This window comes from Oncorhynchus mykiss, chromosome 24 (genome assembly GCF_013265735.2).
Source record: "Oncorhynchus mykiss isolate Arlee chromosome 24, USDA_OmykA_1.1, whole genome shotgun sequence".
Classification (NCBI taxonomy): domain Eukaryota; kingdom Metazoa; phylum Chordata; class Actinopteri; order Salmoniformes; family Salmonidae; genus Oncorhynchus; species Oncorhynchus mykiss.
This window is the reverse complement of record NC_048588.1, coordinates 32,235,613-32,307,701: the sequence shown is the minus strand read 5'-3', so window position 1 is coordinate 32,307,701 and position 72,089 is coordinate 32,235,613. Positions and strand designations below refer to the sequence as shown.

Here is a 72,089-nt window from a genome sequence, read left to right as displayed (position 1 = left end):
AATCCTGTCTCGGAGCTCTACGGACAATTCCTTCGACCTCATGGCCTGGTTTTTGCTTTAACATGCACTGTCAACTGTGGGACCTTATATAGACGTGTGTATGTAGACGTATATAGGTGTGGGCCTTTCCAAATCATATCCAATCAATTGAATTTACCACAAAAGAACTCCAATCAAGTTGTAGAAACATCTCAAGAATGATCAATGGAAACAGGATGTTTACAGGTGTTTTTTGTATGGACTATGTGTCTGTCAACCTGCGTGTGCTTGAGAGTTGAGTTGAGTGATGGTTGAGAGTGTGTGTGTGTGTGTGTGTGTGTGTGTGTGTGTGTGTGTGTACTCTCACCCCATATTGTTCTGCCACTCGGACCTCCATAATGCACTGCTTTCTCTGTGCCTTCTCTCTCAGATTCAGATCAACTTTATTATCTGACCAGGGGGAAATTAATTCTCATCCTCTGGTAAGACTTCCTGAGCCAACCTAGTCCTGCATCATCTACAGTTGCAGATACAGACAGAGGAGGGAAGGGGGAGAGAGGGAAGAGAGAGAGAGAGTGAGAGACACCAGAGGAAATAATTACAGTTAAACTTTTATCTTTCACAGAGAACAGAATAACATATCCAACTTCCAAAGATAACAGCTGCGCCTTTAGCTCCCTCTCCTCTCATCCATCTTCTCCTAAACAGTTTGACATCTGCCTTCCCCAGAGAAGTTAACCCCTCATCCCTCTTCTCCTAAACAGTTAAACATCTGCCTTCCCCAGAGAAGTTAACCCCTCATCCCTCCTCTCCTAAACAGTTTGACATATGCCTTCTCTAGAGAAGTTAACCCCTCATCCCTCTTCTCCTAAACAGTTTGACATCTGCCTTCCCCAGAGAAGTTAACCCCTCATCCCTCTTCTCCTAAACAGTTTGACATCTGCCTTCCCCAGAGAAGTTAACCCCTCATCCATCTTCTCCTAAACAGTTAAAATCTCCCTCCCCCAGATACAGTGGGGCAAAAAAGTATTTAGTCAGCCACCAATTGTGCAAGTTCACCCACTTAAAAAGATGAGAGAGGCCTGTAATTGTCATCATAGGTACACTTCAACTATGACAGACAAAATGAGAAGAAAAAATGCAGAAAATCACATTGTAGGATTTTTTATGAATTTATTTGCAAATTATGGTGGAAAATAAGTATTTGGTCAATAACAAAAGTTTATCTCAATACTTTGTTATATACCCTTTGTTGGCAATGACAGAGGTCAAATGTTTTCTGTAAGTCTTCACAAGGTTTTCACACACTGTGAAAAGAGCAGTGATGTTTTGGGGCTGTTGCTGGGCAACACGGACTTTCAACTCCCTCCAAAGATTTTTTATGGGGTTGAGATCTGGAGACTGGCTAGGCCACTCCAGGACCTTGAAATGCTTCTTACGAAGCCACTCCTTCGTTGCCCGGGCGGTGTGTTTGGGATCATTGTCATGCTGAAAGACCCAGCCACGTTTCATCTTCAATGCCCTTGCTGATGGAAGGAGGTTTTCACTCAAAATCTCACGATACATGGCCCCGTTCATTCTTTCCTTTACACGGATCAGTCGTCCTGGTCCCTTTGCAGAAAAACAGCCCCAAAGCATGATGTTTCCACCCCCATGCTTCACAGTAGGTATGGTGTTCCTTGGATACAACTCAGCATTCTTTGTCCTCCAAACACGACGAGTTGAGTTTTTACCAAAAAGTTATATTTTGGTTTCATCTGACCATATGACATTCTCCCAATCTTCTTCTGGATCATCCAAATGCTATCTAGCAAACTTCAGACGGGCCTGGACATGTACTGGCTTAAGAAGGGGGACACGTCTGGCACTGCAGGATTTGAGTCCCTGGCGGCGTAGTGTGTTACTGATGGTAGGCTTTGTTACTTTGGTCCCAGCTCTCTGCAGGTCATTCACTAGGTCCCCCTGTGTGGTTCTGGGATTTTTGCTCACCGTTCTTGTGATCATTTTGACCCCACGAGGTGAGATCTTGCGTGGAGCCCCAGATCGAGGGAGATTATCAGTGGTCTTGTATGTCTTCCATTTCCTAATAATTGCTCCCACAGTTGATTTCTTCAAACCAAGCTGCTTACCTATTGCAGATTCAGTCTTCCCAGCCTGGTGCATGTCTACAATTTTGTTTCTGGTGTCCTTTGACATCTCTTTGGTCTTGGCCATAGTGGAGTTTGGAGTGTGACTGTTTGAGCTTGCGGACAGGTGTCTTTTATACTGATAACAAGTTCAAAAAGGTGCCATTAATACAGGTAACGAGTGGAGGACAGAGGAGCCTCTTAAAGAAGAAGTTACAGGTCTGTGAGAGCCAGAAATCTTGCTTGTTTGTAGGTGACCAAATACTTATTTTCCACCATAATTTGCAAATAAATTCATAAAAAATCCTACAATGTGATTTTTCTGGATTTTTTTTCCTCATTTTGTCTGTCATAGTTGAAGTGTACCTATGGTGAAAATTATAGGCCTCTCATATTTTTAAGTGGGAGAACTTGCACAATTGGTGGCTGACTAAATACTTTTTTGCCCCACTGTAAGTCATCCCCTCATCCGTTTCTACGCTCTACTTCTCAATCTCTTTTCTCTCACACAGTGTGTGTTCATGCATGTGAGTGACTGTCAAAAGCCCAAGTTAAAAGCAAGGTTTAAACCCCCCTCTCTTCCCTCCTCATTCAGACACACCTCTTCATGAACCTCTCAGTCAAACCAGGGATGAAGAAAACAGCATTCCCTTCTGACACACAGAGCTTAGAGAGAAAAGTGTGTGTGTGTGTGTGTGTGTGTGTGTGTGTGTGTGTGTGTGTGTGTGTGTGTGTGTGTGTGTGTGCGTGCGTGTGTGTACTGTCCATGTCTGTACTGTCCATGTCTGTATCTAGCAGAGTTTGGTTTGCATACGTAAGTGACAGTGTGCGTCACTGTCTGTGTGAGTGTGTCTGTGTCTTAAGTCTGCTTATTCTGCCACACTTTTAAAGTGAAGCTTACTCAGGAGATGTTAGAGTACCTACTGAGTGAAGATGAGACAAACTGTCAGCTTAACAGAACCAAGCTCTTCTCTCTGTAGCTCTAACTTTAAAAACGTTCCTCTCTCAGACAGCATATCTCAATACTTCCTGCCTCCCTCTCTCCTTCTCTCTGCCCCTTTCCTCTCTGCCTCCTCTCGTTCTCTCTGCCTCCTCTCCTTCTCTCTGCCTCCTCTCATTCTCTCTACTTCATCTCCTTCCCTCTGTCTCCTCTCCTTCTCTCTGCCCCTCTCCTTCTCTTTGCATCCTCTTCTTCTCTTTTCCTCTTCTCCTTCTCTCTGCCTCCTCTCCTTCTCTCTGCCTCCTCTCATTCTCTCTGCCTCCTCTCCTTCTCTCTGCCTCCTCTCCTTCTCTCTTCCCTTCTCCTTCTATCTGCTCTCTCCTTCTCTCTGCCCCTACTCCTTCTCTCTGCCTCCTCTCCTTCTCTCTGCCTCCTCTCATTCTCTCTACTTCATCTCCTTCCCTCTGTCTCCTCTCCTTCTCTTTGCATCCTCTTCTTCTCTTTTCCTCTTCTCCTTCTCTCTGCCTCCTCTCCTTCTCTCTTCCCTTCTCCTTCTCTCTTCCCTTCTCCTTCTATCTGCCCTCTCCTTCTCTCTGCCCCCACTCCTTCTCTCTTTCTCCTCTCCTTCTGTCTTCCCTGTCCTTCTCTCCTTCTCTCTCCCTTTTCAAATACAAACACTTTCTCTCTCTCTCTACACACAGACAGACACAAACACACACAGGGGAGCTACATCTAATAAGGGAAGGTGTGTGACAGCACGAGAATGTAAGACGGGCACTGTGCCACTATGTAACATTTTTATTTGTCTCTAGATTGCAGGTAAGTTGTTCAACGCCAAAATCCAAAGGAGGGCAGAGCACCCCTCCGGGCCTCCCCCTGCCTTACACATCATCGCCCCCATCCTGGACAGAAACCTGAAAAGCCTGGTTATTGATCCGTGTTTGGCGATGTTGACACAGGCTGTGCGTCGTTCAGACCTAATTAAGAGTGGGGCTCTATTGATCCAATGTCCTAGAAACACACCCTCACTACAATAATGTCACCTTTTATACCTGCTGGAAAATGTCTACCTGATTAATACAATTTGATTTGGAGAGATTTTTTTTTTACCTATCATAGACGAGAGAGCTGAATAAGAACACCACTTTATAAACCAAGCGCGTAGAACCCTTCCGGTCAACCCAATCTTGACTAAATTGCAACGCTGCTTGTTCTCTTAGGGCATTTGGCCCGCAGTGGATTTTGTCCCCCCAACTTTTCAGAGTAAAATACAGTATATACCCTGTGGAACGCTTTCGACACCTTGTAGAATCCATGCCGTGACACATAAAGGCTGTTCTACGGGCAAAAGGAGGGTGCAACTCAATATTAAGAATTATGTTCTTAATATTTATTTATCTCGCTCTCTCAAACAAGTAAAAATATAAACGCAACATGTAAAGTGTTGGTTCCATGTTTCATGAGCTGAAATAAAGTATCCCAGAATTTTTCTATATGCACAAAAAGCTTATTTATCTCAAATGTTGTGCACAAATATCATTAAATCCCTGTTAGTGTACATTTTTATTTTGCCAAGATAATCCATCCACCTGGCAGGTGTGGCATATCAAGAAGCTGATTAAACAGCATTATCATTACACAGGTACACCTTGTGCTGGGGGGCAATAAAAGGCCACTCTAAAATGTCACACAACACAATGCCACAGATGTCTAAAGTTTTGAGGGAGCATGCAATTGGCATGCTGACTGCAGGAGTGTCCAACAGAGCTGTTGCGAGATAATTTAATGTTCATTTTTCTACCATAAGCCGCCTCCAACATTGTTTTAGAGAATTTGGCTATACGTCAAACCGGCCTCTAATCCGCAGACCACACATAACCAAGCCAGCGCAGAACCTCCACATGCGGCTTCTTCACCTGCAGGATCATCTGCAGGTGAACCCCCCCCTGAAATATCACATTTACATAAGTATTCAGACCCTTTATCAGTACTTTGTTGAAGCACTTGAAGCATAAGGAGCGTCGCTGCAAAGGTCTCTTTCAGGTCTCTCCAGATATGTTCGATCGGGTTCAAGTCCGGGCTCTGGCTGGGCCACTCAAGGACATTCAGTCCCCAAGCCACTCCTGCGTTGTCTTGGCTTTGTGCTTAGGGTCATTGTGAACCTTCCAACATGACAATGAGCGCTCTGGAGCAGGTTTTCATCAAGGATCTCTCTGTCCTTTGCGCCGTTCATCTTTCCCTCGATCCTGACTAGTCTCCCAGTCCCTGCCGCTGAAAAACATCCCCAAAGCATGATGCTGCCACCGCCATGTTTCACCATAAGTGTCACGCCCTGACCTGAGTATTCTTTGTTTTCTTTATATATTTTGGTTAGGTCAGGGTGTGACATGGGTGATGTATGTGTTTTTGTACTGTCTAGGGGTTTTGTAGGGTTATGGGGTTGTTTACCATCTAGGTGTTTATGTAAGTCTATGGTTGCCTAGATTGGTTCTCAATTAGAAGCAGCTGTTTATTGTTGTCTCTGATTGGGAACCATATTTAGGAAGCCATCTTCTTTGGGTATTTCGTGGGTTATTATCTATGTCTAGTTGCCTGTGTCTGCACATTTAGATTATATAGCGTCACGTTGTTTTCTAAGTTTGTTTCAGTGGTCGTTCTTCATTAAATATAGAACATGTATTCATATCACGCTGCGCCTTGGTCTCCTCACCACGATGATCGTGACAATAAGAATGGTGGCAGCTTTTCCCAAGACTTTCAATCTTGGTTTAATCAGACCAGAGAATCTTGTTTTTCATGTCTGAGTCTTTAGTTGCCTTGTGGCAAACTCCAAGCGGGCTGCCATGTGCATTTTACTGAGGAGTGGCTTCCTCTAGCCACTTTACCATTAAGGCCTGATTGTTGGAGTGCTGCAGAGATGGTTGTCCTTCTGGAAGGTTCTCCCATCTCCACAGAGGAACTCTAGAGCTCTGTCAGAGCGACCATCGGGTTCTTGGTCACCTCCCTGACCAAGGCCCTTCTCCCCTGATTGCTCAGTTTTGCCAGGCAGCCAGCTCTAGGAAGAATCTTGGTGATTCCAAACATCTTCCATTTAAGAATGATGGAGGTCACTGTGTACTTGGGGACCTTCAATGCTGCAGTTTGGTACCCTTCCTTAGATCTGTGTCTCGACACAATCCTGTCTCGAAGCTCTACGGAAAAGTCCTTCAACTTCATGGCTTGGTTTTTGTTCTGACATGCATTGCCAACTGTGGGACCTTATATAGCCATGTGTGTGCCTTTCCAAATCATGTCCAATCAATAGAATCTACAATAGGTGGACTCCAATCAAGTAGTAGAAACATCTCAGGGATGATCGATGGAAACAGGATGCACCTCAGCTGAATTTGGAGACTACTTATGTACAGTGCCTTGCAAAAGTATTCATCCCCCTTAGTGTTTTTCCTATTTTGTTACATTACAAACTGTACTTTAAATGGATTTTTATTTGTATTTCATGTAATCGATATACACAAAATATTCCAAATTGGTGAAGTGAAATTAAGGAAATAACTTGTTAAAACTATTCTAAAAAAAACAACTGAAAAGTGGTGCGTGGTTATGTATTCATCCCCTTTGCTGTGGAGCCCCTAAATAAGATCTGGTGCAACCTATTACCTTCGGAATTTACATAATTAGTTAAATATTAAAGTATACCTGTGTGCAATCTAAGTGTCACATAATCTCAGTATATATACACCTGTTCTGAAAGGCCCCAGAGTCTGCAACACCACTAAGCAAGGGGCACCACCAAGTAAGCGGCAGCATTAAGAACCAAGGAGCTCTCCAAACAGTTCAGGGACAAAGTTGTGGAGAAGTACAGATTTGAGTTATAAAAAAATATCAGAAATTTTGAACATCCCACAGAGCCCCATTAAAACCATTATAAAAAAATGGAAAGAATATGGCACCACAACAAACCTGCCAAGAGAGGGCCGCCCACCAATACTCACAGACCAGGCAATAAGGGCATTAATCAGAGAGGCATCATGTGGGAGGCTCCCCAAACATATGGAAGAAGGTACTCTGGTCAGATGAATCTAAAATTGAGCTATTTGGCCATCAAGGAAAACGCTATGTCTGGTGCAAACCCAACATCTCCCATCACCCCGAGAACACCATCCCCACAGTGAAGCATGGTGGTGGCAGCATCATGCTGTGGGGATGTTTTTCATCGGCAGGGACTAGAAAACTGGTCAGAATTGAAGGAATGATGGATGGCGCTAAATGCAGGGAAATTCCTAAGGGAAACCTGTTTCAGCCTTCCAGAGATTTGAGACTGGGATGGAGGTGCTGCTAAAGCAACACTTGAGTGGTTTAAGGGGAAACATTTAAATGTCTTGGAATGGCCTAGTCAAAGCCCAGACCTCAATCCAATTGAGAATCTGTGGTATGACTTAAATATGGCTGTACACCAGTGGAACCCTTTACTTCTTGAAGGAGCTGGAGCAGTTTTGCCTTGAAGAATGGGCAAACATCCCAGTGGCTAGATGTGCCAAGCATAAAGAGACACACCCCAAGAGACTTGCAGCTGTAATTACTGCAAAAGGTGACTCTACAAAATATTGACTTTGGGGGGGTGAATAGTTATGCACGCTAGTTAGGCACGTTTTTTTTGTCTTATTTCTTGTTTGTTTCACCACAAAAAATATTTTGCATCTCAAAGTGATGGCATGTTGTGTAAATCGAATGATACAAACCCCCCCCAAAAAATATATTTTAATTCCTGGTTGTAAGGCAACAAAATGGGAAAAATGCCAAGGGGGGTGAATACTTTCGCAAGCCACTGTAAGTTAGGCATTTATGTTTATTTATTTTTTATTTGGTAAAATTTCCAAAAAATTGGTTTTCACTTTGTCATTATGTGACAAATGACAAATGACAAATCGACAAACAAGCAGAAACAGTCATATCAAAGCATTATATTCACAAAGCTGAGTGTTGGTGACAACAGCCTTGCACAACTTGTGTAGATTGATGAGGGGAAAAAGTATTTAATCAATTTTAGAATAAGTTTGTAACGTAACCAAATGTGCAAAAAGTCAAGGGTTCTGAAAATGTATTTAACCTTTATTTAACTAGAGAACTTTATTTAACTTCAGTTAACAACAAATTCTTGTTTACCAGGATGGTCTACCCCGGCCAAACTTAGACGACGCTGGGCCAATTGTGCACCTCCCTATGGGACTCCCAATCATAGCCGGATGTGATACAGCCTGGATTCAAACCAGTGACTGTAGTGATGCCTCTTGCACTGAGATACGCTAGTATTTGATTGCACAGCCATTGCCAAGATAACAAATGCTTCTTGTAGCCATCAATGACCTTGCTGCACCTTTCTACTTAGCCCACTCTGTCTTGTCCTTGCCCTTGCCTGAAACCTCCTGAAGGTGACATAAATTAGTAGGCCTGATTAAAATATGCAAAACTAGGTAAGATGAGGTGAGAGAGAGGGAGGAAGGAGAGCGCCGGTGGAGGGGAGATGAGGTAAGAGAGAGCGGTGATGGAGAGATGAGGTGAGAGAGGGAGGGATGGAGAGCGGTGATGGAGAGATGAGGTGAGAGAGAGGGAGGGAGGGAGAGCGGTGATGAGGGGGAGATGAGGTAAGAGGGAGAGCGGTGATGAGGGGGAGATGAGGTGAGAGAGAGGGAGAGCGGTGATGGAAGGGGGAGATGAGGTGAGAGAGAGGGAGGGAGGGAGAGCGGTGATGAGGGGGAGATGAGGTAAGAGGGAGGGAGTGCGGTGATGAGGGGGAGATGAGGTAAGAGGGAGGGAGAGCGGTGATGGAGGGGGAGATGAGGTGAGAGAGAGGGAGGGAGAGCGGTAATGGAGGGGGAGATGAGGTAAGAGAGAGGGAGGGAGGAGAACGGTGATGAGGGGGAGATGAGGTGAGAGAGAGGGAGGGAGAGCGGTGATGGAGGGGGAGATGAGGTAAGACAGAGGGAGGGAGGAGAACGGTGATGAGGGGGAGATGAGGTGAGAGCGAGGGAGGGAGGGAGGAGAACGGTGATAAGGGGGAGATGAGGTAAGAGAGAGGGAGGGAGGAGAGCGGTAATGAGGGGGAGGTGAGAGAGAGGGAGGGAGGAGAACGGTGATGAGGGGGAGATGAGGTGAGAGAGGGGGAGGGATGAGAACGGTAATGAGGGGGAGATGAGGTAAGAGAGAGGGAGGAGAGCGGCGACAGAGGGGGAGATGAGGTAAGAGAGAGGGAGGGAGGAGAACGGGGATGAGGGAGAGATGAGGTGAGAGAGAGGGAGGGAGGAGAGCGGTATTGAGGGGGAGATGAGGTGAGAGAGAGGGAGGGAGGAGAACAGAGATGAGACAGAGTGAGAGCAGACATGGAGGGGAAGATGAGAGAGAAATAAATATATTTAGAGAGAGTTGAGATGATTTCCTCCAGGAAGCTCATCCGTTACCATTACACACAACTCACACTGTATGTTTATGAAGTCAACACAGCTGCTCAGGAGATAACATGGATCCCACTACTCATTTTCTTGTGTGCATGGCATATGTATGGTGTAAGGTAAGTGAGTATATGTGTGTTCTGCAGGCAGGAATTTAACCGTGTTAAACTCTATCCCGAGTGGTTACGTCACAGGCCTTATCTCCCTGCAGCAGTGTTTGTTCTGCCATTCCCTGACGACACCTCATATTTACAAACACATACACACACACACACACATACACATACACACTATGGTGCGCCTTAATCAATCACACCACTGTAAACACCATCAATCTGCTTCCATTGATTCAAGTGTCTATCCGCCTTGTCATTTCCTTCCTGTCCTCAGAGGGCACAGCATCTGTTGCTCTTTATTTCTCCATGGTAATATAGTGATCACCTGAGGCAAGGTGGGTAGACATTCAGCAGACAGTGCATTCACAGAAGACTAGAGGTAGGCACCACCTCCACGGTGTAGAACACCGCCACCTAGTGTCTACCATACCCATATCACAACTGACTGACAACCAGAGAGAAGAAGAGCATAGTCCTGTAGCAGGAGCAACGAGGGGGGACAGGTAAACAGGTTCATGTACTTGGGTACTTTGGAAGGAATTGAAAAGGAATGCAAGAGACTGAACAAAACTATAAAATGCAACATGTAAAGCATTGGTCCCCAAAGTTCCCAGAAATGTTCCATACACACAAAATGAGTTTACATTCCTGTTAGTGAGCATTTCTCCTTTATCAAGATAATCCATCCACCTGACAGGTGTAGCATTTATCTAAAACCGCAATAACATCTGCTAAATATGTGAAGGTGACCCATAACATTCGATTTGATAAAGTGCATTCAGAAAGTCACAAAGATAACTGAACTGAATGACTATCTTCCCATAGCACTCACTTTTGTCACCATAAAGTGCTTTGAGAGGCTAGTTTAGGATCATATCACCTCTACCTTACCTGACACCCTAAACACACTTGAATTTGATTACCGCCCCAATAGATCCACAGACGATGCAATCACCATCACACTGCACACTGCCCTATCTCATCTGGACAAGAGGAATACCTATGTAAGAATGCTGTTCATTGACAATAGCTCAGCCTTCCACACCATAGTACCCTCCAAACTCATCATCAAGCTCGGGCCCTGGGTCTGTACCCCGCCCTGTGCAACTGGGTCCTGGACTTCCTGACGGGCCGCCCCTAGGTGGTGACGGTAGGAAACAACACCTCCTCAACACTGGGGCTCCACAAGGGTGTGTGCTCAGCCCCCTCCTGTACTCCTGTGTTCACCCATGACTGTGTGGCCAGACAACACAACCATAGTAGGTCTGATTACCAACAATGACGAGACAGCTTACAGATAGGAGGTGAGGGGCCTGGCAGAGTGGTGCCAGGAAAATAACCTCTCCCCACAACGTCAACAAAATGAAGGAGCTGATCATGGACTTCAGGAAAAAGCAGAGGGAGCACCTCCCTATCCACATTGACGGGACAGCAGTGGAGAAGGTGGAAAGCTTCAAGTTCCTTTGCGTACACATCACTGACGATCTGAAATGGTCCACTCACACAGAGTGTGGTGAAGAAAGCGCAACAGCACCTCTTCAACCTCAGGAGGCTGAAGAAATTTGGCTTGGCCCCTAAGACCCTCACAAACTTTTACAGATGCCCAATTGAGAGCATCCTGTTGGGCTGTATCACCGCCTGTTACGGTACCTGCACCGCCCGCTACCGCAGGGCTATCCAATGGGTGGTGGGGTCTGCCCAATGCATCACCGGGGACACAATACAGCTATAACAATTTACATTAAAATACTTAATACTTAGTTGTTGACATATCAATTACAAGCATTATAGACAGCATACATGGTTAATATAGACAGCATACATGGTTAATATAGACAGCATACATGGTTAATATAGACAGCATACATGGTTCATATAGACAGCATACATGGTTCATATAGACAGCATACATGGTTCATATAGACAGCATACACTATACATGGTTAATATAGACTGTATACATGGTTAATATAGACTGTATACATGGTTAATATAGACAGTATAGATGGTTCATATAGACAGCATACATGGTTCATATAGACAGCATACACTATACATGGTTAATATAGACTGTATACATGGTTAATATAGACAGTATACATGGTTAATATAGACAGTATACATGGTTAATATAGACTGTATACATGGTTAATATAGACACTATACATGGTTAATATAGACAGTATACATGGTTAATATAGACAGTATACATGGTTAATATAGACAGCATACATGGTTAATATAGACAGTATACATGGTTAATATAGACAGTATACATGGTTAATATAGACAGTATACATGGTTAATATAGACAGCATACATGGTTCATATAGACAGCATACATGGTTCATATAGACAGTATACATGGTTAATATAGACAGTATACGTGGTTAATAGAGACACTATACATGGTTAATATAGACAGCATACATGGTTAATATAGACACTATACATGGTTAATATAGACAGTATACATGGTTAATATAGACAGCATACATGGTTCATATAGACAGCATACATGGTTCATATAGACAGTATACATGGTTAATATTTGCCATTTACCTCTGCTAGATCACATTTATCAAAAAAAGCGCTGTTCGTTTTTTGGGATAAAATTAGATTTTTTACAAACAAAAATCTATTATAATCAAGACATGGGTGGAAAAAATCAAGTGTAGTCTTGAACAAATATAAATGAACGTGGTTTTCATTACTATTGATGTTAATTGCTTTGAAATGAACAAATTGGAAGGGCACATTTTACATACAGTATTTTATGGAAAGGATAAATGAGCCCCATTGAACACAAATTAAGGTCTACACACCACATGACAGACAGAGTTTTATTGAGTGTGTGTTGCAAATGTATTTCTTGCACTTGATCCATGTGTACTGTGTCTTCCTGTCCTTCTTGGGTCCACACACATCGCAACACTTCTTCTTGTTGCTACCGGCGATCTAGAATGATGAAAGCACTTAGTTCACAAATTTTACTAACATCTCACTCACTCACATATATAGTTACAGCTGGTCAGGATAGAAGAGTCATACACACACACATGCAACAATTTCAGTCACACCGGTATTGGAGCTGTTGGTTCTGTGGGTCGGGCGGATGGGGCACCAGCATCCTCCTCCTGAATCCTCCTCACGATGGCAGCAGTAGCTGGGGTCCTTGGGATATGTTGCTGCCTCTGGATTTGAGGTCTTACCAGTGCCTTGCCCAGCTCCTCGAGAAAGAGCCGTCTCCTCTGGAGCTTCCCTCTGTTCCAATCTGGGTTCAAAGCATCCAGATGACAAACTCGTTGTACGCCGAGATGTCGAAGATGTTGAAGAGTATCACAAGTGGCCAGCGTATGGTTCTTATTTTGCAGTTGTAGCCAGTCACCAGTTTGTCTAAATTGTCCACCCCTCCTTTTGTGGCGTTGTAATCCATCAGAAAATCTGTTTTTGATGTTCCTGGCCACAGATTCTCCCATCCCTATGCAGCGTACTCATGAGTACTACATTTCTGACTTTCTTTGTCACGTAGGAAACTAGGGACGTGTCGGCCGTGAACACAAACTTAGAGGAAGCTCCTGTCTCAGCGTGTGCAAAGTAAAAAAGTAAAAAAGTTATCGCATGTGATGTTGTGGCCACTTAGTCCTTGTGTCATGTTCAGGACAACCCGCAGCGCTTGGTTCTTCTCCCTGTATACACTTTCAAGTTCCACGCATATGATGAAGCAGCATCACGGGCAACCCAGATCTTCATTCCATATTTTACGGGTTTAGACGGTATGTACTGCCTGAAGGGGTAGCAGACCCTAAATGGCATAAGCTGCTCATCTACAGTAACATTGGGCCCAGGGTTGTAAAACAGGAGAAGGCGGTCCACCCACTTGTTCCACACTGACCTGATCGCAGCTAACTTGTCTCTCTGCACTGACCTGATCGCAGCTAGCTTGTCTCTCTGCACTGACCTGATCGCAGCTAGCTTGTCTCTCTGCACTGACCTGATCGCAGCTAGCTTGTCTCTCTGCACTGACCTGATCGCAGCTAGCTTGTCTCTCTGCACTGACCTGATCGCAGCTAGCTTGTCTCTCTGCACTGACCTGATCGCAGCTAGCTTGTCTCTCTACACTGACCTGATCGCAGCTAGCTTGTCTCTCTCTCTGCACTGACCTGATCGCAGCTAGCTTGTCTCTCTACACTGACCTGATCGCAGCGTCTCGGTTATTGATAATCCTGGAAATAATGTGGAAGTTTTACAGAGACATTGTTACACAGAAAAGTTCTCTGCCAGTTTCTGCATCCCACAGGGATTCTGTGGATTCCCATTGGATCTGAAAACACCAGCAAGGATAAGAACCCCAAAGTATGCATGTCAATGAGTTTGGTCCATCTCCTTCCAACTCGCTCCAAAAAACACACCTTCCCTCCAAATTAGTGCAGTTCAGAATGATTTTCTGGATGATGTCTGGGATGAATAGTTCAAAAGAAGACTTTATGTCCTGAACATGAGTCCCTCCATCCGTGTCGGCCCTGGTTACATCCTTATCACATTGGCAGCCATGCGGTTTGGCTCATTCCTTGGGCAAGAAGACAGTTCAATTTAATTTGTTTTTACATCCATGTTTATCCTCCTGCAGGCTGCTGATGAGCTGGTTGCTGACGGGCTGGTCCTGGGGCTGGCTGCTGACTGGCTGGTCCTGGTGCTGGCTGCTGACTGGCTGGTCCTGGGGCTGGCTGACGGTCAATCTCATCTTCTTTTTCCAACTCACTGTCAGACTCTGAATTGACAGAGACATGATCCTCATATTTGGAAAGTTCTTCATCTTCCTAGGTGGAAGACGCTCCTTCCACACCAGCTTCTCTCTCTGCTAAAACTATTCCTAAAGCACTCTGAGCAGAGATTATTTTTGACATACTGATAGAAATGTGAAGAACACAGCACGTTTGGAAGCATACTATGTACAGGGTCAGTTCCAATACCATATGTACAATGTGCAGGGATTCTGGAGTGATGGAGGTAGACATGTACACTACCGTTCAAAAATTTGGGGTCACTTAGAAATGTCCTTGTTTTTGAAAGAAAAGCAATTTTTTTGGTCCATTAAAATAACATCAAATTGATCAGAAATACAGTGTAGGCATTGTTAATGTTGTAAATGACTATTGTAGCTGGAAACAGATGTTTTTTTTAAATGGAATATCTACATGGGCGTACAGAGGCCCATTATCAGCAACCATCACTCCTGTGTTCCAATGACACGTTGTGTTAGCTAATCCAGGTCCTCAATGGATGTGCGATATCAAACTAACCTGGCTTACATGGAATATGATTGTACAGGCGGTAGGGTAGTGCACTCATCCCATAACCACAAGGTTCAAGCCCCCCTCCTTCAGGCCTTCATTGAAAGTTATTCTTTCTCAATCTCACTGTGTGTCTGCAGGACACTACTTGAGAGAAGGGAAATAGTGTAGCTCCCATAAAGCTAAAATCTCATCCTACACTGAACAAAAATATAAACAACATGCAACAATTTCAGTCAATTGAAATAAACACATTAGGCCCTAATCTATGGATTTCACATGACTGGGAATACAGATATGCATCTTTTTGTCACAGATACCTTAAAAAAAAAAGGTAGGGGCGTGGATCAGAAAACCAGTCAGTATCTGGTGTGACCACCATTTACCTCATGCAGCCCGACACAACTCCTTCGCTGGAGTTGATCAGGCGGTTGATTGTGGCCTGTTGTGCCACTCAACGGATGTGCGAAGTTGCTGGATCTTAGGGGGAACTGGAACACGCTGTCATACACATTGATCCAGAGCATCCAAAACATGCTCAATGGGTGACATGTATGGTGAGTATGCAGGCCATGCAAGAACAGGGACATTTACAGCTCCCAGGAATTCTTTACAGATCCTTGCGACATGGAGCTGTGAATTATCATGCTGAAACATGAGGTGAAGGCGGCAGCCTCAGGATCTCGTCACGGTATCTCTGTGCATTGCCATCAACAAAATACAACTGTGTCCGTAGTAACCCCATTGGGCACTCCGTTCACAATGCTGACATCAGCAAACCGCTCGCCCACACAACGCCATACACGCTGTCTGCCATCTGGCCGGTAAAGTTGAAACCGGGATTAATCCGTGAAGAGCACACTTCTCCAGTGTGCCAGTCGCCATCGAAGGTGAGCATATGCCAACTGCAGTCAAGTCAAGACCCTGGTGAGGACAACCATGCAGATGAGCTTCCCTGAGATGGTTTCTGGCAGTTTGTGCAGAAATTCTTCAGTTGTGCAAACCCACAGTTTCATCAGCTGTCCGGGTGGCTGGTCTCAGACGATCCCGCAGGTTAAGTAGCCGGATGTGTAGGTCCTGGGCTGGCGTGGTTACACATGGTCTGCGGTTGTGAGGCTGGTTGGACGTACTGCCAAATTCTCAAAAATGACATTGGAGAAATTAACATTAAATTATCTGGCAACAGCTCAGGTGGACATTCCTGCAGTCAGCATGCTAATTGCACACTGCCTCAAAACTTAAGGCATCTATGGAATTGTGTTGTGTGACAAAACTGCACATTTTAGAGTGGTCTGTTATTGTCCCCAACACAAGGTGCACCTGTGTAATGATCATGCTGTTTAATCAGCTTCTTGATATGCCACACCAGTCAGGTGGATGGATTATCTTGGCAAAGGAGGAATGCTCACTAACAGGAATGTAATCAAATGTGTGCCTAAAATATTAGAGAAATATGATTTTGGTGCACATGGAACATTTCTGGGATCTTTTATTTCAGCTCATGAAACCAACATGTTGAATTGATATGTTTGTTCAGTGTAGTTCTGTGGTAGCCCCAGTGTGTTCTGCTGAGTAGGCTGAAGGATAAGAGATAGGCCTGCCTAAGGCCAGGATGTTGACCATAACCACATCAGAGAATGAAAAATGGCCTATAATGAATAGGAATGTTTTGCAATGATGTTGTCTTGATGTTACCTCCTCAGTAAATAGATTTAAAATGCATTAGACCTTCTATCCATCTGATCAATACACTGGGCGCAGGCAGACATCTAGCCACCTTTAATTTTCTGAAAATGTCAAGTGTCTATCTGCAGCCAGACAACAGCAGCACAACAATCGATAGCCAGATAAAACACCAGGAACAGTAGACTCCAGCCTCCTCCTTTTAACTACATAACTGGCAGTTCTGTCCCGGTGGACTCAGACAGCGGAGATAATTTACGGAGATAATTTACCAGGAGCCATTTCTGAATTATCACACGGCTGCTTTGAGATACCGCCACTGCCACGGACAAGAGCCCATTACCCAGTGATCCACTCAGCTATTTAACTCCTCTGTTGGACCTTATCTCCTTAACATTTGTGTGTGTGTGAGTGTGTCCATCTCAGGTGTGGTCTAGAGAGCCAGACTCCCTTATAGCGCGTAGTCCTGAATACTGATACTCCGGCTGCTATTCAGCAGATAGGGAGGGTTGGTGGTGGTGGGGGAGAGAAGCAGCAAGACAGGATGGGAAAGGGAGGAGACAAAGAGGGAGAACAATGAAAGAGGCAGTGTAGTGACCACAATGATCCCAGTTTACAGCAGAATGGAGAGACAGAGACCGATGGAAAGAGAGGAGCAGTCAGTTTACGAGCTGAACATTTTGGTCCCCTCTCTCTGATTGTCTGGTACCCCCCCCCCCCATTGAGATGAATTAGTCTGGCATTGGGAAGCAATGGTGGCAGCAACAGACAAACACACTGTAGTAACTATACCAGACCTTACAGTGACTCAGCTTGGCAATGAAGGGGACTTAAAGGAATAGTTTAACCCAAAGCTAAAGTCTCCAGGCCACCAAAGTGGTCTTGAATCTAACGGAGGTATGAAAACTTAAGATTTTAAAGTGAACCATTCAGATGTTACGACACAAATCTTTCAAGGTTACCATTCAACACCCTGGGGCTTAAAACTAAGTACATGAAGTTGGAGTGAAGAAAATCAAGCAGGCATTTTTCCTCATTAATTTGAAGGACATTTTGTTTTTCAATCTTTATTATTTACAACAAATCAGAGATAATAAAACAGTTAATTGGTTTGTATAATTGTCTCATCTCTATCTGATGAGGCGAAGAGCTCATTTATTTCCGAATTCAATGTTTATCAGTTCAGGAGCACATTTACCTAAATGTGAAAGTGTGGTTTATCTGTCTCCAGTCTTCTTCAGTATGACACACCAGTTCCCCTGGTCGTGGTAGCTTCTCTGTATGGCCACCCCTCTAACCCTGACACACAGCTCCTCTAGCTCCCCCTTCTGGAACACATGGTAGTAGCGATGAAACACTGGGCTGGGAGCAGGGGCCTGGGCTTCAGTGGGGGGGTCTAAAGTATTTTTGGAGCCTTGTTCCCCATGCTCATCCCCTCCCCTCCCCTGGTTACACCCTCCTCTCCCTCCACCCTTGAGGTGCCAGGGCACCAGGAGGTCCTGGGAGGTGAAGGCAGTGCGGTTGGTGTGAACGCTCAGTTTTGCTGGACTCTCTGTCTCACGGTGGACCTTGGTGCAGTCTGTGGCTATGCCTGAAAGATCCTGTGCTGTGTTGTGGGCATCTGTGGCATTGCCTGAAAGATCCTGTGCTGTGTTGTGGGCATCTGTGGCATTGCCTGAAAGATCCTGTGCTGTGTTGTGGGCGTCTGTGGCATTGCCTGAAAGATCCTGTGCTGTGTTGTGGGCGTCTGTGGTACTGCCTGTAAGACTCTTTGACTCCTGGTTGTTGTGGTCCGTGGAGTCGCGTGTAGGAGGACCCTGTTGTCTGGTCTCTTTGAGATATTTGGACTTCTGCTTGTTATATTCCTGTTCAACAGCCCACACATAGATCAGCGCCCGTCCTCCAGGCCTCAGCAGTCGAACAAGTTCCTCAACCACAGCCTGCCTCCGCTTCTACACACACAAACACATAAATAACTCAAACTACTACACTCGATTAAACATGAAATAAGATATGTTTTAGTTGATGACCCCTGACAGCTTGATAATGAAATAATCTCAATGTGAAATACAGAAATCATTAAATCAAGTTGAATTAAATCACTAAAAGGAAAGCATCTGTGTTGGTGTGTGTGTGACCTGTGTGGAGAGGTGGTGTATGACCGCAATAGAGATGCAGGCATCACAGGTGTCACTGCGCAGAGGTACATTGAGGGCATCTGACACAAAGGCCTGGAAGCCTCTTTCAGAGCAGATCTGGACCAGAGCACTGCTACGGTCACAGCCCACCTACACACAGGAAGGACATACAAACACACACAACTTTATTAGTCCACACAGCCCACCTACACACAGGAAGGACATACAAACACACACAACTTTATTAGTCCACACAGCCCACCTACACACAGGAAGGACATACAAACACACACAACTTTATTAGTCCACACAGCCCACTTACACACAGGAAGGACATACAAACACACACAACTTTATTAGTCCACACAGCCCACTTACACACAGGAAGGACATACAAACACACACAACTTTATTAGTCCACACAGCCCACCTACACACAGGAAGGACATACAAACACACACAACTTTATTAGTCCACACAGCCCACCTACACACAGGAAGGACATACAAACACACACAACTTTATTAGTCCACACAGCCCACCTACACACAGGAAGGACATACAAACGCACACAACTTTATTAGTCCACACAGCCCACCTACACACAGGAAGGACATACAAACGCACACAACTTTATTAATCCACCCAGCCCACCTACAAATAAGAGATACAAGTACACACAACTTTATTAATCCATATAGCCCATACGCCGCAGAAGGTAGCCTACTGGTTAAAGCGTTGGGCTAGTAACCGAAAGGTTGCTAGATCGAATCCCCGAGCTGACAAGGTAAAAATCTGTCGTTCTGCACCTGAACAAGGCAGTTAACCCACTGTTCCTAGGCCGTCGTTGTAAATAAGAATTTGTTCTTAACGGACTTGCCTAGTTAAATAAAATTACAAATAACACACATGCAACACTTGCATTGTAATCTAAACTTCCTGATTAGTAATTACTCCTTTTCCACAGTGTTCTGATGAAATAGTGAGAGGAATGAACACAACTACTGATTATAAACCTCCTATATGACCCCAGCAAACCCCATTACTGGCCTGCCTTATCGAGAGAATCATTAAGACTTTCACATCCTCATCAAAGTCACCCAACTTATACCGCATGATGAAAATTATAGCCAGACTAGCCATCCGCAACAAGTCACAGCAGAGTAGGTGAGGAGAGAGCGAGGGAAATTGATAGCAGTAATAATCTTTTGAATAAAACTCTTGTTCAGGGGAGAAATGTAATTAAGCTTCATGAGTCATTTGCTCTAGCCTATAAGGAAGGGACTGGGGGAAGGGACTAGGGGAAGGGACCGGGGGAAGGGACCGGGGGGAGGGACCGGGGGGAGGGACCGGGGGAAGGGACCGGGGGAAGGGACCGGGGGAAGGGACCGGGGGAAGGGACTGGGGGAAGGGACTGGGGGAAGGGACTGGGGGAAGGGACTGGGGGAAGGGACTGGGGGAAGGCAGGAGGAGAATTTCAGATATTCTGTTTTATCGTGCGCGCACACGCCACGAAATACACTCTCACTCTTACACAGAGACAGACACACAAAGGTCAACATTTGCATTCAATTCAAAGTAGTGAAGTTATCACTATTAGAATGGCTGAGGGGGGAGTAGAGTCTCTGCAGGTAATCAATTTTCACAAAAGTAGAGTAGCATTCACAAGGCTTCGCTATGCCGGGAACATCGTGTAGAGACTGTTTTGGAGTCTTTGAAAGCCTATATGGTATATCTAAAGCATAGTCTGAGTACCAAGATAAAAGAAAACGTTTTGTTTCATACAAATAATAAATGTTTACAAAAATAGCGTAGCGTTTATAACTGTCTATTTTCTTCATCAGGCTTCACACAGCTGAGCCGTGGAAAAAGTCAGAACACATGATAGGCTAATGGAAGAGCGAGAACAGAACAGTAGGGTCAATAAACAGGACACTCTCTTCCATAGATAGTGTTAAAAGATGGAAGTATTAATAAATTACCCTCACAGATCCCCCTTACCGCAATCACATCCGGGTTGACGCCCAGGTACTTTCCATTCCCACAGCCCACATCAGCGAGAATGCTTCCTGGTTCTAGGGAAGACAGGAAGTGACACACGCGTGGCCAGGGAGAGTGTCGAGTGCTGCTGAAGTGACAAGCGATCTCCTCGTACACGCGGTGCACAAACTCCGCCTCCAGACGGCAGGCGTCAGTCTGGCTGCGAGGGAGGAAGGGAGGCGAGGGAGGGGCAGGAGGCTGCTGGCTGTCACAGGCCGAGGGGTAACCTGCACAGAAGAGAGACCGGGACAAACGGGTCAGCACAGGTAAAGGTACACACAGAGACACATCAATCCAATCTGCTTTGAACAAATAAAAGAGCTCACCACAGTCACATGGTGTACGGCGCACCTTACGGAAGGTGAGAGAGGTCCTGGTGCCCCTCCTACTTAGGGTGAGGTTACTATGGTTACTGAGGTCAGAGGTCACTGCAGCAGGGGATTTTGGGTCACAGGCTGGCACCACATCAAACTTCCTGGGGGTTATCCTGGAAAACCACAGAAAACACTCATTTAACTAGACAGTTCCCCCAAATGGTGGTTTCCTTACTCTGTCAGCAGTCAATAATCAAGGTAAGGACATCAATCCATGCTTTTGGTTTAGTGTCCATGGTACTGTTTACACATACTAACATTTTAGCATAATGTTCACATCCTCCATAAGTGACTGTTGAGCTTCATAATAGATTTTAGGTACTCTGGATGTTTTGAACCCGAAGCGTGGATTGCTGTCATACCTGTCCCTAGACTGTTAATGGTGTAAGGAAACCAATGTAATTTTGTAATTTGGTTGAACTGTCCCTACACCCACTAGTCTCATCCTCTTCTCTCTCTCTATCTCTCTCTTACCAGTGGGTCCATAGGTATCAGCTCTCTCCCTCCCCATCTCTCTCTTACCCGTGTGTCCATAGGTATCTGCTCTCTCCCTTCATCACCAGGAGACTGCGCCGTGGCAACACTACGGCAACCGAGCGGCCTTCAGGATGACGAAAATCCATCACCGTCTGCAATGAGAGATAAATGGAACGAGAGGGAGACAGAGAGATGGCGAGAGAGAGTGACAGGATATAATGGAATTTCAGACACTGCTGAACAGGTGTGTTACAAAGCAGGAACAGATCACAACATTCTCCTCCATGAAATCACAGGCCTTACTGATATCTACATGCTCATACACACACGATCTGGGCTCTCTTCCTCCTCTCAGATCATCTGGGGAGTATCACCCCATCAACAGAACCACTCAGCTGTGACCAAATCAATCCAGAACCAGACAGCTTCTCTATGCTACAACCCCCAGCAATTATTCACACACACAAACACACACAATGTTTACTGATTCATTACCTTTTCCTGACAACTTCCTGTTAAATGATTACTGCAGAGGAAACAAAGATGTCCTCCAGTAGGTCTAACCTGTCAGTCCAGATAACCTACTGCACTACAACGTCAGAAATATTAACACATACCTACTACCTCTGTACCGGCACCCCCCTGTTTATACTGTTCTTTTTCACTGCTCCTCTTTCATTACTTGTTACTTTTATCCATATTTTTTTAAACTGCACTGTTGGTTAGGGGCTCGTATGTAAGCATTTCACTAATATGACTAATAAAATTTGATTTGAGTAGAAGCCTAACCTTCGCTTACTATTCATTTCTACTGAACAAAGACATTGCCAAACACTCAAAACTGTCAACTAGTACATTACAACTTACAAAACAGAGACGTCCCTCCATCACAAAGACATGTTACAGTATCAAACGCTCACTCAACACTGCCTACCACAGCTTCAGAGACAAGGATATGTCTTATATTATACCAAATTAACTATCAGTCAAGGCTGTCAACTTCTCTCCTACCAGTCTGGGCATAAAACTTCCTTTCACATGGAGAAGTTCCTTATCATTCTGTCAGACACGCAGCACGGTACCCGTTGCTAATGGCACCACTGCAGGAGCAGAGGAACAGAGGTTTTGATTTATTTAACCAGGCAGTTAAGAACAAATTCTTATTTTAAATGACGGCCTAGGAACAGTGGGTTAACTGTCTTGTTCATGGGCAGAATGACAGATGTTTGACGCCTCAGCTCGGGGATTCGATCTAGCAACCTTTCGGCTACTGGCCCAACGCTCTAACCACTAGGCTACCTAGTGGTTACTGGCCCAGAGCTCTAACCACTAGGCTACCTAGTGGTTACTGGCCCAGAGCTCTAACCACTAGGCTACCTAGTGGTTACTGGCCCAGAGCTCTAACCACTAGGCTACCTAGTGGTTACTGGCCCAGAGCTCTAACCACTAGGCTACCTGCCGCCCCAAAAAGATGAAGTGTCGCATCCTCTAACCCTGTCGAATCTAAAGCAGCCTCCCTGTCAGCCTGTCACAGGAAAACCTGCCCCCTCCTGTCAACCAGTCATTTACTGACAGTGTCTGCCTTGTAGCTGTGACAGGAAACAACTTCACACAGACATATGGTATCTCGTCCTCATTCCAACATCTGTCTTTGCATTTCTTTCATTAATTCACCAAAAAGAAGCAGTCTTCAAAGACACGCATCATTAACTCAGTCTATGAGACGGAACTCTCCACTAGTGTGTGTGTGTGTGTGTGTGTGTGTGTGTCTTGCGGGATCCTAAGTAGCATTGTGAGGGCCTCTCCAGCAAAGAAAGGTCTTAAACATAACTAACCCTCCATTAGACTGCAAAACCTTTACACACACACGTGCAAACTCACACTTCCCCATCCTCAATCCTTTAATTAGACTGCTACAGTCACACGCTCACAAAAACTCTGAAAAGCTTTTTCCACTGCCTTGAGAGAGAGACGGAGAGAAAGGGCGGGGGACAGAGTATAGACTTAATGTTCTGTGAGGACATTAAAACAGATTGAAGATGTACCTTAGCCCCCAGGCTTAGGGAGAGGATGAGGTCTTCAAAGGCAGAGTGAGTGTCCACATGAGGAGGAATACCTAACAGCAACACAAATAAACCATAAGCTCAATGGTTTGCCTTTAAACACCAGCACTATTAACATGAGTTATCCAAACATCAACCAGTACAAAGGTATATAAATTCCCTCTGAATAACTGACATAAGGATTGTGTTCATTTTCAGTTCCACACACTTCACAGTCTGATTCTACAGCAGCATTGATTCTACCTTCATTGTCCTCTGCCTTCTGACTGCAGAGCACGCTGCCCCTGTGTGGTCAAGGAGGGTACTACAGCTGCTGGATGAGATTAGACTCACCTTGTCCAGACTGGTACTGGTTCACAGTCAGCTGGTCTGGCATGACTTCTGTGTGTCTGTCCCTAACACACCTCTCCAGCACAGGGACACACACCTGGGGAAGACCTGGGAACAAGACCACAAACATAAATTTATAGCAAGGAAACCACTGAATATATTCCATACACAAACACCATACAATATTACGATGGTCATAGGGACTGACAAGACACACATACCTCCAGGTAACGGTTTGTCTTTGTCCACGTTGTTGTTGTCATAGCGAAACTCGTAACCAAAATGCTTCACTCTCCTGTGCTTCAGGACTTTCTGCACTGGAAGACGAACAACAATTATTAGCCAGTGACTGAAACCTGCACAGGCACTGACAGTTGGTTGATTGGTTGTTTGGGGACCTACATGGTGAATATGTAACATACAGTCTGGATTTTTTTGTTGTCATTTAGCAGATGAGTTTATCCAAAGAGACTTATATGATCAATTAGGGTTAAGTGCCTTGCTCAAGGGCACAGACAGATTTTTCACCTAGTCGACTCAAACCAGCGACCTTTTGGTTACAGGTCCAACACTCTTAACTGCTAGGCTACCTGCTGTGTGACAGTGCTTGATTCTGGAAATGGTCCTCAAGTCCTATACAAGCCAGAATGTTGAATAAAATGTATATTTGAACTTACTATGCCAATTGTCCATGGTATTGGTCCTTCAGCTGCTCTAAATTTGAGACAAAATATCTACAGGAAAGTATTGTTTGTTTGACTTTTTAAGAGCACCGGTACTGAAGTTGACGTTTCTATTCCCTGGCACAGGCGCAAAACCATGTAAACACCCAGAAGACTTTGGTTAGTATGCATGGTTCGCATCTGTATTTCTGTCTTGTGCACGTGCCTCCAGTCATGAGCAAACATCTATTTTAATTGCCACACACATAGACCCGTGTTTTGAAATTGGTTGAATAATACTTTCCTGTGGATATTTTGTCTCAAATTTCAACCAGCTGAGGTACCAACACCACAGACAAATGGCAGAGTAAGTTTAAATATAATATTTTTCAACATTAGTGACAGATAAGGGACGTTTAGGATCGTTCTATATAAATGTGTGTGCGTTGTCCACATAACTTGTAGTCGTCGCCACATTCTGTCACTAGTTGATTGGTTGACTGATTGATCAGAAGGAATAACACATATTTAGAATATCTGAACAGGGCCCATGTGTTGTGTCTGTGAAGGAGTGGTTTAAATCCGACTGCTCACCAGTGACATCCTCATCGTGGGACGTCCAGTCTATAGCATCCAGCAGGAGAGCCTCTTCCTCTGGAGACACAAACTCCTCAACCAGCACCAACCCTGGGGGGAGGTCCACACACCCCCACAACTCACTGTCCACTGCAAGGAGACAGACACAAACACAAGTTACTACAGGGAGCATAACACACACACCATTTTTTTTCTTCTTCAGATCTGACTGAGTCAACTATGGTGACCCCCACACACACCTATTTACCTGTGTTGACATAGCTCAGGTACAGTGTGACAATCTGGTCCCCACGCTGCAGCTGTCGTCCGTTGAGGGCGTGTCCTCTCTGGGCGCTGACTTCTGACCTGTAGGTCACTAGGGCGTAGGGTTTGTGTGGGGGCATAACCAGGATTTCCACCTCGCCGACCTCTTCCAGCACGTCCTGGAGCTGCTCACGGCTCACACCGTTACCTAGCCCACCGTTAGCCACCACCAGGCTCTGCAGAGAAACATCAATGTAGCTAGCATTAAAGTCCTAGACCGTGTCTGTCATTTTTTAAAATGGCTACCTAGTCACATTGCACAGTATATAGCTATTGTATTCGTGTTCAGTCTACTTTATAAACGTACAGATGTGTTCTTGCTGTCAGCAGCTAGCTACAGGTGCTAGCTACAGTAGCTAACACGTAAACTAGCTTACTCTCCCGCAAAACAAAGACTGCCGTTATTACCTTGGTGGGCTGTGATACTGTGCTTATACCCTCATGTTTCAGTAAAGTATGACTGGCTTTGATTTGCTTTCGGAGAAGTTTCTTCTCCTCTTTACTTCTCCTGACAGCTTTCACGTTTTCAGAGCAGGACTCCATGGTGTAACTACTAAATACCGTCCCACTGCTACACAGACCTGAGAAATGCTTCCGGAATCACGTAAAATACATATCCAGGCGTTGTTGTAATATCTGGAATGCGTCAGCAAAACCTAGGCAGAGGAATGCGCCTCATACAGTCGTGTCCCCTAATCAGATTTTGCGAATGCATGCCAGATTTTACAACCCCTGGATAGGTATTTTGCGGATCAGGTAATTACATCACATGCTACAGCGAGCTGGTACTAGTTTTGCTAACACCAGTCTCACTCTAAATTCTTAATTTGTGTATAGTCATGTGGGTAGCCTGTCAACCAGGGTATAATCTGTTGCTAGACTGCACAGTTGATGACATTGCACACAATCATTGGTTGATGCATGCAACGCCTGAGCAAGGGAACCAATCATAGGAATATGACGCCTAACTGCCCAGTTGATGACGTCACACGGAACCATTGGTTTTGTTTTGTATTCCCAGCGTGATTGGTCCCTGAACACATAGTAGATGATTTCGAAACGTAAAGACCTTCCATTTTCTAATCTGTAAGAACGCAAAAGGGCTGAAACGCTTTGGTGTTACTTTTATCATCTTCCACTGTCCTCAAAGAGTTGCTGAATTTTCACTTCAGTTTGCTCCTCAATTCATTCACCTCGAAGAGCGTGATAACACCAGTGTTCCCTTAACATTATTCCAATTATTTATTTGTTTAACTTAAATTGATTCACTTACATTTAAGTTATTATTGGTACCAGGTCTACTGACTCAAATTGGACTACAGCTACTTGCATGTGTTTGATTTGTGAAGGATAGTGAACTGGGCATGGTGAATCAGTCTTACCTAAGCCTTAATGTTGGGTTTGCAGGCGACTGCCGATTGACTGATCTTCAACGATCCTTGCGTCTTAAATAACTTACTCGTTATTATTTGTAGATCAGTCATTCTGTCTCGATTTCCCCATGATACATTATGGTTTTGAGATCCTTTTGTTGGTCAATTTCTTCAACACTTTGATGTTTGTAGAAATGTTTAGATAATGAATGAGACTATAACACAATTGATATGGTCGGAAAAAATCCAAAGAAAAACCAACCAGAATTTATTTTTTTTGAGATCCCATTCTTGTTCAATGGAAAGCAATGGGACCTTTGCAATTCCAGCTCCCAGATTGCAATTCCTATGGCTTCCACTTCAACAGTGTTTGTTCAAGGTTTCAGGTTTGTTTCTTCCAAAACGAGTAAGAATTTTGAGTTTTGGTACAGAGAGTCACAGTTGGAAATCAGTCTTTCGGGGTGCGACGAAGAGGACGCGCACTTGCTAATTTTACTTTTCGTCTACTTTTCTATAACATACTTCTTTCTGTATGAAATATTATAGTTTATTTACATGTTAGGGTACCTGAGGATTAAATAGAAATGTAGTTTGACTTGTTTTAACAAAGTTTAGCGGTAATTTTTTGGATTCATTTGTCTGCATGTCGAAAGAGTGGATTACTGAAATCGCTGGTGCCAACTAAACTGACTTTTTGGGTTTTTTTCTGACAAAACGACCATGCATGTTGTAGCTGGGACCCTTGGCATTGCAAACAGAGGAAGATTTTCAAAAAGTGATTAAGTGATTATTTCATGGCTATTTGTGATTTTATGAAGCCTGTGCTGCTTGAAAAATATGTTGATGTTGGGCGCCATCCTCAAACAATCACATGGTATGCTTTCGCTGTAAAGCCTATTGTAAATCGGACAATGCAGTTAGATTAACAGGAGTTTAAGCTTTTAACCGATATAAGATACTTGTATGTTCATAAATGTTTAATATTACGATTATTTATTTGAATTGCGCACCCTCCAATTTCACTGGATGTTGTCGACAGGTGTCCCGCTGACAGGACGCCTAGGGCTAAGACCTGAGAAAGGAAGTGGACATTTTGCCTGTTCTGGGAACATGAACTTTTAGGTTGCATGGAGGTTCTGATAACATTTTACTATGGTCCCTGAAAGTTTCCTCGGAGATTTTATTAATGTTCTGAGAATGGAAATTCTAAGTTACTTAGATTTTTTTTGTATAACTTCTTTATTAAAACTTTCACTGAATGTCAAGACCTTTAACACTACAATATTTTTTGAACACCAATAGGACACATGTAAATTAATTTCCTTAGGCATTAATCATGTAAACACATTTATTTTTTACTGTGACATGGCATCAGTGAGATTTGAATTTATAACCTTTGGCTCTCTATCTATGGAATTAGTCCACTTTGTCACCAGGACAGAGAGAGCCTGCTCTAATTGTTATGCATGCAAAGCTGTTCATTTTAGTCTATTCAAACAGACCCCATTTCAAAGAAAACAATCACTCATTAATATCAGGTGTGGCCAATTAGTAGGCACTGGCCAACACACATGGACTCACTTAACAAGACAGAGGCTAGAGAGAGCTTGCTTTATCCTGAGAACAGAATGTATAAATAATATTCTTGGAATATTCTCTGAACTTTACTAAGGTTTTCTTGTGGCTTTTTATAGAATGTTTTCTTAATGTTCTCGGAACAATTAGAGAACGTGACTTTAAATAGAACCGTTTCGAAACTTGTAGGAAACGTTATACTGAAGTACTGAAATTCCCACAGTAGGATGTTGTTTCTTAACGTTCTCTGAACTATTTGAGAACATTCCCAATGTCAAACCAGTTGGAAAATGTTCCTAGAACAAAATGTAATTAAATGTAACCATGTTTGAACTTTTAGGATGCCTTCCGTTAAAGTAATAAAATATATATATATATATACATTTTTTTTCTTAAATGTTCTGAGAATGTTCCAAAGCGGCAGGGTAGCCTAGTGGTTAGAGCGTTGGACTAGTAACCCGGAAGGTTGCAAGTTCAAACCCCCGAGCCGACAAGGTACAAATCTGTCGTTCTGCCCCGGAACAGGCAGTTAACCCACTAGGCCGTCATTGAAAATAAGAATTTGTTCTTAACTGACTTGCCTGGTTAAATAAAGGTAAAAAAAAAAAAAAAGCGACTATCAGAATGTTGTGGGAAGGTTGCATGCAGAATAACTATAGCCATTAATACATGAATTTCTATAGCTCCCCCCCCCAAAATGTTACACTTGAGGAGTACCAATATGGCTGCGCGGTGCTTCAATACAGCACCCCCGTCAGTCATCTAGGGTTTATACAAATCATTGTAATAAACATATTGTTCTCAAAATGTTATGCTGGAATTTTCCGTTAATATGGGGAGCAGGATATGGAAGGATCTTCCACTGTCCAGTATCATCACTGGACTGACTATTGGATTTAAAGTAACATGAGACATCATCTGGTCTCCAAATATAACAATAGCACAGGAGACTGGTCATAGATTGACTATTTTTAAGAGGTGAGTGAGGCCTATATTGTCTCTCTCTCTCACCGATTCACTGTTTGCATTCTCCCCCAATGAGTGTGTGTGTGTGTGTGTGTGTGTCAATGTGTGTTAGTGTGTGTATGAGGTCCACTTGGCTCTGCATCTCTGACAGCCGCATATGGCTCTAAGAGGAGTCCAAAATAGAGAAAACAGGATAACCCTCAAACTGTTGAGACATGGGTATGTCAGCAGGCCCTGACCACCACTCCATGTTGATACATGGGGATGTCAACAGGCCCCAACCACCACTCCATGATGAGACATGGGGATGTCAACAGGCCCTGACCACCACTCCATGTTGAGACATGGGGATGTCAACAGGCCCTGACCACCACTCCATGTTGAGACATGGGGATGTCAACAGGCCCCGACCACCACTCCATGATGAGACATGGGGATGTCAACAGGCCCTGACCACCACTCCATGTTGAGACATGGGGATGTCAACAGGCCCCGACCACTATTCCAGGCATTCTGAAGGGGTCATGGGTGTGTAGTGTGCATAAGTGTAAGCAATATTAGGTCGCAACTCCAGTTTAGTGTGTGTGTGGTTTTATATTGCTACTGTTGCCCCTACTTGCTCTTTGAGGGATTAGGTGTGGGATGCTGTTGTTTGTTATACACTTATAAAAGCTCTGAAACCAAATTAAATTGGATTGATTTGGTAGGACACAAACAGTGTTACATAACCCAGCTGTTGTTTGGTTGGCCAGACTGTTTCCATAACAGAGGGTTCCCCCTGGCCAACACAGACATGTCTGTCTAATTAGCGAGATGGCTGAGGACAGGTGAGGGCTTTGTTATCACACACACACACACACACACACACACACACACACACACACACACACACACACACACACGTGGGGACCTAAAATGTATTTCCATAAATTATATTTAACCTTAACCTGTAACCCTAACCACTAATCCCTTACCCTAAACCTAGTTTTAACCCTAACCCTAAAACCCTTGGCTTAAAATAACCTTTGTCCTAGTGGGGATGTTGGAAATGTCCCCAATAGTGAGATTTTTGATTTTATTTTTTACTATCCTTGTGGGAACTTTTGGGTATTTTAGGTCCCCACAAGGATAGACGAACCAACACACACACACACACAGCAGGCAGAAGGGGATTCTGTACTCATGGTTTTGAGGGGTTTATTTGAGTGCTGGAACTGTAGTGTATTCAGGTTTGTCACCTGGGAACCAACACCTGGTCAAAGTACACTGTACACAATCAATAAGAATGTGTACATACGCTAGTGTAATTATGTATGTTATCCACCTGTCCAATAGCATCACTCCATGTTGATATTTCCCAGAACACTCCATCAGTGCTGTCTGTGGCGACAGCGGGACACAGATGCAAGGCCTCCATAATTCCAGTAAGAGACAGTCCCTGGATTATATTAATCTTCTTGGAATGCCTATGGAATCCTGGAATGAGAGCGTCTCGGAATACTCTCTCAGCAGTCCTGCTGTGACCCGTGTGTGTGTGTGTGTGTGTGTGCGCGTGTGTGTGTGTGTACATGTGTGCAGTGTGTGCGTGCAGGCATGTTGCGTGTATTTATGGATTGACCACCATTGAGGGCAGGTTTAGCAGCAGATTTGTGATAACAATATTCTCCTTAAGCAGCTGTCAAATGTATAGCTAGTTGTGAGGTTAGCTGTTGTGATCTGTAACAAGTTAGCCTGTCAGTTATTACAACAGCTGTTGTTGTTTCTGAACGGAATACTCCATGACAGTGTGTGACAAACGAATGTCCTTTCAATATTAACTAATGTCCTGTAACACTTAGAAGGCACGCCAATACACCGCCAATCACCAAAGCACAACATGATAACAAGTCACTATCAAAGTCAGTGTGCAAATATTGCTCAATCGCAGCACTACTAAACATCAATAACATCTTATCAACTGGGTCGTTCCACCAATTAAGTGCCTTTTGAGTAATGAATTTGAAATCGTTTATTTAACCTAATTCTAACATTCTGTCATAAAGAGCTTGCAAGTTATACATTGCACTGTACTTGTGTATGTGACAATAAAACTTGAACTTGAACTAAAGAGCAAATGTTCAACTTAATAAAAAACAGTTTTTCCCATCTCTAGCAGTTGATAAAACATATTTTCTATAGTAAGTGCCTATTAAATGCCCCAAAAAGTAACAGGGTTGAAAAGTTTATCTTAAATCAGCCCGAAATCCCCCTGTGACAGGGGGAATGGAAGCGTGTTGTGTGCAACAGGAAGGGACAATTGAATACAAGCTTCACAATAAATAAAAAATGTTAATACATCTCTAGCCTGTTTATCTATGGGTAACAGGGTGGACATAGTATACACCACCTGCTCAGTTTTCCACCACAAAACACCATAAAATGTTCATAAAGAGTAAAACCAGTTCACCTACTTTTAAACTGCGATTTGACTATCAGATGTTCAATGTGTCTTTTGATTTGTATTTTTAAGGAATAATTTCACCATGTTAAAATGAGAGTTTAGTTTATTTAACAGGGTTGACGTTAAAATGAGGGATAGGATTGGAATCACTAATTACATTAAATAATTCATCATCTTCAGAAATTACTTTTTTTTAAAGCAAGTCTATTCATATTAAAAATCAGATGTATTGAATTTCAATGTGGTCTATTTTAAAGGCTGCTTAATTTAATATAACAGGCTTGTAAAATGCTATATTTCCTTTTAGTGCCCATGTGGCCCTCTAAAAGGATACAGGGAGTCATAGAGGTGAATTGTGTGAGTTGAATCTATACTCCAGCCATTGGTTATTGTGTGAGGTGAATCCATAACCAAGCCATTGGTTATTGTGTGAGTTGAATCCATAATATTGTATTTAGAACTACTGTAATCCAGCCCAGACAATGAGCTTTAAAAATAACACTTGTGTCCCCCATCCCCTGGGTCCTACCCTCATCAGCAGAGGTGTGTGTGAGGGTCCGCATGTGGTTGCATGTCAGGTTCCATTGTCAGGCTCCAGATTGTTCGGCTCCACCCCACGGCCCAAACATCCAGAAACTATATCTGAACCTTGGGCAGTCGATTGGCAGGAGGTTACTTTAGAGGTGGGCCCTGGCCCTCAGGACTGTAGAAGACAGACGGACAACTCTGAAACACAGACCACAGGACTACAGAGGACCGTTGCCTGTCACACCCACCACCAGACCCAGCCAGGTAAATGCCCAATGGCTGACATTTTATACTGTCTAGATAGACACACTGTAGATATGGAAGTGTCTGTCAAGTTACTTACTCTTCTCTGCATCTGCAAATACAGAAAGGAATCTTGAATCTTGCCCTGGAGGCAGAACTGAATGATTTCCACTACATGGGCCAGATGCGAAGTCAACATTTTGGACTTCAGGTTAGGGTTAGACATTAGGGTTAGCTGTGTTGTTAAGGTTAGTGTTATTGTTAATCTAGCTCTCACAGTCTCATGTCAGAATTAGATGTTCATCCATGTTTACAAATTTCACATTGCAAAGTGTTAAAGGTTAAGTTTGGACATTAACTCCAAGTGTTTTCAGTTAGGGTTAAATTTAGGCATTAACTCCAAGTGTTTTCATTTAGGGTTAAATTTAGGCATTAACTCCAAGTGTTTTCAGTTAGGGTTAAATTTAGGCATTAACTCCAAGTGTTTTCAGTTAGGGTTAAATTTAGGCATTAACTCCAAATTATTAAGGTTTGGGATAGGCTTACATTTTTTTTTTTTACATCAAAAACAACTTTCTATTGCAGGATTCAAACTTGCAACCTTTGGAATTAGAGGCAGATCCTTACAGCCATTTGCCATCCCCCATCTACAACACCAGAGCAAAACCGAAACCTACTAGAAGGTAACAGCGCTCACTGTTGCCCCTAGTGGATGACATCTCCCATTGTCCTCAGACAACATGGATGGATGTAGAATACTGACTTGTATCACGGATGACCTGGCTGTAAGGTTCGGGTTAGGTTTAAAATCAGATGTTATGACTTGGTGCCTATGCCAGCTAGTGACCATTCTGCAGAGCTGCCTTCGGGGCAAGATTCCTGACATTAAATGCCAATCTACTACAGAAAGGGCAATTCTGGCAAAAATGTAAAATGGGCTGGCTCACCTTAAGCCTAGTGGGCTTGTCTAAACTCTAAGTTTGGCACAAAATTATCATTATTCAGCTAATAATGGGGGCCTCGAGGTAGAATGGGCGTAAATGCCCAGGTCTTTTATCTGGTTTCAGTCTGTCCCTGGAGTAAGGTGTTGTTTTGGGATACAGTTTTAATTTGTCACCAGAAAATTCAAGGTCAACATCTTCCCCCCCCTTTCAGATTACACCTTCAGAGACTTTTGCCTCCCTGACAGAGTGACCTGCCCTCCCAAGCAAGGTGTGAGGACCCTCATCCTTCCTGTCTCCACACATTCCCATTCTTCTTCTCCTCTGCTGCCGCACCTCTCAGGGCAGAATGGACCGGTCTGTGCAGGAGCTGTTTCTGAACTTCACAGTAGTCTTGATCACTGTGCTGCTCATGTGGATCCTAGTCAAGACCTACCAGGCCTGAACCACCAGGGGACAGATACAGGGGGAGAGAGATGAACGGCTGAGAAATGGGGGGAACTGGGGGGTACATTTCAATCCAGTTACTGCAGTTGCAAACAATCTTGAAAGCTTATTGGCCGACAGGTAGCCTAGAAGTGGGCCAGCAGCCCGGGTTGCTGGCATCATCCTAGATGCCATTGCCTGCTGTTGTGTCCTTGAGCGAGGCACTTGACCCCCTACAATTTCTCTGCGGCTGATCCATGCGTCTGACCTATTGCTTCCAGTCCCTCGTCTGTGTTTGTCTCAGGGGTTTGGGGTGTGAGCATAAAGACACATTTCCATTAACGGACAACATAGCGAATGGACAATATAACGAACGGACAATAAAATACAATACATCTTATATTATCTTAACTCTGAAACATAGCAGTTGCACATGGTCCCTGAGAAATGAAGTGAATACAAGAAATTGAAAGGTATAGATATAGATTCACTGCTTCAGCTGTCTGCTAAGAAATACATGCAGTTCCTCACTCCTGCCTCTTAGAGGGACTGTTGTGTAAGAGATGAGTTGGCAAGCATTCTTTTTAAAAGGTCTACAATAAATAGAACTGTTATTGTACCCAAAATGTTTTCTCTTGTTTGATGCATCCAACATTATGTTTTAAATAATACATGTGCACCCAAATCATGAAAGTAAGCAGAGCACACACCCTACCTACATTCTTTGAAAATGTAGGAGAACCCCTTTTTGGTTCCGGATAGAACTCTTTTGGGTTCCACATAGAACCATTTTGGAGTCCATTTAGAATCCTCTGTGGAAAGGGTCCTACATGGAACTCAAAGAACTCAAAGGTTCTTCAAAGAATAATCCTATGGGGATAGTCAAATAATTATTTTAGGTTCTAGACAGCACCTTTTTTCTAAGAGTGTAGAGAACTTCACCTGGACTAACTGTTGATTGTGTGATGATGAAACAATACCAAACAAGCTGTTTGTTTTGGAAGCTAAACCCCTTGTCTTTATACTCAGTTAGGCCATGGAAATCATCAATAAAACACTTATAAAGCACACATGTACAAACATACAGTATAGTATTTTTATTTGATTGAACAAAAAATAATTTATTAGTCCTATGCGCTCTTATTGAACGTGCACTTGTATTCGTCTAAATCGCTTGATCATTATCTGTTTTATTTCATCAGTTCTTAGACAGTATATCAGTGGATTGATCATGGGAGGGAGCAGGCTATACAACATGATAATAACAATACGTAAATCAGCGCTGAATCTAATGCCGATATTACTGGCCAGATAAACAAAACACCTGGGGAGATAATACAGGGCAATGATGATCAGCTGACCACTGCAGGTAGAAAGGGTTTTGAGGCGGCCTTGGGGGCTCGCAATCTGAACAACTGCCACAATAATAGAGCAATATGTGAATATAATGAAAGCAAGAGGTCCCAGTAATACCACCATAGCTACAACAAAAGCAGGAAAACTATAAGGAGCCCTATCAGTGCATGCAAGCGTTGTTATAGCGATATGATCACAGTAGCACTGCATGATTTTGTTTGAGTCACAGTAAGGAAGAGGATAGGCCCTAATTACCATTGAAAGAGACGGAAGGTGTGCAAGCACCCACGCAGTGACATTGAGTATATGAATAGTGGAGTTGTTGATAATCATTGGGTATCTGAGCGGGAAACAGATTGACACGTATCGGTCTAAAGCCATTATCAATAGGAGAAGGCTAGTTACGGCTCCAAAATAGTGCACTAAGTACATTTGCAAAAAACAACCAAAGAAAGAAATTGCTCCTGCCTGAAACCAATATCTGGCAATAATCTTTGGTAAAGTGGTGGTGCTGAATAGCACGTCTGACACGACCAGATTCAAAATGATAAAATACATGGGTTTATGGAGAACGTTATGAGTTGCAAACAAGATAATAACAACAACATTTCCTATTAAAATGCAGCAATAAACGAGGAATAACACAGTTGAGGCAAGACCGTAGAACTCTGGCTGAAGTCCAGGGAACCCAACGATGACAAACGCTGTCACAAAGCTGTGATTCCTCACTGACATGGTGATGATGTGTTCTCTTAGAACCAACACTGGAAAGTAATTAACATTTATGTTATAGTAAATTATCCATCATTGCAACCTTAGAGCAGCCTAAAAGTTTTTTATCAGGTTTTTGTCAAATCAAATGTAACATTGATCATGATACTGCAGTGTCAAATCCTAAATTGATATATGCATATGTAATGTCATGTAAATCATGCATATTGTCAGAAGAAGATTTTAACAAAGAAATGTTATGATAGCAGATTTCATGTTGGGGTTTGGCCCATTGTGCATTTACCATTAATTATTTCAGCTCACAGACAGAAATGTTTTACAATGCCAACAATCATAATATATATGTATAATTGTTTTGTTTGTAAATAACCATCAGTAAACCTTTGAAAATGATAATGTATAATTTGTTTATTAATATGATTAATTACATGTGAATGTATTGACTTACATAATGTTTAACCAGGACCTTTAAAGCTATACTAATCATGAACAACAGGCCTTATGCATGGATTTACTAAATGTAGTAGGAAACAAACAAAACAATAATATGTGTAAGAAGTTTAAAAGCAGACATTCAAATAAGGTGTTGGCAAATCAAATGAGAAACAAAGTACCTTTATCACTCATCATCCATGTTCTCAGTTTGATACACCAAAAATCAAATACATTCTGTTAGAAAAATGTCCTTACCTCGATTACAGTAAACTAAAATGTGAATACGAAGACACTTCCTGAGAAGCTCTTCACCAGAGATCTTTATGCTCACAATTTATCTACTGTGACCGAATAATTTATGATGACGTTGACAAGTTCTGGAGATGGCAAAGCCACAAGGGGAAAAACTGCCCAGTGAGCTAACGCAATACTCTTTCTACAACAAGAAACCCAACATGCTGTGTCTGTGTCAATCTAATGAAATGTGTTCCCTACTGAGCAGGTTAAACAGAATCAAGGCCTTCCTTGTATGTCAGTTTTGGATTTTAAGGTAGGATTTGGTACTCAGTTTATATTGTTGTAGGGAATTCTGAACATAATAAAAACTCCTCTGATTCAAAACAAATGTAATCGTCGGCAATACCTGGCAATAATCTTAGGTAATGTGGTGGTACTAAAGAGAATATCAGAAACAACCCGATTTAAAATAACAAAATACATAATGTTCTTCGTACAACAATTAACACTAAATGCTATATCTGTGTCAATCTAACAAGGTGTTCGCTACTGTTACACAGCGTTATGTCCATTTTGGCATTGAGGTCAGGATTTGGTACTCAGTTAATATTGTTGTAGGGACAAGTATTTCTAAACATAATAACAGAACTCAATCTCTGATTAAAAATCAACTTTAATCATTGGCTTACAGCAAATACATTATCTTTCTGTGGAGCAGTTGATTTTTTGAATCTTTTCATCAAGCTCTGTTTTATATGTTTGGTTTTGAAACTGTAAATCAGTGGATTGATCATGGGAGGGAGCAGGCTATACAACATGATAATAACAATACGTAAATCAGTGCTGAATCTAATGCCGATATTACTGGACAGATAAATAAAACACCTGGGGAGATAATACAGGGCAATGATGATCAGCTGACCACTGCAGGTAGAAAGGGTTTTGAGGCGGCCTTGGGGGCTCGCAATCTGAACAACTGCCACAATAATAGAGCAATATGAGAATATAATGAAAGCAAGAGGTCCCAGTAATGCCAGCATGGCAAAGATAAAAGCAGGAAAACTATAAGGAGCCCTATCAGTGCATGCAAGCGTTGTTATAGCGATATGATCACAGTAGCACTGCATGATTTTGTTTGAGTCACAGTAAGGAAGAGGATAGGCCCTAATTACCATCATCAAAGGGCAGGCTTTCGCAACAATCCAAGCAGTGGCACTGAGAATATGAATAGTGGAGTTTTTGATAATCATTGGATATCTGAGCGGAAAACAGATTGAAACATATCGGTCTAAAGCCATTATAAATAGAATATATGAATTTACAGTTCCAAAATAGTGCACTAAGTACATCTGGACAAAACAACCTGTGAATGAAATGGCCCCTGCTTGAAACCAATACCTGGCAATAATCTTTGGTAATGTAGTGGTGCTAAAGAGAATATCAGAAACAACCAGATGTAAAATAACAAAATACATGGGTTTGTGGAGATCCCGGTCTGTTGCGAACAATACAAGAATAACAACATTTCCTACTGCAGTGCAAAAATACACCAGGAATAACACAGTTGAGGCAAGACCGTAGAACTCTGGCAGAAGTCCAGGGAACCCAACGATGACAAACTCTGTCACAAAGCTATGATTCCCAGCTGACATGATGATGGTTTCTTAGACAACCTGCGGAAATAAAGCATTCATTAATTATCCTTCATTGAAATCTAAATGGAAATGTTATCTATTATCATCGTAAAGTATATGAGTTACCCCCATGACTTAAAATGTTATATTGTATGAAGTTGTAACTCATTTTATTTGGCCTAGTTTTGTCAACTCAATTTGATTTTACCTAACTTAAGTTACCAGGCTGCCTTTCATCTTTAATGTACAGTATGTCAACTCAGGAAATCAAGTTGAATTAACAAAACTAGGTAACAACTAGGTAGCACAATTGGTTGTATTACATTATAAGTTCATGAATTTTCATACATTTTATGTCAATGGAGTAAAATCTTTTTGTTGTTGACACTAAACGTTTGACAGTGAAAAGTACATTAATAGGATGTTAATGCAACATGTATCATTATAGGTTACTGTACATATCTCTTCTAGCATACCGGTATGTTTTAACGTTGCATTATTGTATTGATATTACAAGTGATATGACATTTTTCATCATGTTATACACTGAGTATACAAAATACTAAGAACACTTGCTCTTTCCAGGACAGACTGACCAGGTGAATCCAGGTGGAGGCTATGATCCCTTATTGATGACACTTGTTAAATCCTCTTCAATCAGTGTAAATGAATGGAAGGAGACAGGTTAAAGAAGGATGTTAAGCTTTGAGACAATTGAGAAATGTATTGTGTATGTGTGTCATTCAGAGGGTGAATGGGCAAGACAAAATATTTAAGTGCCTTTGAACAGGGTATGGCAGAAGGTGCCAGGTGCAGCAGTTTGTGTCAAGAACTGCAACGCTGCTGGGTTTTTCACACTCAGCAGTTTCCCGTGTGTATGAAGAATGGTCCACCACCCAAAGGACATCCAGCCAACTTGACGCAACTGTAGGAAGCATTGCAGTCAACATGGGCCAGCATCCCTGTGGAACACTTTCGAGACCTTGTAGAGTCCATGCCCTGACGAATTGAGAGTGTTCTGAGGGCAAAAGGGGGTGCAACTCAGTAATAGGAAGGTGTTCCTAATGTTTGGTATACTCAGTGTATGTCCCACTACATATTACTGTCAAGATATGAAGACATTTAAAGAATAATACTCAAATAATGAATAACCATTATTCAGCAACCTATTTTTGCCCAATGTGTGGCATGTCAATACAAAAGCTGCATCTCACAATAAATCTTTCAATGGAGTCTTTTGTCATGAAGTGAAGTTATCCAATGTTATCATCTAAAGATTAGAGAACATATTCCATTTCATTCATAAATTCAGAAAACACATTAAGAAGATGCATGAAGTGAGTCATCAAGACATGCCATGTAACTCCAGATCTGCAAAGTAGTAAATCAGGGCTTACCCAAGTCTGATGTCTGACACGGACACTTGCCGTGTCCAATTTATAATAACGGTTGACACCCCGTGACATAATTCTGCACCTGACCTTACTCCCTAAGGTCATTTTCCTCAAGGTGTTTATGAGGGGTTTTCTCTTGTTTGTCGTTATTTATTTCAATCCTGTAATGATTCAAAATAAGACATGTTTTTATTTCATCATACTTAATGATAAAAGCTAGTTAGTTGGCTATCTTAATATCTTAATCTGTCTCATAAAGCTAGCTAGCTGCTATGGGAGACCAACATGGTGATGACCTCTTTGGGTTTAATGGTGGCCATCTTGAAGCATGTGGGGACAGCAGACTTGGATAGGGAGCGATTGAATATGTCCGTAAACACATCAGCCAGCTGGTCTGCACATGCTCTGAGGACGAGGCCAGGGATGCCGTCTGGGCCAGCAGCCTTGCGAGGGTTAACATGTTTAAATGTCGTACTGATGTCGGCCACTGAGAAGGAGAGGGGGGGGGGGGGCTGCAGTCCTTGTTAGCGGGCGGAAACAGTGGCACTGTACTACACTCAAAGCGGGCAAATGTGTTAAGTTGGTGTCCGTGACGTGGCTGGTTTTCTTTTTGTAGTCCGTGATTTCCTGTAGACCCTGCCACATACGTCTCATGTCTGAGCCGTTGAATTGCAACTCCACTTTGTCCCTATACCAACATTTTGCTTGTTTGATTGCCTTGTGGAGGGAATAACTACATTGTTTATATTCTGCCATATTCCCAGTCCTCTTTCCATGGTTAAATGCGGTGGATCGTGCTTTCAGTTTTGCGCGAATGCCGCCGTCCATCCACGGTTTCTGGTTAACAACCTATATAGCACTGTAACAGTAATGCAATTAACAACCCAAATAGCTCTAACAGTAATCAAATTGATAAGCTCTATCGCATTGAAACAGTAATCCAATTAACAACCCAAATAGCACTAACAGTAATCCAATTAACAACCCAAACAGCACTGTAACCGTAACCCAAATACAATTTATACATACAGTTTATACACCGGATGAATATACACAAGATATACTAAGAATGATATGTACAGCAGTAGATATAAATTCAGCAAAAAAGGAAACGTCCTTTTTTCAGGACAATGTCTTTCAAAGATAAATCGTAAAAATCCTAATAACTTCACAGATCTTCATTGTAAGGGGTTTAAACACTGTTTCCCAAGCTTGTTCATTGAACCATAAACAATTAATGAACATGCACCTGTGGAACGGTCGTTGAGACACTAACAGCTTACAGACGGTAGGCAATTAAGGTCACAGTTATGAAAACTTAGGATACTAAAGAGGCCTTTGTACTGACTCTGAAAAAGACCAAAAGAAAGATGCCCAGGGCCCTGCTCATCTGCGTTAACGTGCCTTAGGCATGCTGCAAGGAGGCATAAGGACTGCAGATGTGGCCAGGGCAATACATTGCAATATCCGTACTGTGAGACACCTAAGACAGCGCTACAGGGAGACAGGAGGGACAGCTGATCGTCCTCGCTGCGGCAGACCACGTGTAACAACACCTGCACAGGATCGGTACATCCGAACATCACACCTGCGGGACAGGTACAGGATGGCAACAACAACTGCCTGAGTTACACCAGGAACGCACAATCCCTCTATCAGTGCTCAGACTGTCCGTAATAGGCTGAGAGAGGTTGAACTGAGGGCTTGTTGGCCTTTTGTAAAGCAGGTCCTCACCAGACATCACCGGCAACAATGTCTCCAATGGCCACAAACCCACCGTCGCTGGACCAGACAGGACTGGCAACAACGTCGCCTATGGCCACAAACCCACCGTTGCTGGACCAGACAGGACTGGCAACAACGTCGCCTATGGGCACAAACCCACCGTTGCTGGACCAGACAGGACTGGCAACAACGTCGCCTATGGCCACAAACCCACCGTCGCTGGACCAGACAGGACTGACAAAAAGTGCTCTTCACTGACACTTTGCGGTTTTGTCTCACCAGGGGTGATGGTCGGATTCGCGTTTATCGTCGAAGGAAGATCTTCAATGATAAACCGAGGCCTGTACACTGGAGCGGGATCGATTTGGAGGTGGAGGGTCCGTCATGGTCTCGGGCAGTGTGTGACAGCATCATCGGACTGAGCTTGTTGTCATTGCAGGGAATATCAACGCTGTGCGTTACTGGGAAGACATCCTCCTCCCTCATGCGGTACCCTTCTTGCAGGCTCATCCTGACATGACCCTCCAGCATGACAATGCCACCAGCCATACTGCTCGTTCTGTGCATGATTTTCTGCAAGACAGGAATGCCAGTGTTCTGCCATGGCCAACGAATAGCCCGGATTTCAAACCCATTGAGCACATCTGGGACCTGTTGGATCGGAGGGTGAGGGCTAGGGCCATTCCCCCCAGAAATGTCCGGGAACTTGCAGGTGCCTTGGTGGAAGAGTGGGGTAACATCTGACAGCAAGAACTGGCAAATCTGGTGCAGTCCATGAGGAGGAGATAGCCTGCAGTAATTAATGGAGCTGGTGGCCACCAGATACTGACTGTTACTTTGATTTTGCCCCCCCCCCCCTTTGTTCAAGGACACATTTATTCCATTTTTGTTAGTCACATGTCTGTGGAACTTGTTCAGTTTATATCTCGGTTGCTGAATTTTGTTATGTTCATACAAATATTTACACATGTTAAGTTTGCTGAAAATAAACGCGGTTGACAGTGAGAGGACGTTTCTTTTTTTGCTGAGTTTACTAAGAATGATCTGTGCAGCAGTAGATATACTAAGAATGATATGTACAGCAGTAGATATACTAAGAATGATATGTACAGCAGTAGATATACTAAGAATGATATGTACAGCAGTAGATATACTAAGAATGATATGTACAGCAGTAGATATACTAAGAATGATATGTACAGCAGTAGATATACTAAGAATGATATGTACAGCAGTAGATATACTAAGAATGATATGTGCAGCAGTAGATATACTAAGAAAGATATGTACAACAGTAGCTATACTAAGAATGATATGTGCAGTAGTACTGTAGATATACTAAGAAAGATATGTACAGCAGTGCATATATTTGAGCTATGTCAAGAACCCAGCATACAAAATAATATGCGGTGTGTATAAACAGTGAAACTGAAATGCAATGTCCAGTACTAGAAGTATTGGAATGTGTTATGTCGAGAATACAGTATTTAAATACACAGAACAAAATCCCATGACAAAATGGATAGAATTGCAGGAACCTAGCTTCCGGACCAGATTTTGGAAAATTAATATATATTTATGTGAATGGTGGGTAGAGACAAACAATCCTTTATCTGACTTTGTTGTGCTTCCTTCCTAAGTTTGGGTTTTTCTTTTGTTTGCCTCTTAGTGGGAAAATGTAGAACCCTTCCTAAAACCCCACCCCATTTGTTAGTTTCCCCTTCTGTTTGAGCAACATTTTGGGTTTTCTTGCAGGGGAACGTAACACCCCAAAGAGCAAGCAATGCAGATGTAGAAGCACGGTGGCTAGGAAAAACTCCATAGAAAGACAGGAACCTAGGAAGAAATCTAGAGAGGAAACTGTGCTGCTGATCCAATCAGGTGGACTGGGGACAGGGACAACCATACGTTGTCAGGCCAGGTAGTCCTGAGGCATGGTCCTAGGGCTCAAGTTCCTCTGAGAAGGGGGGGGGGGAGAGAGAGAGAGAGATGGGAGAATTAGAAGTATACTTATCACACAGGACACCATATAAGACAGGAGAATAATAATAAAAGTCTACAGACAGGTGGGACCAGGTCCGGCTGGGGATAGGCAGAGGTTGGAGCAACCCAGACAGTCGTTGTTGTGAGGACGTGCTTTGGGCACAGGTGGAACAGGCCGCAACAAAGGATCTCACATCCTCAAACACGTTGGGCCATCAGAATTTCCTCCTCAGGAACTCCAGTGTCTGATTAACCTCTGGGTGCCCAGACAATTTAGAGGAGTGTCCACATTGTAGTACTTGGGAACAGGCTGATCGCAGAACATAAAGTCTATTAGTGGGTCTCCCGCTGGGGTCAGGTTCTCGGGTCTGGGCTTGTCGAACCATGGTCTCAATACTCCATATCACAGGGGCCACAATGCAGGAGCTGAGGATGATGGGATCAGAGAACCCTCTCCTCGTTAGAGACATCGTGTTGGCGGGACAGGGCATCTGATTTCTGATTCTTGGATCCCGGGCGATAGGCTAGTGTGAAAACGAACCTGTTAAAAAATAGAGCCCACCTAGCATGGCGAGCGTTTAAGCTCTTGGCTTCTCGAATGGAGACCAAGTTCTTATGGGTCCGTCCAGATCACGAAAGGATGAGGTGCCCCCTCCAACCACTGTCTCCACCCCTCAAGGTACCACTTAACTGCCAAGAGCTCTTGGTTGCCTATACCATAGTTGCGTTCTGCTTGCATGAACTGCTTGGAGAGATATTCACATGGGTGCAGTTTCTTGTCCTCCTCGTTCTGCTGTGAAAGGACCGCCCCTGCTCCGGTGTCCGAGGCATCTACCTCTACCACAAAGGGACTAGTAGGATCAGGATGAACGAGGATGGGTCCAGAGGTGAAACGTCCCCTGAGCTCTTGGGGGAGGTAGAACAGTCTAGCTGCTAGCTGCTTCTCAGCGGAGACTGGGTGGTTGAAGGTGGTGGTTGAAGACTCTACGCAGCTCAGCAGTGAAGGATAATATAGAGTTGCAGGACGCTGTTCCAACACCGCCGTTGCCCACCCCAGGACCTTGCCCGAGAGTAGAGAGATGATGTATGCAATCATGGCCCGATTGGTGTGGAACGAGGAGGACTGTAGCTCAAACACCAGAGAGCACTGAGTGAGGAACCCCTTGCCTCCTCCCGTGTGGCTGCCACAACGTTCGAGGGCTGGGATCTTGGGTTACCGTTTCAGGTTCCCTGGGGGAACTAAGGCAATGTCTTTTGCACTTGGTGATGAGACTTGGGCATTGGCTCCTCCTGAGTTAGGGTTTGGCCGTGGTTGAAGGGAATCGGTAAGTGCCCGGAGGGTCTCTAATATTTGGCAAGTTGTCCTTGCTGCCGCCCCAGCAGTGCTCCTTCTTGGGTTATAGCATTCTGGATCTGGCTGATCTCTGATGCGTCCATGTTGAGGCAGAAGTTTTCTGTGACGTGGTGAGGTTGGACAGAGTAGAGACCAGATGAGGAATCAGTGTTTAAGGATAAACATAATACTTTACTGAGAAATGTTAGCTGCAGGATCACAGTACACTCGAAAACTCACTCAGGAAACGAACACACGGTAAACAGTTCAAGCTTCTGCAAAGAACAACAGAAAACACACCTCTCTTAACAGGAAAATCATAATGATTAAATTGGACACATCTGAGTGTCATTACCGTCTCTAGGACTGTCTCTGCCACCCTCTGGTGACAGGTGGAACCATGACACCTTGTGAAGGTTAACACGCTTGAATGACTTACTCACATTGGCCACAGAGATTGGGATGACACAGTCCTCATGAGTGACGGGGGCCCATGTCAGTGGCTGGATCTTGTTTTCTATGAGCGGCGAAGGTGTTTAGTTTGTCCCTTTAAAACCGGGATTGTCTGGAGTCCCTGCCACATGCGTCTCTTGATTGAGCCATTGAATTGCGAGTCCACTTGTCGTTTTGTCTCTTCTATTGCCTTACGGAGGTCAAAGCTGGTCTGTTTGTACAAGTTCATGACCTTGCCGTGACCTTGCTGTCATTAAATGCGGTGGTTTGCCCTTTCAGTTTTGTGTGAAATCTGCCATCTATCCACTGTTTTTGGTTTGGATAAGATCTAATCTAATCAATAAACATCTTCTTTGCACTTCCTAATCAGCCCAGTCACTGAGTTAGTATACACGTCGATACTCTTCCCAGAGGCGACCCGGAACATTTACCTGTCTGCGTGATCAAAACAGTCTTGAAGAATAGATTCCGATTGGTCACACCAATGTTGAACACTCCTTACCACATGAGTTTCCTGTTTAAGTTTCTTCCTATAGGCGGAGAGGTGCAGGATGGAGGCGTGATCTGATTTCCCGAAATTAGGTTCTTGTAGCCGTCCCCAAAGGGAGAGGAGCAATAGTCAAGCGTGTTCTCTCAGGCTTTAGCACAGGAGATGTTTTTGCACCAAGTCCGGTGTAGTTCCTTTAGCACTGTTGTGGTGTCGTCTTGGGGGGGAATATACACGGCAGTGACAATAATCAAGAAAATTCTCTCTGGAGGTAATGCAGTCGACATTTGCTAAGGTATTCTAGAGAACAAAATGATTTGAGTTCTTGTACGTTACCACAACCACACCGTGAGTTGTTAATCATGGGACATACCCATCCACATCTGTTTTTCCCGGAGAGTTATTTCTTCCTGTTATCGCACAGAACGGAGAACCCCGCTGGCTATATGGATGGGGACAATATATCTGGAGAGAGCCATGCTTCCATAAAACAGAATATGTTACAGTCCCTTATGTCTCTATGAAAGAAGATCCTCTACCATATTACCCAAACTTGTCCTTTCTTTGATGGTCCATGAGGGAGTGAACAAGTGCACACTTTGGCAAGGAGCTAGAGGGGGAAATGGAATTGGCCTAATGTTGCGTGCATGTTTTACTTGCAAGGCCATCATTCAATCATAGTGTACATACAACCTTTGCTTCAGATACAATTATGGCACATTATGGCACTGCAACAACAATAAAGAGTAATGTTGATATTGTGCTATTCTGGTATCCTTTTTAGAAATCACCTTATAGCTAGAATCCTTTGTAGAAACAATATCAAAGATACCACCCTGCCTCTGTTTTGGTAAAAAGCTGAGGGATAGGCCTGTAGAAATGTAACCACTTTCAAATTCATAGACATAGCCATGTATGGAAGGAATACTAGATTTCAATCCAATATGAGATAGATATCCACCAGAGATGTGTTCCCATCAAACTCACTTATTGTGGATACAAGTCTGTGCGTGATGAAGTAGTGCATATAAATATAAGGTTTGTGGTTAAATTCCCATGCTCCCAATGAAAAACATAAGTTAAATTAGTTTCCTTCGCATTTTCAACTCTTCTGATGGTTTTGGCACAGAAGCTGTTGCGTTATATACTATAGCAAATGTGCCCACTCTAGTCTTGGCATGTGTGCTGTAGCCAAAAGCCTGCAGATACAGTGTGTATAGGCTACCTACATTCGATTATCATGGATATGAGCGTTATTGTTTTTATGTGTCCAATGGCAGCCAACCATCCATCATCATGTCACAAGAATAAGACCCTTGATATTTATTGGAATGGAACATCAAGATCATCAGGTGCACTTTCACCACCCTGTGAAGTTCATCACAACTTATTTAATCTGTAGTCTAATAAACGGCATGGTTTCCCGAGTCATAGTGGGAGGACCACACAACATATCATCGCGTGACTCCAAGTTTACTTTGATATTATTATATCACTATTTGTACAAAAAGGTGTTTCCACTACAATGTGTTATCTAGTTCATTTTACCAACAAAAAGATCCCACCATATCAAACAAACAAATTGTCTGTCGGTATTTATACAATTGTTGTCGCATATCCTGTTTAATTCAGCCTAGTTGTGACTTTTTTAATGTGTTCAACATTTTAGTTGTAACTATGTTTTAATGCTTACAGTGTTTGCTTACATTTACATTGTTTACAAACGTTGGTGTAAAATAATCTTATTTTGGGTTCTAAATGGGTCAAACAGCTGAACTAAGCTCATTGTAACGGCATTCAGAGGTGGAAGAAGGATCGGACCAAAGCGCAGCGTGGTAAGTGTTCATGATGATTTATTCAAAACGAACTGAACACTGAAATACAAAACAATAAACGATGTGAACAAAACAAAAACCGAAACAGTACCGTGTGGCCCAAACACTCACACGGAAACAAACACCCACCAACCAAAAGTGAAACCCAGGCTACCTAAGTATGATTCTCAATCAGAGACAACTAACAACACCTGCCTCTGATTGAGAACCATACTAGGCCAAACACAAAAACCAACATAGAAAAACAAACATAGACTGCCCACCCCAACTCACGCCCTGACCATACTAAAACAAAGAATAAAACAACAGAACTATGGTCAGAACGTGACACTCATGAGAAATGTACACTTTACAGTGAGCGCCAAAAAGTTTTCAACACCCTGAGGAAGGCACAGTGATGCCGAAACGTTGGTAAATACCCATTAAATTGGCACAGTGATGCTGAAACGTTGGTAAATACCCATTAAATTGGCACAGTGATGCCGAAACGTTGGTAAATACCCATTAAATTGGCACAATGATCCTGAAACGTTGGTAAATACCCATTAAATTGGCACAGTGATGCCGAAACGTTGGTAAATACCCATTAAATTGGCACAGTGATGCTGAAACGTTGGTAAATACCCATTAAATTGGCACAGTGATGCCGAAACGTTGGTAAATACCCATTAAATTGGCACAGTGATGCCAAAACGTTGGTAAATACCCATTAAATTGGCACAGTGATGCTGAAACGTTGGTAAATACCCATTAAATTGGCACAGTGATGCAGAAACGTTGGTAAATACCCATTAAATTGGCACAGTGATGCCGAAACGTTGGTAAATACCCATTCAATTGGCACAGCGATGCTGAAATGTTGGTAAATACCCATTAAATTGGCACAGTGATGCCGAAACGTTGGTAAATACCCATTAAATTGGCACAGTGATGCTGAAACGTTGGTAAATACCCATTAAATTGGCACAGTGATGCCGAAACGTTGGTAAATACCCATTAAATTGGCACAGTGATGCCGAAACGTTGGTAAATACCCATTAAATTGGCACAGTGATGCCGAAACGTTGGTAAATACCCATTAAATTGGCACAGTGATGCTGAAACGTTGGTAAATACCCATTAAATTGGCACAGTGATGCTGAAACGTTGGTAAATACCCATTAAATTGGCACAGTGATGCCGAAACGTTGGTAAATACCCATTAAATTGGCACAGTGATGCCGAAACGTTGGTAAATACCCATTAAATTGGCACAGTGATGCCGAAACGTTGGTAAATACCCATTAAATTGGCACAGTGATGCCGAAACGTTGGTAAATACCCATTAAATTGGCACAGTGATGCCGAAACGTTGGTAAATACCCATTAAATTGGCACAGTGATGCCGAAACGTTGGTAAATACCCATTAAATTGGCACAGTGATGCCGAAACGTTGGTAAATACCCATTAAATTGGCACAGTGATGCCGAAACGTTGGTAAATACCCATTAAATTGGCACAGTGATGCCGAAACATTGGTAAATACCCATTAAATTGGCACAGTGATGCCGAAACGTTGGTAAATACCAATTAAATTGGCACAGTGATGCCGAAACGTTGGTAAATACCCATTAAATTGGCACAGTGATGCTGAAACGTTGGTAAATACCCATTAAATTGGCACAGTGATGCCGAAACGTTGGTAAATACCCATTAAATTGGCACAGTGATGCTGAAACGTTGGTAAATACCCATTAAATTGGCACAGTGATGCCGAAACGTTGGTAAATACCCATTAAATTGGCACAGTGATGCCGAAACGTTGGTAAATACCCATTAAATTGGCACAGTGATGCCGAAACGTTGGTAAATACCCATTAAATTGGCACAGTGATGCTGAAACGTTGGTAAATACCCATTAAATTGGCACAGTGATCCTGAAACGTTGGTAAATACCCATTAAATTGGCACAGTGATCCTGAAACGTTGGTAAATACCCATTAAATTGGCACAGTGATGCCGAAACGTTGGTAAATACCCATTAAATTGGCACAGTGATGCCGAAACGTTGGTAAATACCCATTAAATTGGCACAGTGATGCTGAAACGTTGGTAAATACCCATTAAATTGGCACAGTGATGCTGAAACGTTGGTAAATACCCATTAAATTGGCACAGTGATCCTGAAACGTTGGTAAATACCATTAAATTGGCACAGTGATGCTGAAACGTTGGTAAATACCCATTAAATTGGCACAGTGATGCCGAAACGTTGGTAAATACCCATTAAATTGGCACAGTGATGCCGAAACGTTGGTAAATACCCATTAAATTGGCACAGTGATGCTGAAACGTTGGTAAATACCCATTAAATTGGCACAGTGATGCTGAAACGTTGGTAAATACCCATTAAATTGGCACAGTGATGCTGAAACGTTGGTAAATACCCATTAAATTGGCACAGTGATGCTGAAACGTTGGTAAATACCCATTAAATTGGCACAGTGATCCTGAAACGTTGGTAAATACCCATTAAATTGGCACAGTGATCCTGAAACGTTGGTAAATACCCATTAAATTGGCACAGTGATGCCGAAACGTTGGTAAATACCCATTAAATTGGCACAGTGATGCTGAAACGTTGGTAAATACCCATTAAATTGGCACAGTGATGCTGAAACGTTGGTAAATACCCATTAAATTGGCACAGTGATGCTGAAACGTTGGTAAATACCCATTAAATTGGCACAGTGATGCTGAAACGTTGGTAAATACCCATTAAATTGGCACAGTGATCCTGAAACGTTGGTAAATACCCATTAAATTGGCACAGTGATCCTGAAACGTTGGTAAATACCCATTAAATTGGCACAGTGATGCCGAAACGTTGGTAAATACCCATTAAATTGGCACAGTGATGCCGAAACGTTGGTAAATACCCATTAAATTGGCACAGTGATGCTGAAACGTTGGTAAATACCCATTAAATTGGCACAGTGATCCTGAAACGTTGGTAAATACCCATTAAATTGGCACAGTGATGCTGAAACGTTGGTAAATACCCATTAAATTGGCACAGTGATGCCGAAACGTTGGTAAATACCCATTAAATTGGCACAGTGATGCTGAAACGTTGGTAAATACCCATTAAATTGGCACAGTGATGCTGAAACGTTGGTAAATACCCATTAAATTGGCACAGTGATGCTGAAACGTTGGTAAATACCCATTAAATTGGCACAGTGATGCTGAAACGTTGGTAAATACCCATTAAATTGGCACAGTGATGCTGAAACGTTGGTAAATACCCATTAAATTGGCACAGTGATCCTGAAACGTTGGTAAATACCCATTAAATTGGCACAGTGATGCTGAAACGTTGGTAAATACCCATTAAATTGGCACAGTGATGCTGAAACGTTGGTAAATACCCATTAAATTGGCACAGTGATGCTGAAACGTTGGTAAATACCCATTAAATTGGCACAGTGATGCTGAAACGTTGGTAAATACCCATTAAATTGGCACAGTGATGCTGAAACGTTGGTAAATACCCATTAAATTGGCACAGTGATGCTGAAACGTTGGTAAATACCCATTAAATTGGCACAGTGATGCTGAAACGTTGGTAAATACCCATTAAATTGGCACAGTGATGCTGAAACGTTGGTAAATACCCATTAAATTGGCACAGTGATGCCGAAACGTTGGTAAATACCCATTAAATTGGCACAGTGATGCTGAAACGTTGGTAAATACCCATTAAATTGCTGGGAGTTTGTATGTGGAGTGTGCGACTTTCTTTATTTTGATAGTTTATAGTTTATTCGCCATTAGTCGGCACTTCCACACAAACACATTTTTCTGGGTGTTCTCCAGCTCATGTTGTTTAATCCACGTTACAGTGAGCCCCAAATGTATTCGGAGAGTGACAATTTTGTTGTTGTTTTGGCTCTTAACTCAAGCACTTTTGTATTTTAAACAATACAATGACTATGAGGTTAAAGTGCAGACTGTCAGCTTTAACTTGAGGGTATTTTCATCCATATGAGGGGAACCGTTTAGAAATGAAAGCACTTGTTGTACATAGTCCCCCCATTCAAGGGGACCAAAAGTATTGGGACAAATTCACAAATATGTTTATTCAAGTCGTCAAAAGTTTTAGTATTTGGTCTCATATTCATTCCTAGCATGCAATGATTACATCGAGCGTGTGAATCTACAAACTTGTTGGATGCATTTGCTGTTTGTTTTGGTTGTGTTTCTGCTTGTTTTGTGCCCAATAACAGGGGAGGTTAGTATTTTTGGTGGGTATGATATTTGTGTATCTGTAACACTTTCACTCGTCATTATTCAACACTCACTCAGGACTATCCGTAACCATGGTAGCATCCACATTAACGGAGACGTGTTTAGAATGTATTATTCATTTACACGTCCCAAAACATCTACCAACAGCAGATTGTAGCTTTATAAATGATATTGGCATTGTTTAGTGACGTTAACTGATGTGTTAACCAACTTTCAAATGAACACTTTTACTAAGCAATTCAGTGTTGAGTCAACAATGCTAAATAAAAATACAGAGAAATACATTTTTGTTTTTACAACATTTTGTTTTTATAAAGAATACTCAATAATTAAGCATATGTACACCATAAGGAATTGGATGAATTCAAACAATTGCAAAAGTAGTTTGAGTAGTTGTGTTACATAAATCAAGATACAGCAGGGACACTCTCCTTCTGTGGATCAGTTGATTTTTTGAATCTTTTCATCAAGCTCTGTTTTATATATTTGGTTTTGAAACTGTAAATCAGTGGATTGATCATGGGAGGGAGCAGGCTATACAACATGATAATAACAATACGTAAATCAGTGCTGAATCTAATGCCGATATTACTGGACAGATAAATAAAACACCTGGGGAGATAATACAGGGCAATGATGATCAGCTGACCACTGCAGGTAGAAAGGGTTTTGAGGCGGCCTTGGGGGCTCGCAATCTGAACAACTGCCACAATAATAGAGCAATATGAGAATATAATAAAGACTAGAGGTCCCAGTAAAGCCACCATTGCTACAACAAAAGCAGGAAAACTATAAGGAACCCTATCAGTGCATGCAAGCGTTGTTATAGCGATATGATCACAGTAGCACTGCATGATTTTGTTTGAGTCACAGTAAGGAAGAGGATAGGCCCTAATTACCATCATCAATGGGCCGGCTTTCGCAACAATCCAAGCAGTGGTACTGAGAATATGAATAGTGGAGTTTTTGATAATCATTGGATATCTGAGCGGAAAACAGATTGAAACATATCGGTCTAAAGCCATTATAAATAGAATATATGAATTTACAGTTCCAAAATAGTGCACTAAGTACATCTGGACAAAACAACCTGTGAATGAAATGGCCCCTGCTTGAAACCAATACCTGGCAATAATCTTTGGTAATGTAGTGGTGCTAAAGAGAATATCAGAAACAACCAGATGTAAAATAACAAAATACATGGGTTTGTGGAGATCCCGGTCTGTTGCGAACAATACAAGAACAACAACATTTCCTACTGCAGTGCAAAAATACACCAAGAATAACACAGTTGAGGCAAGACCGTAGAACTCTGGCTGAAGTCCAGGGAACCCAACGATGACAAACTCTGTCACAAAGCTATGATTCCCAGCTGACATGATGATGGTCTCTTAGACAACCTGCGGAAATAAAGGATTCATTAATTATTAAATCCCCATTTTCACAAACTTCAAAGTGTTTCCTTTCAAATTGTATCAAGAATATGCATATCCTTGCTTCAGGTCCTGAGCCACATGCAGTTAGATTTGGGTATGTAATTTTAGAGGAAATTTAAAAAAAAGGGTCTGATCCTTAATTAGCATCTTATTGACATTACAAGTGATATAAAATTATTGATCACATTACATTTCCCACTACATATGACTATCAAGATATTAGGCCTTGTAAAGAATATTACAAAAGTAATGAATTTTGCATAATTCTTTTTTCAATACTTTCGACTGCATCGCCCAATTTGTGGCATGTCAATACAAAAGCTGCACCTCACAATAAGCCCTTCAATAAGCCTTTCATCTAAAGATTAGAGAACATATTCCATCTCGTTCATATATTCAGAAAACACATTAAGAAGATACATAAAGTTTGCTATCAAGACATGCCATGTAACTCCAGATCTGCAAAGTAGTAAATCAGGGCTTACCCAAGTCTGATGTCTGACACGGACACTTGCCGTGTCCAATTTATAACAACTGTTGACACCCCGTGACATAATTCTGCACCTGACCTTACTCCCTAAGGTCATTTTCCTCAAGGTGTTTCTGAGTGTTTTTCTCTTTTTCTTTGTCTTGTAAACTCAGCAAAAAAGAAACTTTTTCAGGACCCTGTCTTTCGAAGATAATTTGTAAAAATCCAAATAACTCAACAGATCTTCATTGTAAAGGGTTTAAACACTGTGTCCCATGCTTGTTCAATGATCCATAAACAATTAATGAACATACACCTGTGGAACGGTCATTAAGACACTAACATCTTACAGACGGTAGACCATTAAGGTCACAGTTATAAAAACTTAGGACACTAAAGAGGCCTTTCTACGGACTCTGAAAAACACCAAAAGAAAGATGCCCAGGGTCCCTGCTCAACACCTGTACCCTGTAACAACACCTGCACAGGATCGGTACATCTGAACATCACACCTGCGGGACAGGTACAGGATGGAAACATCAACTACTTGAGATAAACCAGGAACGCACAATCCCTCCATCAGTGCTCAGACTGTCCACAATAGGCTGAGAGAGGCTGGACTGAGGGTCTGTTGGCCTGTTGTAAGGCAGGTCCTCACCAGACATCACCGGCAACAACGTCGCCAATGGGCACAAACCCACCGTCGCTGGACCAGACAGGACTGGCAAAAAGTGCTCTTCACTGACGAGTTGCGGTTTTGTCTTACATGGGGGGGATGGTCGGATTCGCGTTTATCTTCGAAGGAATGTGCGTTACAGTGAGGCCTATACTCTGGAGCGGGATTGATTTACAGGTGGAGGGTCCATCATGGTCTGGGGCGGTGTGTCACAGCATCATCGGACTGTCATTGCAGGCAATCTCAACGCTGTGCGTTACTGGGAAGACATCCTCCTCCCTCTTGTGTTGACCCTCCAGCATGACAATGCCACCAGCCATACTGCTCGTTCTGTGTGGGATTTCCTGCAAGACAGGAATGTCAGTGTTCTGCCATGTCCAGCGAAGAGCCCGGATCTCAATCCCATTGAGCATGTCTGGGACCTGTTGGATCGGAGGGTGAGGGCTAGGGCCATTCCCTTCCAGAAATGTCCGGGAACTTGCAGGTGCCTTGGTGGAAGAGTGGGGTAACATCTGACAGCAAGAACTGGAAAATCTGGTGCAGTCCATGAGGAGGAGATGCACTGCAGTACTTAATGCTGCTGGTGGCCACACCAGATACTGACTGTATCTTTTGATTTTGACCCCCTCTTTATTCAGGGACATATTATTCAATTTCTGTTAGTCACATGTCTGTGGAACTTCTTCAGTTTCTTCAGTGTCAGTTGTTGAATCTTGTGTTCATACAAATATTTATACATGTTAAGTTTGCTGAAAATAGACGGAGTTGACAGTGAGAGAATGTTTATTTTTTTGGTGAGTTTATTATTTAAATCATGATGTAATGATGCAAAATATCTACACAAACACAGACTATTCAAAGACACATTTTTATTTCATCATACTTATCAATTTAAAAAGCAAGGTAGTTACGTACACATATATGGTTACCTATCTTAATAAATAAAAACATATTCTTTTTTTTGTTAGCTTTCTTAACCCATTTGTTCCCAGACATGCCACGATGGAAATCATATGCCATTAGTAACCCTAACATGTAATCCATATAGTTTATAGTTTTAAGTTCCTCGGCGTACACATCACAGACAAACTGAAATGGTCCACCCACACAGACAGTGCGGTGAAGAAGGCACCTCTTCTACCTCAGGAGGCTGAAGAAATTTGGCTTGTCACCTAAAACTCTGACAAACTTTTACAGATGCACAACTGAGAGCATCCTGTTGGGCTGTATGGCAACTGCACCGCCCACAACCGTAAGGCTCTCCAGAGGGTAGTGAGGTCTGCACAACGCATCACCAGGGGTAAACTACCTGCCCTCCAGGACACCTACAGCACCCGATGTTACAGGAAGGCCAAAAGGATCATCAAGGACAACAACCACCCGAGCCCCTGCCTGTTCACCCCGCTACCATCCAGAAGGCGAGGGCAGTACCGGTGCATCAAAGCTGATACAAGATTCATTATACTGTATCTTATACCATCTATTGCATCTTGCCTGTACCGCTCGCCATCACTCATCCATATATTTATATGTACATATTCTTATTCCATCCCTTTAGATTTGTATGTATTAGGTAGTTGTTGGGAAATTGTTAGATTGCTTGTTAGATATTACTGCACTGTCAGAACTAGAAGCACAAGCAATTCACTACACTCGCATTAACATCTGCTAACCATGGGTATGTGACCAATAAATTTGATTTGATATTTAAATTAAAAAGTGAAAAAGTATGTTTTATTCAAGTTGCAATTGTGACCGATGGAAACATACAGTGCTCTGCCTATAATAAAATTAAACCCCCATTCCTCAGCCCCAATATCTGTATACCTCAGCCCACTTACCCACACTCATAAACCCAATTACCCCCTCACCCAAGGCCTGTCACCCCCATGTCCTAACCCTAAAACCCATATGCCAATACCCTGTTGATACAGTCAAGTACCAATTCACCCATATCCTAGACCTAAATACCCTATTTGTTACTCATAGACCCCAGTTCCTTTGCCAATACACTTCATCCCTGTTACTTGCCTATCTCAGCCCTTTTACCCACTTAGGCCCGTATTCCCCAAGTCACCAACCATAACCTACATCCAGCTATACGCTACACACCCCAACCCTGTTATTTGTATATATTAGTCCTGTGACATCTGACCTGTATATGATAATAATTTCATATATAAACTCATAGTACAGTTTTATAACATGTGCCCAAATCCCTTTTTTATTATCACAAATATATATATATATATGTGTTAGCTAATCTAAGTTTGTAATTTTAAAAGGCTAATTTATCATTAGAAAACCCTTTTGCAATTACGTTAGCACAGCTCTTGTTTAAGACACGTAGTCTTGAACAAGTGGAAGTGGAAGATGACACTGACCAGACTGGAATTGGATGTCTCTGAATTTATACAATTTCTGACTTTCTTATAGTGAACCACCTTCTCTCAGCCACTTGAGAAATCGCACGTCATGATTCTCATTAGACAACTACTGCCTATTGGTATCCAAAAACAGTTGTAAAAACTGCACATGAGAACATGCATACATGCTGATTGGCTCAAAGGCCTATAAGGCACACAAAGACTGATATATTTTGAGTGACCAGCCCTGCAGTTTTCATTGGTCTGTAATTGCTTGAATTGGACCCTGTGTCCTTTCATAGGTAAACTGCCATCATTGCGGGCCAAATCCCTAATTTGATAACCCAATCTCTCTCATACTGTAGGTATTGCATTGATGACAATGGTGAATTCCATGCACAGATCTCAAGATAGAACCTAGTCACCTCCAAGCCACCTCCATGCCAATAGGCTCTTTGGAAGGGTCGCCATCAAAAAGCCTTTACTGACAGCAACCAACACATGTAAATGCCTGGAGTTACAACATTGCCACTTGGATTGGAAGAGTGCTATGGTCAGATTAGATGAAAATACAGCTCTTTGGCCACACACACCAATGGTGGGTTTGGCCTCGAAAGAAGAATGCATATGCAGAAAAGAACCTTGTACCTACGGTAAAATATTTTGGTGAATCTTTGATGTTATTGGTCTGTTTTGCTTCTACTGATCCTGGGGCCAATGTTAAGGTCAACCGCATCATAATCTCCACCAAGTACCAGGACATTTTAGCCAAAAACCTGGTTGCCTCTGCCAGGAAGCTGAAACTTGGCCGCAGGGGGATCTTACAGCAAGACAATAACCCCAAGCACATATCAAAATCCAGAAATTAATAGTTAATTGTACCACAAATCAACATTTTGCAATATCTCCGTCTCTTGAAACCTGTGGTTTGAATTGAAGAAGGCAGTCCTTCACCGTAGATTAAATCAAATTGTATTTGTCACATGCGGCGAATACACAGGTGACTGCCATGAAATGCTTACTTACAAGCCCTTAACTAACAATGCAGTTCAAGAAAGAGTTAAGAAAATATTTACAGAATAATCTAAAGTAAAAAAATAATAGAAAGTAACACAATAAAATAACAATAACGAGGATATATACAGGGGGTACCGGTACCGAGTCATGTGCGTGGCTACAGGTTAGTCAAGGTAATTTGTACATGTAGGTATGGGTAAAGTGACTATACATAAATAATAGACAGAGCGTAGCAGCAGTGCTAAAACAAATGGAGTGGGGGGCATGTCAATGTAAATAGTCTGGGTGGCCATTGATGAATTGTTCAGCAGTTTTATGGCTTGGTGGTAGAAGCTGTTAAGGAGCCTTTTGGTCCTAGACTTGGCGCTCCGGTACTGCTTACCATAAGGTAGCAGAGAGAACAGTTTATGACTTGGGTGACTGGAGTCTTCGACAATTCTTTGGGCCTTCCTCTGATACCGCCTACTATATAGGTCCTGGATGTCAGGAAGCTTGGCCCCCGTGATGTACTGGGCCGTACGCAGTACCCTCTGTAGTGCCTTATGGTCAGATGCCGAGCAGTTTTCATACCAGGCGGTGATGTAACCGTTCAGGATGCTCTCAATGGTGCAGCTGTAGAACCTTTTGAGGATCTGGGGACCATTTGCAAAAAAAAATCAGTCTCCCGAGAGGGACAAAATGTTGATGTGCCCTCTTCACGACTGTCTTGGTATGTTTGGACGATGATAGTTTGTTGGTGGTGTGGACACCAAGGAACCTGAAACTCTCGACCTGCCTTTTCAAAGGATGTCAAGGATCTGGAAAGATTCTGTAAGGAGGAAAGGTCACCTCCCAATGTGTTCTTCAATCTCATGAAACATTATAGTAAAAGGCTGAGTACAGAAAGTACGTTTTGCTCATCTTTATCAAGGGTGTCAATCATTTAGGTTGTTAAATGATTATGTCTTTGGCTGCAACCTTTTTAATATTGCATTCCCTTGATCTCCCTTCTCTCTCAACCGTTCATACTCTGTGAGTAGGTTTGGACAAGTTGAGGTCATTCATTAGTGTAGTCACCCTTTCACAGACAGTGCTGTGCCAGGGGATCGCTAAAGGGTCAATGGGAAAATATATTATGCAATCCCTAAGCCCAGCTTGTCTAATGATATTAGTAAACCACTTATAAATCCCCTAGGAAGAAAAGGAAGCAGCAGCCTGTTAAACAACCCCAGAGGTGTTTCAGTATTAATAAATGAATACAGTAGGTAACATCCCCAGCGACTGTTCTGAGATGTGATGTTCCGAAATGTAGACCAAGACAAGAAAGTGTGTGTGAGCTTTCACAGGCAGCGTACATAGCCCATTCATAACCATAACCATAGCAGCAACTATAATGGTCTACTGTAGAAAAAGACTAACACCATGACTCGGTTACCTTATCTTTCAACATTAAAAGTCAGATAATGGTCAAATAAGGACAGGAGGAAATTCTATTAAAAAGAGAATGTAATTATTATTTTCACTTTATAGTATACAGTATAATGTACAATGTTTTGTTGGCCCAAATCATAGTATTTGGGAATCCCTGCTTGGGCCTGGTAAAAGTGGTTGAAAGTCTATGGTGTGATTGTAATAACGATACACCTTGAGAAGAAATACACGTCAGCTAAACAAAAAGGGACAAAATGTAGACACAAAATTGCTTAGTTATTATGATATAGTATGTATACAGTATGAATATAATTTGTTGAGAGAAGGTCAAAGACCATTGTTTGCACATGCATAGTGAAATCAGAACAGCAAAACAGGAACACACACACACACACACACACACACACACACACACACACACACACACACACACACTCCTCACTAATCACACACAAGGGAACATAGTGTATGAGAGAGACACTAATTGGACAGTAATCCTTAAAGACTTCATTTGTTGTATGTTGTTGGAAGACAGGGGCTGCCTCTGAGGATCATATACAGTACAAACAAACTTATTTGTCTTGCAAGAACATGGCACAACACAGACACATGTACCCTAATACACAATAGCTACTTATGTTTTATATTCAGTATTTTCGCTTGAAATGTATTTTTGTTTGGATAAAGTTTTATGGGAATTAGAAACTTAAATGACTACTTTTCAACCAGTAGGCACCATAGGTACCTGACGATCATGAAAGCATTAGCATCGTATGAGTGGTAGACCTACATCTCAGAGTTGTAGGTAAGATGACAGGTTATCCACAATGTGGTCCTTTGTAGCTCCGTTGGTAGGTCATGGCGTTCGTAATGCTAGGGCAGTGGGATAAATTCCCGTGACCAAATGTGACATAAATGCACACATGACAACAAGTTGCTTATTAATGGCTAAATGGCATACAGGTATATTTTATTTTATTTCACATGATCAACCTAGTGTCCATGCAAAAGTCATGAAATGGGACAATGAGTGACAGAGTACTGACTGGATCAACTGTCTGCCCCCAGAATGACTGCATCTGGTCACTCCATTCAGCTACATGCCGAGCAATACAATTAAGCAATAAGGCCTGAGCAGGTGTGGCCAATATACCACAGCTAAGGGATGTTCTTACACACGATGCAATGCAGAGTGCCTGGATACAGCCCTTAGCCGTGGTATATTGGCCATATACCCCAAACCCCCGAGGTGCCTTATTGATAGGCAGACTAAATCACTTTTTTGCCCGCTTTGAGGACAATAAAGTGCCCCTGACATGGCCCTCAACAAAAACATGCGGACTCTCCTTCACTGCAGCCGAGGTGAGTAAAACATTTAAACGTGTTAACCCTCGCAAGGCTGCAGGCCCAGACGGCATCCCCAGCCGCGCCCTCAGAGCATGCGCAGACCTGCTGGCTGGTGTGTTTACGGACATATTCAATCAAATCTGATATAAAACTTGCTTTCATGTTTGCGTCAGCCTTCTGTCAGGTGGCCTAACTCTGATGAATGTTATTGGGTCAAGTGTCTCTTCAGCTTTCCTTCTAAATCGTCAACACGTCATCAACCTACAGTAGCTCAATTAGCTCTGGAACACCTGAGCAGTGCTACGGTGCTAGCCATTTTGTAGTGTACTTCATGAAGAATAAATAAATTGCACATAAGATTTAGTTTATTCAACCTAGACTATACACATCGATGTTTTAGATTTTTCCAGAGAAAAACAATTAAATTGCAATATCATATGCCATTTAGCAAACACTTTTATCTAAAGCGACTTACAGTCGTGTATGTATATGTTTAGTACGGTTAGTGAAAGGATTGAACCCACTCTCCAGGCGTAGCAGCGTTCTATGCTGCTCCGACTGAGCTACAGAGGAATGGTGTTATTTGTCTTACAGTAAATGACCAGTTTGATTTTGTTTTTAAACATCACATTGCATCTGTAAAGACATTTAGCACACACACCATCCTGAATGACTGGCTAAGCTGTAACTCCTCCCTGTCTAGGCCTAGTCCCTGCCCCTGGACTGTTTCAAGGAGTCAATAGTCAGTTAATACTCCATTATCTCATGTGTAATTGAAATATCAGGACACTATTGGCAGCATTAGTCAGTCTAATGGTTTATTTTGGGATGTGTTGATGCGTGTAGTTTTCAGCGTGATGTCTATTGAGACACATTTAAAAACAAAGCACGACTGTTCTTTCTGACCTGCAAGCAACTTAATGGTCATGATTCTAACCCCCATATGACACGATGGTCATAATTCAGACTTCAATACATTGTGGTGGTCATGATAAAGACATCTTAATCTGGTTGTAATTTGGTTACCTGAAGTCAAATGTCATTTTTTATCAGAAAATATTGTAATTATAATGTTGCAAAAGCTGACTGCAGCACCAATTTTTGTGCCGGGTTTCACACTCACATAGTTGTATATTAGTTATCAATATAAAATGAGTGTTACTCATTGACATTGATTCTCCATCACCCGACCTCATCCCAATTGAGATGGTTTGTGATGAGTTGGACTGCAGAGTGAAGGAAAGGCAGCCAATAAGTGCTCAGCATATGTGGGAACCCCTTTCAAGATGTTTGGAAAAGCATTCTAAGTGATCTGGTTGAGAGAATGCCAAGACTGGGCAAAGCTGTCATCAAGGCAAAGGGTGGCTGCTTTGAAGAATCTCAAATAAAAAATATATTTTGATTTGTTTAACACTTTTTTGGTTACTACATGATTCCATATGTGTTATTTCATAGTTTTGATATTTTCACTATTATTCTACAATGTAGAAAACAGTCAAAATAAGGAAAAACCTTGGAGTGGGTATGTGTGTCCAAACTTTTGTCTGGTACTGTATGATAATGTTTGATCATGTTTTGATCATGTATGTTTTGGATGTATGATCATGTATGTTTGGGATGTACAATAATATATGATCATGCATGTTTTGGGATGTATAATGTGTGTTTGGTATGCATGATATTGTATGTTTTGAATGTATGACAATGTATGTTTTGAATGCATGATATTGTATGTTTTGGATGTATGATAATGTATGTTTTGGATGTATGGTAATGTATGTTTTGAATGTATGATAATGTATGTTTTGGATGTATGATATTGTATGTTTTGGATGTATGATATTGTATGTTTTGGATGTATGATAATGTATGTTTTGAATGTATGATAATGTATGTTTTGAATGTATGATAATGTATGTTTTGGATGTATGGTAATGTATGTTTTGGATGTATGATATTGTATGTTTTGGATGTATGATATTGTATGTTTTGGATGTATGAAAATGTATGTTTTGAATGTATGATAATGTATGTTTTGAATGTATGATAATGTATGTTTTGGATGTATGGTAATGTATGTTTTGAATGTATGATAATGTATGTTTTGGATGTATGATATTGTATGTTTTGGATGTATGATAATGTATGTTTTGAATGTATGATATTGTATGTTTTGGATGTATGATAATGTATGTTTTGGATGTATGATATTGTATGTTTTGGATGTATGATAATGTATGTTTTGAATGTATGATAATGTATGTTTTGAATGTATGATATTGTATGTTTTGGATGTATGATAATGTATGTTTTGGATGTATGATATTGTATGTTTTGGATGTATGATAATGTATGTTTTGGATGTATGGTAATGTATGTTTTGGATGTATGATATTGTATGTTTTGGATGTATGATAATGTATGTTTTGAATGTATGATAATGTATGTTTTGAATGTATGATAATGTATGTTTTGGATGTATGGTAATGTATGTTTTGAATGTATGATATTGTATGTTTTGGATGTATGATAATGTATGTTTTGGATGTATGATATTGTATGTTTTGAATGTATGGTAATGTATGTTTTGGATGTATGGTAATGTATGTTTTGAATGTATGATATTGTATGTTTTGGATGTATGATAATGTATGTTTTGGATGTATGATATTGTATGTTTTGGATGTATGGTAATGTATGTTTTGAATGTATGATATTGTATGTTTTGGATGTATGGTAATGTATGTTTTGGATGTATGGTAATGTATGTTTTGAATGTATGATAATGTATGTTTTGGATGTATGATAATGTATGTTTTGGATGTATGATATTGTATGTTTTGGATGTATGATAATGTATGTTTTGGATGTATGATAAAGTATGTTTTGGATGTATGATAATGTATGTTTTGGATGTATGATATTGTATGTTTTGGATGTATGATATTGTGCTGTATGTTTCGCTAAGACTGTTTCTTGACTTTTGAATTCTTGTACATTTCACGGTACACTTTATAATACATTTCATGAATAATCTATTATAAATATTTAGATTATGGTAAATGTTACAAAAGCTTCTAAATAGATTTCAAGGACTTTGTTCAGCTTAAACTACGTACAGCTCCTTTCCAGGCTCCCACCTTCTCGCAAAGTTGATCTCCTCTAACAGAATAGCTGGACTTGTATCCTTAATTCATGAGAAATGATCTTCACAAAATGCCTACACACTACAGTACCTTACCTTTGACAAAGAAGTGAGAATGAGACCAAGAGAACCTTGGGCTCAAATGGGACTGGCTCATGGTATGGAACAACATTTGTTCTTCATCTAGAAACCTTTCCCATCAGCTGGACTTATTTCACTCCTGACAGTAGACTTAAACTACAGCTTGTAGATAATGATCAACATCACAAATGCTCTTGTTCTGAAACAGGAACCATTCTGCATAAATCTTGGCACTGTTTTCACCGTGGATCTGCTTGGAAACACGTTTTAGGTCAAATTCAAAGTAAGATATTTCCGTTCTGTTCTGTTCTTATGCTGTGTCCCAAACCCGTAACTACACTGCTCCTTAATAGTTATGTATATTCACCACAGAATACAGGAACTACACTGCTCCTTAATAGTTATGTATATTCACCACAGAATACAGGAACTGCACTGCTCCTTAATAGTTATGTATATTCACCACAGAATACAGGAACTACACTGCTCCTTAATAGTTATGTATATTCACCACAGAATACAGGAACTGCACTGCTCCTTAATAGTTATGTATATTCACCACAGAATACAAGAACTACACTGCTCCTTAATAGTTATGTATATTCACCACAGAATACAGGAACTACACTGCTCCTTAATAGTTATGTATATTCACCACAGAATACAAGAACTACACTGCTCCTTAATAGTTATGTATATTCACCACAGAATACAGGAACTGCACTGCTCCTTAATAGTTATGTATATTCACCGCAGAATACAAGAACTACACTGCTCCTTAATAGTTATGTATATTCACCACAGAATACAAGAACTACACTGCTCCTTAATAGTTATGTATATTCACCACAGAATACAGTAACTGCACTGCTCCTTAATAGTTATGTATATTCACCACAGAATACAGGAACTGCACTGCTCCTTAATAGTTATGTATATTCACCACAGAATACAAGAACTGCACTGCTCCTTAATAGTTATGTATATTCACCACAGAATACAGGAACTACACTGCTCCTTAATAGTTATGTATATTCACCACAGAATACAAGAACTGCACTGCTCCTTAATAGTTATGTATATTCACCACAGAATACAGGAACTACACTGCTCCTTAATAGTTATGTATATTCACCACAGAATACAAGAACTGCACTGCTCCTTAATAGTTATGTATATTCACCACAGAATACAGGAACTGCACTGCTCCTTAATAGTTATGTATATTCACCACAGAATACAAGAACTACACTGCTCCTTAATAGTTATGTATATTCACCACAGAATACAGGAACTACACTGCTCCTTAATAGTTATGTATATTCACCACAGAATACAAGAACTACACTGCTCCTTAATAGTTATGTATATTCACCACAGAATACAGGAACTGCACTGCTCCTTAATAGTTATGTATATTCACCACAGAATACAAGAACTACACTGCTCCTTAATAGTTATGTATATTCACCACAGAATACAAGAACTATACTGCTCCTTAATAGTTATGTATATTCACCACAGAATACAAGAACTACACTGCTCCTTAATAGTTATGTATATTCACCACAGAATACAAGAACTACACTGCTCCTTAATAGTTATGTATATTCACCACAGAATACAGGAACTACACTGCTCCTTAATAGTTATGTATATTCACCACAGAATACAGGAACTGCACTGCTCCTTAATAGTTATGTATATTCACCACAGAATACAGGAACTGCACTGCTCCTTAATAGTTATGTATATTCACCACAGAATACAAGAACTACACTGCTCCTTAATAGTTATGTATATTCACCACAGAATACAAGAACTACACTGCTCCTTAATAGTTATGTATATTCACCACAGAATACAAGAACTACACTGCTCCTTAATAGTTATGTATATTCACCACAGAATACAAGAACTACACTGCTCCTTAATAGTTATGTATATTCACCACAGAATACAGTAACTGCACTGCTCCTTAATAGTTATGTATATTCACCACAGAATACAGGAACTGCACTGCTCCTTAATAGTTATGTATATTCACCACAGAATACAAGAACTGCACTGCTCCTTAATAGTTATGTATATTCACCACAGAATACAGGAACTACACTGCTCCTTAATAGTTATGTATATTCACCACAGAATACAAGAACTGCACTGCTCCTTAATAGTTATGTATATTCACCACAGAATACAGGAACTACACTGCTCCTTAATAGTTATGTATATTCACCACAGAATACAAGAACTGCACTGCTCCTTAATAGTTATGTATATTCACCACAGAATACAGGAACTGCACTGCTCCTTAATAGTTATGTATATTCACCACAGAATACAAGAACTACACTGCTCCTTAATAGTTATGTATATTCACCACAGAATACAGGAACTACACTGCTCCTTAATAGTTATGTATATTCACCACAGAATACAAGAACTACACTGCTCCTTAATAGTTATGTATATTCACCACAGAATACAGGAACTGCACTGCTCCTTAATAGTTATGTATATTCACCACAGAATACAAGAACAACACTGCTCCTTAATAGTTATGTATATTCACCACAGAATACAAGAACTATACTGCTCCTTAATAGTTATGTATATTCACCACAGAATACAAGAACTACACTGCTCCTTAATAGTTATGTATATTCACCACAGAATACAAGAACTACACTGCTCCTTAATAGTTATGTATATTCACCACAGAATACAGGAACTACACTGCTCCTTAATAGTTATGTATATTCACCACAGAATACAGGAACTGCACTGCTCCTTAATAGTTATGTATATTCACCACAGAATACAGGAACTGCACTACTCCTTAATAGTTATGTATATTCACCACAGAATACAAGAACTACACTGCTCCTTAATAGTTATGTATATTCACCACAGAATGCAAGAACTACACTGCTCCTTAATAGTTATGTATATTCACCACAGAATACAAGAACTACACTGCTCCTTAATAGTTATGTATATTCACCACAGAATACAAGAACTACACTGCTCCTTAATAGTTATGTATATTCACCACAGAATACAGGAACTACACTGCTCCTTAATAGTTATGTATATTCACCACAGAATACAGGAACTGCACTGCTCCTTAATAGTTATGTATATTCACCACAGAATACAGGAACTGCACTGCTCCTTAATAGTTATGTATATTCACCACAGAATACAAGAACTACACTGCTCCTTAATAGTTATGTATATTCACCACAGAATACAAGAACTACACTGCTCCTTAATAGTTATGTATATTCACCACAGAATACAAGAACTACACTGCTCATTAATAGTTATGTATATTCACCACAGAATACAAGAACTACACTGCTCCTTAATAGTTATGTATATTCACCACAGAATACAGGAACTGCACTGCTCCTTAATAGTTATGTATATTCACCACAGAATACAAGAACTACACTGCTCCTTAATAGTTATGTATATTCACCACAGAATACAAGAACTACACTGCTCCTTAATAGTTATGTATATTCACCACAGAATACAGGAACTACACTGCTCCTTAATAGTTATGTATATTCACCACAGAATACAAGAACTACACTGCTCCTTAATAGTTATGTATATTCACCACAGAATACAGGAACTACACTGCTCCTTAATAGTTATGTATATTCACCACAGAATACAGGAACTGCACTGCTCCTTAATAGTTATGTATATTCACCACAGAATACAGGAACTGCACTGCTCCTTAATAGTTATGTATATTCACCACAGAATACAAGAACTACACTGCTCCTTAATAGTTATGTATATTCACCACAGAATACAAGAACTACACTGCTCCTTAATAGTTATGTATATTCACCACAGAATACAGGAACTACACTGCTCCTTAATAGTTATGTATATTCACCACAGAATACAAGAACTACACTGCTCCTTAATAGTTATGTATATTCACCACAGAATACAAGAACTACACTGCTCCTTAATAGTTATGTATATTCACCACAGAATACAAGAACTACACTGCTCCTTAATAGTTATGTATATTCACCACAGAATACAAGAACTACACTGCTCCTTAATAGTTATGTATATTCACCACAGAATACAAGAACTACACTGCTCCTTAATAGTTATGTATATTCACCACAGAATACAGGAACTACACTGCTCCTTAATAGTTATGTATATTCACCACAGAATACAAGAACTACACTGCTCCTTAATAGTTATGTATATTCACCACAGAATACAGGAACTGCACGGCTCCTTAATAGTTATGTATATTCACCACAGAATACAAGAACTACACTGCTCCTTAATAGTTATGTATATTCACCACAGAATACAGGAACTGCACTGCTCCTTAATAGTTATGTATATTCACCACAGAATACAAGAACTACACTGCTCCTTAATAGTTATGTATATTCACCACAGAATACAGGAACTGCACTGCTCCTTAATAGTTATGTATATTCACCACAGAATACAAGAACTACACTGCTCCTTAATAGTTATGTATATTCACCACAGAATACAGGAACTGCACTGCTCCTTAATAGTTATGTATATTCACCACAGAATACAAGAACTACACTGCTCCTTAATAGTTATGTATATTCACCACAGAATACAGGAACTGCACTGCTCCTTAATAGTTATGTATATTCACCACAGAATACAAGAACTACACTGCTCCTTAATAGTTATGTATATTCACCACAGAATACAGGAACTACACTGCTCCTTAATAGTTATGTATATTCACCACAGAATACAAGAACTACACTGCTCCTTAATAGTTATGTATATTCACCACAGAATACAGGAACTGCACTGCTCCTTAATAGTTATGTATATTCACCACAGAATACAAGAACTACACTGCTCCTTAATAGTTATGTATATTCACCACAGAATACAGGAACTACACTGCTCCTTAATAGTTATGTATATTCACCACAGAATACAAGAACTACACTGCTCCTTAATAGTTATGTATATTCACCACAGAATACAAGAACTACACTGCTCCTTAATAGTTATGTATATTCACCACAGAATACAGGAACTACACTGCTCCTTAATAGTTATGTATATTCACCACAGAATACAGGAACTACACTGTTCCTTAATAGTTATGTATATTCACCACAGAATACAGGAACTACACTGCTCCTTAATAGTTATGTATATTCACCACAGAATACAGGAACTGCACTGCTCCTTAATAGTTATGTATATTCACCACAGAATACAAGAACTACACTGCTCCTTAATAGTTATGTATATTCACCACAGAATACAAGAACTACACTGCTCCTTAATAGTTATGTATATTCACCACAGAATACAGGAACTGCACTGCTCCTTAATAGTTATGTATATTCACCACAGAATACAAGAACTACACTGCTCCTTAATAGTTATGTATATTCACCACAGAATACAAGAACTACACTGCTCCTTAATAGTTATGTATATTCACCACATAATACAGGAACTACACTGCTCCTTAATAGTTATGTATATTCACCACAGAATACAAGAACTACACTGCTCCTTAATAGTTATGTATATTCACCACAGAATACAGGAACTACACTGCTCCTTAATAGTTATGTATATTCACCACAGAATACAGGAACTGCACTGCTCCTTAATAGTTATGTATATTCACCACAGAATACAGGAACTGCACTGCTCCTTAATAGTTATGTATATTCACCACAGAATACAAGAACTACACTGCTCCTTAATAGTTATGTATATTCACCACAGAATACAAGAACTACACTGCTCCTTAATAGTTATGTATATTCACCACAGAATACAAGAACTACACTGCTCCTTAATAGTTATGTATATTCACCACAGAATACAAGAACTACACTGCTCCTTAATAGTTATGTATATTCACCACAGAATACAGGAACTACACTGCTCCTTAATAGTTATGTATATTCACCACAGAATACAGGAACTGCACTGCTCCTTAATAGTTATGTATATTCACCACAGAATACAGGAACTGCACTGCTCCTTAATAGTTATGTATATTCACCACAGAATACAAGAACTACACTGCTCCTTAATAGTTATGTATATTCACCACAGAATACAAGAACTACACTGCTCCTTAATAGTTATGTATATTCACCACAGAATACAAGAACTACACTGCTCCTTAATAGTTATGTATATTCACCACAGAATACAAGAACTACACTGCTCCTTAATAGTTATGTATATTCACCACAGAATACAGGAACTGCACTGCTCCTTAATAGTTATGTATATTCACCACAGAATACAAGAACTACACTGCTCCTTAATAGTTATGTATATTCACCACAGAATACAAGAACTACACTGCTCCTTAATAGTTATGTATATTCACCACAGAATACAGGAACTACACTGCTCCTTAATAGTTATGTATATTCACCACAGAATACAAGAACTACACTGCTCCTTAATAGTTATGTATATTCACCACAGAATACAGGAACTACACTGCTCCTTAATAGTTATGTATATTCACCACAGAATACAGGAACTGCACTGCTCCTTAATAGTTATGTATATTCAACACAGAATACAGGAACTGCACTGCTCCTTAATAGTTATGTATATTCACCACAGAATACAAGAACTACACTGCTCCTTAATAGTTATGTATATTCACCACAGAATACAAGAACTACACTGCTCCTTAATAGTTATGTATATTCACCACAGAATACAAGAACTACACTGCTCCTTAATAGTTATGTATATTCACCACAGAATACAAGAACTACACTGCTCCTTAATAGTTATGTATATTCACCACAGAATACAGGAACTACACTGCTCCTTAATAGTTATGTATATTCACCACAGAATACAGGAACTGCACTGCTCCTTAATAGTTATGTATATTCACCACAGAATACAGGAACTGCACTGCTCCTTAATAGTTATGTATATTCACCACAGAATACAAGAACTACACTGCTCCTTAATAGTTATGTATATTCACCACAGAATACAAGAACTACACTGCTCCTTAATAGTTATGTATATTCACCACAGAATACAAGAACTACACTGCTCCTTAATAGTTATGTATATTCACCACAGAATACAAGAACTACACTGCTCCTTAATAGTTATGTATATTCACCACAGAATACAAGAACTACACTGCTCCTTAATAGTTATGTATATTCACCACAGAATACAAGAACTACACTGCTCCTTAATAGTTATGTATATTCACCACAGAATACAGGAACTACACTGCTCCTTAATAGTTATGTATATTCACCACAGAATACAGGAACTGCACTGCTCCTTAATAGTTATGTATATTCAACACAGAATACAGGAACTGCACTGCTCCTTAATAGTTATGTATATTCACCACAGAATACAAGAACTACACTGCTCCTTAATAGTTATGTATATTCACCACAGAATACAAGAACTACACTGCTCCTTAATAGTTATGTATATTCACCACAGAATACAAGAACTACACTGCTCCTTAATAGTTATGTATATTCACCACAGAATACAAGAACTACACTGCTCCTTAATAGTTATGTATATTCACCACAGAATACAGGAACTACACTGCTCCTTAATAGTTATGTATATTCACCACAGAATACAGGAACTGCACTGCTCCTTAATAGTTATGTATATTCACCACAGAATACAGGAACTGCACTGCTCCTTAATAGTTATGTATATTCACCACAGAATACAAGAACTACACTGCTCCTTAATAGTTATGTATATTCACCACAGAATACAAGAACTACACTGCTCCTTAATAGTTATGTATATTCACCACAGAATACAAGAACTACACTGCTCCTTAATAGTTATGTATATTCACCACAGAATACAAGAACTACACTGCTCCTTAATAGTTATGTATATTCACCACAGAATACAAGAACTACACTGCTCCTTAATAGTTATGTATATTCACCACAGAATACAGGAACTACACTGCTCCTTAATAGTTATGTATATTCACCACAGAATACAAGAACTACACTGCTCCTTAATAGTTATGTATATTCACCACAGAATACAGGAACTGCACTGCTCCTTAATAGTTATGTATATTCACCACAGAATACAAGAACTACACTGCTCCTTAATAGTTATGTATAT

General features: G+C 41.4%; 5 protein-coding genes across 6 annotated transcripts; 1 reads left to right on the top strand and 4 right to left on the bottom strand.

The window, feature by feature from the left end:
* Positions 1-17,620: 17,620 nt before the first annotated feature.
* Positions 17,621-26,449, bottom strand: alkbh8 (alkB homolog 8, tRNA methyltransferase). The gene is made up of 11 exons (XM_036961796.1): positions 25,977-26,449; positions 25,513-25,744; positions 25,263-25,394; positions 24,228-24,323; positions 24,010-24,114; positions 23,659-23,729; positions 21,659-21,765; positions 21,089-21,249; positions 20,724-20,989; positions 18,723-18,872; positions 17,621-18,536 (listed from the first exon to the last, which is right to left on the bottom strand). Exons 1-11 carry the CDS (start codon positions 26,109-26,111, stop codon positions 17,802-17,804), a joined length of 2,190 nt encoding a protein of 729 aa, XP_036817691.1. The 5' UTR covers positions 26,112-26,449; the 3' UTR covers positions 17,621-17,801.
* A 5,996-nt stretch (positions 26,450-32,445) lies between these two features.
* LOC110503475 (sarcolipin) lies at positions 32,446-35,386 on the top strand. Of its 2 annotated transcripts, none has more exons than XM_021581810.2 (2): positions 32,446-32,714; positions 33,849-35,386. In XM_021581810.2, exon 2 carries the CDS (start codon positions 33,984-33,986, stop codon positions 34,077-34,079), a length of 96 nt encoding a protein of 31 aa, XP_021437485.1. In that variant the 5' UTR covers positions 32,446-32,714; positions 33,849-33,983; the 3' UTR covers positions 34,080-35,386. The 2 variants fall into 2 exon arrangements, with proteins under 2 accessions (XP_021437485.1, XP_036817537.1); XM_036961642.1 differs by lacking the exon at positions 32,446-32,714 and adding an exon at positions 33,276-33,376.
* LOC110503474 (olfactory receptor 2AT4) lies at positions 35,104-36,260 on the bottom strand. The gene has a single exon (XM_021581809.2). The coding sequence runs from the start codon at positions 36,149-36,151 to the stop codon at positions 35,201-35,203; it is 951 nt and encodes a 316-aa protein (XP_021437484.1). The 5' UTR covers positions 36,152-36,260; the 3' UTR covers positions 35,104-35,200.
* A 1,237-nt stretch (positions 36,261-37,497) lies between these two features.
* On the bottom strand, positions 37,498-38,472 carry LOC110503473 (olfactory receptor 2AT4). Its single transcript, XM_021581808.2, has one exon. It carries the CDS (start codon positions 38,470-38,472, stop codon positions 37,498-37,500), a length of 975 nt encoding a protein of 324 aa, XP_021437483.2.
* Positions 38,473-52,362: 13,890 nt separating this feature from the next.
* On the bottom strand, positions 52,363-53,334 carry LOC110503397 (olfactory receptor 2AT4). Its single transcript, XM_021581745.2, has one exon. It carries the CDS (start codon positions 53,332-53,334, stop codon positions 52,363-52,365), a length of 972 nt encoding a protein of 323 aa, XP_021437420.1.
* Positions 53,335-72,089: the final 18,755 nt, after the last annotated feature.

Excerpts from the sequence above, each read along its gene's own strand:
- alkbh8 (XM_036961796.1), bottom strand. The coding sequence starts at position 26,111 with ATGGAGTCCTGCTCTGAAAACGTGAAAGCTGTCAGGAGAAGTAAAGAG. Across the intron at positions 24,324-25,262 it reads CCACGATGAGGATGTCACTG|TGCAGAAAGTCCTGAAGCAC; the intron begins GTGAGCAGTCGG and ends TTCGTCTTCCAG. Across the intron at positions 21,766-23,658 it reads CCCTAAGCCTGGGGGCTAAG|ACGGTGATGGATTTTCGTCA; the intron begins GTACATCTTCAA and ends CTCTCATTGCAG.
- LOC110503475 (XM_021581810.2), top strand. The coding sequence starts at position 33,984 with ATGGACCGGTCTGTGCAGGAGCTGTTTCTGAACTTCACAGTAGTCTTG.
- LOC110503474 (XM_021581809.2), bottom strand. The coding sequence starts at position 36,151 with ATGTCAGTGAGGAATCACAGCTTTGTGACAGCGTTTGTCATCGTTGGG.
- LOC110503473 (XM_021581808.2), bottom strand. The coding sequence starts at position 38,472 with ATGTCAGCTGGGAATCATAGCTTTGTGACAGAGTTTGTCATCGTTGGG.
- LOC110503397 (XM_021581745.2), bottom strand. The coding sequence starts at position 53,334 with ATGTCAGCTGGGAATCATAGCTTTGTGACAGAGTTTGTCATCGTTGGG.